Source organism: Castor canadensis, chromosome 1 (genome assembly GCF_047511655.1).
Source record: "Castor canadensis chromosome 1, mCasCan1.hap1v2, whole genome shotgun sequence".
NCBI lineage: Eukaryota > Metazoa > Chordata > Mammalia > Rodentia > Castoridae > Castor > Castor canadensis.
In genome coordinates, this window is record NC_133386.1 from 137333581 (window position 1) to 137405669 (window position 72089).

The window sequence follows — 72089 nt, forward strand, 5'->3', positions numbered from 1 at the left end:
TTCAAGCAGGTCTCAGCCTAATGGGAAAGGCCAATTTGGTAAAATACATTGTCAAAATTCAACAGATTAAAAATGCTAAACTATTTCTATCATGTACTATGAGCTACTGAGGCAAGAATAGCGAGCCAGTCATTGTGAAGAGAGAAAGAATCCACTGGTGTTGTCAAGCAGGGAAAGGACATAATAAGCTAAGCATGCCTTTGTGTGTAAAAATGGGATGAAAACAAATATGTACATTTGGAAAACACAAGGTCAGATGTGGTTGTGGCTGGAGAGGGAGGAGATTCAAGATTTAAAAGTGAAAAAGTAGAGGAAGCCAAACTATGAAGGTTCTTTTATGAGATCCTGAGAGACAGGATGTTATCCTTTGGTAAGGAGAGTCACCAAGTTATAAGAGCTTAACTATATTTTCAAATAATAACCAGCAGCCACACGAAGGCTGGACTGGGAATAAAAAACCCCGAATTAGATGGTGTGGGCCTGCTTTGAGCCAGTAGGATGACAATGAATGAAAGGAAATGAGCAGATTCATGGAGTGAGAGTGGGGAGTAGTAGACAGGGCACTAAAGACGATACAATTTGTATTTTACCTTTTTAGTTGGACCAGTTGAATGGGTGGATGGACCATTTCTTGACAGGAAAATTGAGTTTAGATTGGTAGAACTTTTGGGCATGCTGGGTGTGATTTTATATGAGCCCAGGAGTCAGTGAGTGAAGCCTCCAGCAGAGGAGAGGAGGTGGACGGGGTGGGGAGATGCAGGGTGGGAGGCCGGGGTGACAGTCATATTAGGCAGTTGATCCAAAATCAGCAACCATGCTCTCCTCAACTGTGGCTTTGTCTGTCACTTCCTGCTTACTGATCTCCACTAGCTTTACTCCTGTCTTTAGGATCAGATGAGAACTTTAAGTGCTGGTCCTCAAAGTACAGTACCATCTAATTTACCTCTCTTTCCACTCTTAATGTCCCACAGCCTGGACACTCAGGGAAGATAAACCACTCAACATACCCCAAACACATATCTTGGTATTTGCTCTTATTTCCTCAGCTTAGACTCCTTTTCCACCCACATTCACTCAATGATTGACATATCACCTGTCTCGGTTGGCATTTGCAATAAAGTGCCAACCTGGCCTTAAAGTGTTCTCCCAACTTCTTCAGTGGCAAAAAAAAATCTCCTTTTTCCCTAGGCTTCTAGAATACAGGGTTCATGGAACCACAGAGACTTCTTATCACATCAGCCGCTAAAACCTTCAGGGCTGATCCCAGTGGGGAGTAGAGAACACAAGATGATGTGATGCAACATGACAAATGACTTCATGAACTGACAAAATTGTGAAGATTAGACCTTCCCCTTCGCTGGAGTTCATCTGGCTTCTCTACTTGTCAGGACCCTTCTTGTGCAGCCCCGAGCATCAAGATTTCCATGGGCAAAGCAGGAAGAGGGGCAGCATGTTTTCCGTGGCAGTTTAGTCATGAGGTCTTGATGTTTATGTATCATTGTATTTTTTAAATGATTATTGCTTCTAGCGTGAAAACATAGGCATCTGTGCTTCTATGGCGAGATGCAGGATGTACCCTCAGCTGTCAACAGCTCAGGACCTTCCAAGGAAACAATGTACTGCTACCTCTAATTATAAAGGAATTGCTCTAGAAAGAAATCAGGTTAACTAGATGTGAACTTCAGAGTAAAGGCAGCCGCTTCTTTGTAAATTCACTCACTGTCCAAGAATTGGTGTTGCAGAAACAAGTAGGAAGATGCTCCCCATACTCAACTGCACCCCAGTGTCTGCAATGCTTGCGCGAATGGCACCATGCTTGTGCCTGCTTCCAGTACCAGCTCCTGGCATAAGATGCCGTGCTCTCACTCAACACTAGTTGACAAGGCACTAGCAAATTGGAATCAGAGTGCCAATATGAATGCCTATGATTCTGTTATAAAACTCATTTCCTATCTCTATCCTGGCTTGGCATACTAATGCCACTCTAAAAATGACAAAAACAGCAGAAGTAGTAGTAAAATGGATATAGTGGTAGAAGAAAACTCAGTTCCTCTGCTTGGCTACTAAGAGAGTCACTTTTCTGTATAATAATTACCCATATTGACACATGTGAAAGGCATACATCTTACACCTGCTTGGAGATTTTCTAGTTTTCAAACAAAGTACAAAGACTCTTTGTATTTTTCTGTCTTATAATTCCTTTCTCACAAACTCCATCTGGACTATATAAATAGTGTTTATTTTAGTACAAAATTAGATGCTGATTTATTAATAATTTATAAAGTTACCTCTACTCTCTCTCTAGTTCTTTCTGAAACATTCACTTTTTCAATTTCTAAAAACAAATGAGCTTTACCTCCCACATGAGTTTCTTAATACTTCCAAATAGATCAGTGGAGATGAGAACATTTATTTACTTGAGTGGACATGTCTCAACATGCTCTAGAAGGAAAAAAGTCACCAGGGCCCCATAGAAGAGTATGAAAGAAAGAAAAGGAAGGAAAGAAGGAAGGAAGGAAGAGAGGAAGGAAGAAAGGAAGGGAGAGAGAGGGAGGGAGGGAGGGAGGAAAGAAGGAAGGAATAAAGGAAAGAAGGAAGGAAGGAAGGGAAGGAGACAAGAAAGGATGGAAGGCAGAGAGAGAGAGAGAGAGAAACTCTTTAATATCTATCCATTATGCCTCAGAATCCGTGTGTGAAACTGTCCTCATGACTGTGACTGTGGGGGGTCTTCAGAGGCGGGATGTGGATCTTGGAGTTGAATTCATTCAAGGCTTCATCACATATAGTAAGAACATCTTGCAGGGCTGCCCTGGCACTGCTGGTTCCATCATGAACCATGGCCAGGGTTCAACAGACCACACGCCTTTCTGTCCCCTCCATGTGACCACACTTCACCAAGTTTATTACATGAATATTTCTGAAGTAGTGTGTCTGGCATGAACTTGGACAATCAGTGTCTGAACAGCATACCACATAGGCTCTCCCTGCAGAGCTGCCTTACTTACCCTGTCCTCATCTCCCAACTCCACTGGCTCCCCTGGGGTTCTGAGCCTTATCCAACAACACTCAACACATTCCTTTGGCTCACCCCTGTGACTATTTCTGGGTCATAAGAAAGTATTGATACAATAAACTGCTTAGGTTAAAGTATAAATAAACATGCAGGGCAGGGTGCAGTGGCTCACATCTGTAGTCCCAGCTATTCTGGAGGCACAAATTGGGAGGACTGTGGTTTGAGGATAGCTGGGGGTGGGTTGGGGATGTTACCAAAACCCTATCTCAACCACAAAGCCAGGCATGGCAGAATATATCTGGTATCCTGATCATGCAGGAGGCATAGGTGGGAAGATTAGGGTCACAGGCAGACCCTGGAACAAAAACACAAGAGTCTATTCCAAAAACAACTGAAATAAAAAAGGGCTGGGTGGGGGTATGGCTCAACTGTAGAAGGCCTGCCTTGCAAGCAAGAACCATTGAGTTCAAACTCTAGCACTGCCAAAAAATATGTGTGTGTGTGTGTGTGTGTGTGTGTGTGTGTGTGTGTGTGTGTGTGTGAGAGAGAGAGAGAGAGAGAGAGAGAGAGAGAGAGAGAGAGAGAGAGTGTGAGTGTGTGGAGATAGAGAAATACAATAATATTTTTTAACAGATTAACTTTTCTAGGTCTGCTGATATAACTCGTATAGCCATTAGGCTCAAATGGTGAAGAACCCCACTGTGAAGACAGCTGTTGCTATTTAAAATGTGATCTAGCACAAGACATGCTTCATGTGCTTATGGTTTGGGAGAAGATTTTAATTGACAGCTATACACAATGAAAGCTTTTTAGTCCATGGGGTCAGTGACAGCAGACTGTGGTTTACCTTTGTCCCCAAGCAGTGAATCTGAGTACAAAAAGGCTATGTCCATAGTTTTAAGGCCACAATGGAAATCATAGCATGAGAGACCCAGAGTGCTTTCCTCTTAGCATTACACTAGCTCATACACTAATTACAATCACCCCCTGAAGTCACCACCATGGGACAGTGCTTCATCCTGTTTAAAAGTGGGATTTCGTTACCAAGAGCAGTGTGGGGGCAAACACGACCTTTCTCTATGGTAGGGTTGGCTGGTGCCTTTGGACAGCTCAGCGGGCAGACCTCTGCTCTGACTCTCCAAAGGATCATCTCTATTTATCTCATCATCAAGTCAGACCCTGGTGACCCTGCTACCCTTACCCCGGCCCTCACTTTCTAGGATGCTGTAAAAGAACCTGAGATACTCTGGGTATCTTTGTTCAATTGAAGCTGTACTGCCAACTTAGGAAATCATATCTTTCATGCACTTAGACACGTTCATTAACTCCCTGCCCCCCATTTCTCCCTGGCACAAATGTGCATGTGTTTCCAATCAGCAATTTGCTTTTGGGTTTGATGTTAAAATAGTTTGCCATAAATCAGTAAATTCCACTAGAAACTCCGTGAGCTATTGGAGTTAATACTTATGTGGAGTTCCCTGTAGTTCATCAGATTGAAATAAAAATAGTTCTAAATACTGTGTATCATTGCTATCCTCTTTGTCCTACTTTTTCTCTCAAATTTCTTCCACAGGTTCCCTGGAAGATTTAGCCATATTCTCAACATGTGGTTGAGGGAAAATCCAAGAAAGACCTCCAAATCTTGGTTGATGCTCAGACTTTTAAAAATCCTAATACTTTTTAACCTCCCTCAAAGAGGACTTCCTATATAAGAACAGCATAGTTCCCGGTGTTACTGCTTTTCCAGCTTGGCCACTCCCGTCAATGTGTCTTCATCACTGCCAGCTGGCACTCTCACTCACTATGGGAAAAAGGCCATCTTCTACCATCAGCTTCTTGCTTTTTTCTATTACACCCCAGGATTCACAACAGGGGTTTTGATCCTAGACAACAGCCCTCCTGAGAAGGCATTCCACAGGAAACAAAGGATCTTAGCCAGACATCAACTTTTCCTCAGAAACTTCCACATTTTTCATCTACAGAAAGAAGATAATTATGAGGAAGTGTGAGAAAAGTCAATATTCTTATAAAGAGGAAGGGAAACAAGAATCCTTATGAATTTATAATGGGGCGGGGGTGGAAGGCAGAAGGGCAGTTTTTCCCAGGCCCTTTCTAAAGCTAACGTCTGCACCCTCATTTGGATGGAGACACTCAGGGTAAGTGCAACTGTCACAAGGAGCACCTGTATCATCACATTCCTGAGCTCTGCTCTCCCACAGGCATGAGCAGCAGAGAAAGCATGGTCTCAGTCCCATGAGTCCCTCTGGAGTCATACCTGAGACCTGCTGTGTGACCTGGGCAAACGAGCTAACCTCTGTGAATACTAAAATCCTCAACTGTTAGGAAAGAGGTAGGGGAGAGCTGACCAGTCCTCCCTCTGTGAGGGTTGTGTAAAAATGTTTACCACATTTTAGTTTTTCTCTTTTCCACAGTTTGACACGTGTTAAGAGGATCTTCCTTTCCCTATCCCCAAATAGGAGCTTGTAGTTAAAAAGTGAGGGTTTGATGGACTGTAAAGATGCTGGAGGGATGATGGCTATGGTGGTTGTGATGAGGAGGAGGATGATGATAATGACAGTGGGCAAGGCACTGAAGACAATAAGACTTTGTAGACCCTTTACCCACAGGCAGTGATAGCTCATTTAACAAGGCTTTTGCTAAGCTGATGGAGCATACTGAGCCAACTGTCTTTCTAAAAGAGAGTTTGTTTGGTCACAAAATGCAGTGGGCCCTTGAGGAGCTGTAAGAACATTTACTTTTAGAGAAGAGCTTCAGGAATCAGGTGGCATAGTAACTACACGAAGGTCTAAAAACACCCAGCCTTGTTTTCTTAAGTCAGCATCTACGCAACAGCAAGACAAAGAGGCAAGAGTCCTGGACCTCAACTCCAAAAAGCTAGATGAGACCTGAGGAAGTCAGAAGCATTCCGCCCAGGCTCCTCCACAGTGCCCAGGTGAATACCAAATTGCTCCTCCCTCCTCACCCTCTGCTCCCTGTTTCTGCCTGAGACCCTGCCCTGCTTCTTCCTGGTGAGGAAGCCGTGAGTGACAGTCTAGACCTGTTGTGCAATATGATAGCCACTGTCTCCACACGGCTACTGAAAATATAGACTGTGACCAGTGTAACTGGGGAACTGACTTTTAAGTTTCACTCAATTTTAAATAGTTCAAGCCTAAATTTAAAAACTGATACCTGATTAGATTTTTGGAAAATGTTTGACTATGTTTGGAATAACTTGGATGTAGGAATTTTTTCAACTATAAAGTTCATTAAATCTAAATACAGATGAAATATTTCTAACAAAACTTAGTGTTTAAATTGAGATGTAAAAATGTACATTGGATTTGAAGACAGTATGAAAGAGAATGTAATGCATATTATCAACATTTTTATATTCACTGAAAAAATTATGCTTTGTGTATATGATTTTAAGTTGAATGCATTAGAATTCATTTTGCCTGCTTATTTTTACTTTCTTAATGTAGCTAACAGAAAATTTAAATTACATATGCAACTCCTGCTATAGTTCCATTGGATAATATTGCAGAATCAGACATAAAATTTCAAATATTAGGTAATCACTAAAGATGTGCCTGGAGTATCATGGTCTTTGCAATGGATGTTGAGTCTTACGGGGGCACAAGCATTGGAGCCACAAACGAAACTGCAATCTGTCTTCTACTTATTCAAGACTCATCAACCTATCCTTGCATCTTGATGCAATATTCAAAAGAATTTCCTTTTCCATTTTATTTTTATGTCCTCTGAAAATTTGGGAAATATGCCTATTTTGTTGAAAGACAAAGTACTGTGGAAACATCAGGGAGGGCTTCAAAGAAGATGTGTGAATTATACAACACACTCCCACTCCCCACCCCCTGCTTATAAGAGTGAAGACTCTTTCACAATGAGTCTGCTTTCTTTTTTTTTTTTTTTCTTTTATTAATCATATGTGCATACAAGGCTTGGTTTATTTCTCCCCCTTGCCCCCACCCCTCCCTTACCACCCACTCCACCCCCTCCCGCTCCCCCCCCTCAATACCCAGCAGAAACTATTTTGCCCTTATCTCTAATTTTGTTGTAGAGAGAGTATAAGCAATAATAGGAAGGAACAAGGGGTTTTGCTGGTTGAGATAAGGATAGCTATACAGGGCATTGACTCACATTGATTTCCTGTGCGTGGGTGTTACCTTCTAGGTTAATTCTTTTTAATCTAACCTTTTCTCTAGTTCCTGGTCTCCTTTTCCTATTGGCCTCAGTTGCTTTAAGGTATCTGCTTTAGTTTCTCTGCATTAAGGGCAACAAATGCTAGCTAGTTTTTTAGGTGTCTTACCTATCCTCACCCCTCCCTTGTGTGCTCTCGCTTTTATCATGTGCTCATAGTCCAATCCCCTTGTTGTGTTTGCCCTTGATCTAATGTCCATATATGAGGGAGAACATACGATTTTTGGTCTTTTGAGCCAGGCTAACCTCACTCAGAATGATGTTCTCCAATTCCATCCATTTACCAGCGAATGATAACATTTCGTTCTTCTTCATGGCTGCATAAAATTCCATTGTGTATAGATACCACATTTTCTTAATCCATTCGTCAGTGCTGGGGCATCTTGGCTGTTTCCATAACTTGGCTATTGTGAATAGTGCCGCAATAAACATGGATGTGCAGGTGCCTCTGGAGTAACAGTCTTTTGGGTATATCCCCAAGAGTGGTATTGCTGGATCAAATGGTAGATCGATGTCCAGCTTTTTAAGTAGCCTCCAAATTTTTTTCCAGAGTGGTTGTACTAGTCTACATTCCCACCAACAGTGTAAGAGGGTTCCTTTTTCCCCGCATCCTCGCCAACACCTGTTGTTGGTGGTGTTGCTGATGATGGCTATTCTAACAGGGGTGAGGTGGAATCTTAGTGTGGTTTTAATTTGCATTTCCTTTATTGCTAGAGATGGTGAGCATTTTTTCATGTGTTTTCTGGCCATTTGAATTTCTTCTTTTGAGAAAGTTCTGTTTAGTTCACATGCCCATTTCTTTATTGGTTCATTAGTTTTGGGAGAATTTAGTTTTTTAAGTTCCCTGTATATTCTGGTTATCAGTACTTTGTCTGATGTATAGTTGGCAAATATTTTCTCCCACTCTGTGGGTGTACTCTTCAGTTTAGAGACCATTTCTTTTGATGAACAGAAGCTTTTTAGTTTTATGAGGTCCCATTTATCTATGCTATCTCTTAGTTGCTGTGCTGCTGGGGTTTCATTGAGAAAGTTCTTACCTATACCTACTAACTCCAGAGTATTTCCTACTCTTTCTTGTATCAACTTAAGAGTTTGGGGTCTGATATTAAGATCCTTGATCCATTTTGAGTTAATCTTAGTATAGGGTGATATACATGGATCTAGTTTCAGTTTTTTGCAGACTGCTAACCAGTTTTCCCAGCAGTTTTTGTTGAAGAGGCTGCTATTTCTCCATCGTATATTTTTAGCTCCTTTGTCAAAGATAAGTTGCTTATAGTTGTGTGGCTTCATATCTGGATCCTCTATTCTGTTCCACTGGTCTTCATGTCTGTTTTTGTGCCAGTACCATGCTGTTTTTATTATTATTGCTTTGTAATATAGTTTGAAGTCAGGTATTGTGATACCTCCTGCATTGTTCTTTTGACTGAGTATTGCCTTGGCTATTCGTGGCCTCTTGTGTTTCCATATAAATTTAACAGTAGATTTTTCAATCTCTTTGATGAATGTCATTGGAATTTTGATGGGAATTGCATTAAACATGTAGATTACTTTTGGGAGTATAGACATTTTTACTATGTTGATTCTACCAATCCATGAGCATGGGAGATCTCTCCACTTTCTATAGTCTTCCTCAATCTCTTTCTTCAGAAGTGTATAGTTTTCCTTGTAGAGGTCTTTCACATCTTTTGTTAGGTTTACACCTAGGTATTTGATTTTTTTTGAGGCTATTGTAAATGGAATTGTTTTCATACATTCTTTTTCCGTTTGCTCATTGTTAGTGTATAGAAATGCTAATGATTTTTCTATGTTGATTTTATATCCTGCTACCTTGCTATAGCTATTGATGATGTCTAGAAGCTTCTGAGTAGAGTTTTTTGGGTCTTTAAGGTATAGGATCATGTCGTCTGCAAATAGGGATATTTTGACAGTTTCTTTACCTATTTGTATTCCTTTTATTCCTTCTTCTTGCCTAATTGCTCTGGCTAGGAATTCCAGTACTATGTTGAATATGAGTCTGCTTTCCCAGGCACATTGAGGCTCATCTGTATGCTACATGTTGATTTCACAGGTCTTTCATAAATGTGGGTGCCTCAAAGTCCAGTGGTACTCACTGCTTCCTTTCTATGTGTTCACCATGCAGAATACAACCAGATGTTGTGGACTGAATACCTGACAGAAAACATGAAATGAATATATTTATTTTTATCTTTATTCAGCAAAATTTGCTTGCTCAGTTTACTGGACAGAAGACTGGAGCCACAATAGGAGACACATTTTCAGGATGGTTCACTACTCAGTGCAATAGCAGACCAGCCACATCCCATTCTGGAGATCGGAGTGGGATGTCTGAGAATACCATTGGAAAATAGTCATCCCTCATACAAACAGATGTGGAAAATGCTTAACAATGGGACTTCCCCACAGAAATATACTCTTCAGCCAACCATCTTCTGTAGAGCAGGGTCTTCTCTAGCTTAATTCCTGGTGGTGGTCATTAAGTTTTCTTTTGTTCACAGCTATTCCCCACTACATACCCCATTACACACACACACACACACACACACACACACACGCACACACACACACACTTCAGCCTGGTGTTTAGGGGCTGAGAAGATATGGTAAATTGAGCAGGAGAAAAAGGGCAGAGAAATAAATGATAAAAGCCAGAGCTCCAAGAGGCATTTCTGAGTCAATCTGTTGGGGTTCTTCCATCTATAAAATGGCATCCAGGCTGATGAAACCCTCTACCCAGGGATGCTGTATTAATTGCCTAATTAATGAATATAACTCACTCTTAAAAATACAAAGAATGTCATTAATGATAAGTATTTTTTAGACTGAGACCATTTAAAGTAATTAGCAAAACTAGAGTTGCTGTGGATTAGAAAGTAAATTTAAACTTGAGAATCCATTATTGTAATAGCAAGAAAAAAAGCAGACCTAACAGTGGTCTGACCCATTGTGGAAATTTGACGTTGGTCTGGTGGTGTTGGATGTATCAGGACATTAGGATGATGGGTGATATGCAATGAGCAGGTGGCTTCAGTTTTAAAAACAAATATGTAGGAGAGAATTCTTGCAGAAAAGTACAAAGAAGAGAGTAGAAAACTAAGCATATACCTGGGAAGCTAGTGGATGGAGTCCATGGCCAGGACTCACTGCTGAGCCTCTAGGCCACTGATCAGATCTGGTGTGGATCTTAATGAAACACTGACTGTATTCATCAGTAGTTGGCTGTCTGTGGTGTACAACATGACAAAAGGATTCAAGAACCAAGCCCCATTTTGCACCACTGAATACTATGTAATTTTGCTTCACACACAAGAGAACCTAGCAATCAATACTGCTAGTAGCAACTGTCTTCAACAAGAGAAAAACCAATGGGCTTGCATCAAATGTGGGGCAGGCAACTCCAGTTTAAGGGGCTCAAAATTCCAAAATGCAGAGGATTGTGGGCTTCTGCCAGTATGGTGGGCAAAGATTACAAGAATCTCATAGTCCCATCTCTCCTGTGTCCATATGAAGTACAGTGACAGATAAGGTGGGATGGACTAAGTGTATCTGGTAGCTTGAGATTCAGATAGGGTAAATCTCTCCCCCATTCATTCATTCATTCATTCATCCATTCCATATTATGGAATGAGAGCTCAATGTACAATGTAGTGCTGAACAATGTGAGGTTACAAAGCTGAATCAAACATACGTCTGCTCTCAAGGAGCTTCCAGTCAAAGACACAGACTGAGTATCCTTATCTGAAATGCTTGGGACTAAAAAGTGTTTCAGATTTTGGAGTTTTTTTGGATTGTGGGATATTTGCATACTCCTTATAAGTACAGTATCCCTAATTTAAAAATCTAAATTCCAAAATGCTCAAAAGTATAAAGTATTTCAAGTGACATATTGATACTAAAAATGTTTTGGATTCTAGTTTTTTTGAATGAGCTGGGGATGTAGCGCAGTGTACCATGCTTGCCTACCATGCATGAGGCTCTGTTGCATTCTCAGCATGCACACACAAACACACACACACACACACACACACACACACATTATTAAATTATGGATACTCATCTGTAATAAGCAAATATAAATATCTTCCACCCATCTCAACACTTGGTACTTTATGGGCACTAGAAGAATATTAAATTGCTCAACAAAGGACAGAGAATATTAAGTGCTGAGTTTAGGGCAAACATACCAGGAGATTAGAATCATGAGTGGGTACATCCAGTTGGAAGGACCAGGGAAAAATCTGTAGAGGACCTTATGGAGAGCTGAGCCCAAAGGTTCCGGGATACACAGACGGGACAATGAGAAAAAAACAACAAGTGACAACAATGTTTACTATTGTTTATTTTACTGAGAAGTTTGTATAATTACTATACTTTCTCCTAACCACAAACCCAATTTACACATAAAAAACAATTTTAAAGAGCTAAGTGACATGCCCATAGGCACAAAATGACAGAGCCAATATTACTGTATTTATTTAATCAGTCTTTGTTCACCCAATATTTAGTGAGTTTCTACAAAGTGCCGGAAGTTGTTTTCGGTGCTGAGGATGCAAAACGTAACAAAAAAAATTTAAAGAAAGGATTCTGTATGCTTCAAGACACTGTGTTCTGCTGAGAAGAGACAAATGATCGTGCTTATTCGTTCATTTATTTATTCCAGACAGTAACAAATGCCAGCAAGAGAATACAGCAAGGAAAGAGCTACGTGCTGAGTGCATGTGTTGGGGAGGGTGACTACGTTAGTAAGAGGGACTTGGAAGCTGTCGCTGGGGAGGTGTTATTGTTGACACACGATCAATCAGAAAGTGCCTTTTAGAAACCTGGGGGGCTGCACACGCTTTGAGATGGGAACCTGCAGTGTGACTAAGAGCAGGCCATGGAGTCTGCAGCACAGGAGGAAGGAAGAGGAGGTGACTTATTGGGGCCACACAGGATATTAAGCAACTCGAATCCTGTTTTTCAGGAGGAAGCTATTAGAGGGTGACAATCAGAGAATGGACACAATGGATCCAATGTGATTTATGATTTACAAAGGTCACTCACTGCTGTGTGGAAACTACAGTGGAAGACACAGGGCTCTGTTAGGCTATGCAGTAATCTGGGTGGGAAATGAGGAGGTTTGGGTCAGGGTTTCAGTAGTAGGGATGGTAGCAGTGCTCAGGTTAACAATATGCCATCAAGACCCACTTACAGGGAGAGAGGCGTGAGAAAATTAGAGAAGCAACAGGTGGCATACATATTTATTAATTTAATTTTTGTATTATGTTTGGTTGTTTGGTTTGGTTTGGGGTCTGGCTAGCTAGGTAGAAAGAATACCATTTATGGAGATCGGAAAGGCAAGGAGGAATAGGTTTTGATAGGAGGGTAAGGGAGAAATCAAGAGTTGTGTTCTGTGAACAGATATTTCAGCCATCTGAATCTGGATATACAGGCTGCTGGTGCACTTTGCGGGGTCATCTGGGCATAGATGCTGCAAATTTGGGTCTCTCTCATTTCCATCCATGCTCATTGTGGGTGAGAATTAAAGAAGCAAAAAAAGTTATAGGAAAACAGACTGGAAAAGTGAGTTAGGACGATGAGGAAAATGTTGAATGAACTCATCTCTTACTGGTTTATGTTTTGAATGCTGCAATATGTGAAGTCCCTTAAGTAAGTGGATTGCTGTCACCATTTGCAAAGAAAGAGCTCCTAATTTGAAAATATGTTTCAGGAAAAGAAAGGGACAATGTTTTAAAACAGGATGACTTAGTAATTGATGAGCAGAATTTACAACAAAAGATGGACAAATTTAGAGCAACTTTAATTATACCCATGGGATTTAGGGAGAACTTTGAGAAGCGATGGGCAATATGTGTAGGAATTCTTTTTCTCTAGAATCACAAGAGGCCTTTTCTAGAGGCAACGAAAATAATGTATTCTAGTGAAAAATAAAAATAGGAGAGTGGGTATATTTAAAATTCATTCAAGAATTAATGATAACTAGGCTCAAACTTTGTCAGTGAGAAAGAGGTAATTTAATTTGTTAGGTTCACAGTAGGACAGAATAACAAGGAACAGGCTTTCCAACTGCAGTATATAGAAACAATTAACAATGTAATGATTTAAGATCTATTGTGAGCCAGACACCATTGTTTCTCAGTACTGCCAGAACAACCAATTTCTTTAGAAAAGGGACTTCTAGCTGTGCCTCAACACATACCTATCTGAGTACACTTTTGGAAAGCAGAGATCTGGTCTGATAGCCTTCAGGGAACACTAGCAGTTACACAGTGGAATGATTGCTGAAGATTTGCTTCAAAGCCCCTGTCTCCAGGTTCCTTATCTATCAGCTTAGAGCAGAATTTGGCAAACCAGCTACACCCACAATTTATAGTACTATAGACAGAAAACGAGGGCTGCCAGAATCGTAGAAAATGCCATCAGAACCCAGGAGCAGGCTCAGTGAATCCCAGCTTGGGAATTAAAGGAGGGGGGTGTTTTGTTGGCTATTGAGGAATAGACAGGCATACATACATATGTGAACTTGTACACACATGCACATGCTTTCTCTCTCTCTCTCTCTCTCTCTCTCTCTCTCTCTCTCTTTCACACACACACACACACACACACACACTTTTGCTTGACAAGCAGAAAAGAGGATTTTAGTGGAATGTGAGCCCAACATCAGTCTTATTGGTAATGTGGAGTAGAGCTTTGTATAAGTTTATCTCTTCAAAGTGCCTAAGTAAATTCACGAAAGCAAATCAGTTTTGTGGCCTTAGAAGCACAGTGAAATTAAATATTTGAAAATTATGTTGCCTTGAATATCTGCCCTCCTTAACTAGATAGGCAAATACCTAGAAACAACCCACAGCTTTGATGAGAATGAAAGGTTATTCTTGATGGATTCCTGTGGCCAGGAGCAGTGCCTTGCTACAGAGAGGAAGGAAGGAGTGATGGCTGAAGAGACATTGGGAGGGTCTCCAGAATCAGAATGCCCTGGTCTTACCCCAGTGAATTGCAGAGTGGGGGAAGGGTCCAGACCCTTTGTTTCAATACATACACAAGAGGCTAAAAAACCCACTTCCCTCACAGGGTTGCTGTGATGGTTAGCGTGAATCTAGTCACTCCATAATGTCAGCTCTCCAGAGAAGGGGGAGGGCTGGGCATACAAGAATGAGTCCTTGGCTCTCAAAGACTGTATCAAGAAAACAGATAATTAAAATGAATGTTTTATGAAAATGACCAAATTGACTTCCATTCATTCAACAAAAGAATCCCTAGATGTCAGACACAACATTCAAATTCTTGAAGTTCAAGAGTTGGATAGTGAAAATTTGACAAGCACAGCTTTGGTAAATGCCTAATAGAGACAGAAACTGCTGTGGTAGATTCACATTCCTCAAGCCATGCAGAAGAGGTAAATAGATTGGAGAAAAGACTGGGAAACCTGGAAGTCTGCAGGGGTTGTGCAGAGGCCTCTGCTTTCATCATTAGAACCATTTCAAAGGATTCCTCAAGCACCCTTGGCTCTGACTGCATGAGGGGGAATGGAGCAAAGGCATGTGGTTTGATTTTGAAGCAAAAAGAAATGTGTTTCAACTCTTATTAAAAGATAGAATTTCCCCACCAAAGTTCTAATCTGATGTAATACACAGTTCCAGAGGATTAGAAGAGCAATGGGTCTTTTTTTATTCTATGCCTAGGAAGGATTCATATACCAGCAAAGCAAGTTTCATATATGGCTGGTCCCCTAAACTGGACGACTAAGTCCAAACAGTCCCCTTCAGAGGAACCCTATGGCTCCAGTGCTGTTTCCCTGGCTGATGTCCACATTCTGTGATACTTGCATACATGTCTTTCTCCTTCCACTGGACCATATACTGCTCGAGTGAGGGCTAGCCATGCTCAGGTATTTCTCCTCCCAAAATCTAGCACAACCTACTTTCAGTAGCCATTTAACAATTGCTTGTTAAGAAAACAGGATGATGGTGCCCCAGGCCACCAGCCCAACTCTGATTAAGTGTCTCCCTAAAGGAGGCCAGCCTCTTTCCAAAACTGAAACCAACAACATGAATTGAGTTGGTTTCTACTGAAAGTTCCTTAGAAGTAATGCTTACTCCAGACAAAGAGCTGAGTTACTGAGGAGGTTAGGCACCTAGTGTATCTAGCTAACTAGCTGTTCCTCACCAAATGTTTTCTATGCTCTCTCTGCTAAGTGCTCACAGCAGCCTGATGTTAACCTTGGCTTCATTTTCCATGGTTTCAGTTATCTGTGGCCAAACTCAGTTGGAAAATATTACTTGGAATATTCCAGAAATAAATAACTCCTAAGATTATTATATTGTGTATTATTTGTTATGATTAATTAATTTTGTACTGTTCCTAATTTATAAATTAAACGTTATCACAGGCATGTATGTATAGGAAAAAGCATAGTAAACATACAGCTTAGTACAATCCTTTGCTTCCAGCATCCTGCGGATAAGGGAAACGTGGCATCAGGGCTAGTGTTTTCACACTAACCCCACTTTACAGTGAGGAAGCTGGAACTTACAGAGGCCCAGAATGCCCAGGGCTGAAAAGGGTTGGATCCTGAGCTCTGGCGCAGATCAAAGGAATCATCACGCTGTTCTCTGTCTCCCACACTGTGTCTACTGATTTCACTTTGGTCGTTTGAAACTGGCCATGGGGGAACATTTGCACCAGGAAAATAAGCACACTAACCAGGGCTTTTTTCCTTTTTGTGAGCATGCCACTGCCTAGGGCTACCTGATCCCAAAGCTTCTGTGCTCATGGATACACTCAACAAGTTAGGCATACACTTAGCCTAACTAAGGCTAAGTTAAATGTTAAAATATATGTATAATGCTGATAGAAAGCAGAAGGACGATGTGCAGGGAGACTAGATAAAGCACCGTCAGTAAATTCCCAGCACATGGGAAAGTCACCAGAAAGTCATGTTCTTGTAAAGCTGGTACCCACCACAGGCTGGAACAAATACCTATTGGGTTCAGCAGTATCCCTTGTTTGAGTCCTCGCAGCCTCCTGGTAGCCAATAGGAGGAACAGACACCACCATTCTAGTAGTGGAAAAGGTTTACACTCAATTGCAGCAGAAAAGGACATTTTAATCAACTCCTAATAAGCCTGTTGACTGGTTCTTTAATGTCTGGTAGACTGATGCAACTACCCTTCCCCATACACAGGGCTGAAGCTGAGAACCCAGCAGTCTCTTGTTTGTTTGTTTTGATTTTGGGGGTCAAACTCAGAGCCTAAGCACATGCTTTACCACTGAGCTCTACCCCAGGGCCTCCAGTAATCCTTTTGGAGGGAGCCTCTTTTCTTAATCTATTCACTACAGAAGTAAAGTGAAAAGAGAGACAGAACAGTGAAAGAAGGGGAAAGGTGGTACACACACACACACACACACACACACACACACACACACACTACACACACACATATGATGGTTCATACATATGTTTGAAAAATTGCTTGCTGAAGTGAGTGTTCAACAAATCCTTTCTGAAGACATGAGAAAAGGGTTTGACTTATGATTTCAATGAGATTGCTAAACATTTAAGATCTAGATCTGGTACCAAAACTTTTGGAAGACATACCAAGCTGGCTTTCGTGGGATACAAGCTCCATTTTCCTCCTTCTAGAATCCCGTGTTACATGGCAATGTGTATAGCCCATCTAGGTGAGAGGTTAAAAGGCACCCAACCAAGAAGGCAATTCCTGTTATGTAACTCTGGAGAGAATCTCTCCAGAACATGGTGACAGACGCCCAGAACATGAAAAGGACATAAGTCCTCAACAACAGATGGAAGGAAAAAAATGAGCCCAAGAAGAAGACAGCCAATTTCAGGAGAATTCTAGATCTCTGTGTTCACCTTGCCATTGGTTTTTCCTTCAGACAAACCAGCATTCAACGGGATGTCTGGGACACATTTGCAGATAAAGTGCAAGCAATTCTTTAAGTCATAAAACCCTAAGACAAGCAACAAAGGTTGATTTTTATGGCCCTCTGTAGAGCCTTGCTTGCTGTAAAATACTATCCTAGGGTAGTATAGCTGTAGGCTTCTATTTTAAGATTCATAACTCCACACAAGTTTAATGGAAATCAATAGACCCAAGAATCCTATATGCTTTGTAATTAGTGAGAAGTGTCGGTCTTCATTAGGATCCAGGGTGAGGCCTGTTTCATCATCTCTCCAGACAATTTCCACACACTAGATACGAAAGACAATTATCACCATTTATGCTCACTGGGCAAGTACATGAGATGGAAGTAGAAAGACAAATGGAGGCAGAGGGACTCTGAACAGGACTGCAGAGGAAATGGATGGAAACAGAAGGGAAAACAGAAGAGGGTCAGGCATTGCTCTATCCTGCAGGAAGTTACCCAGGGGTGCAGCTTCCCCGGGTGCTCCCTGGGGGTACTTTAGACTGTGGGGTTTTCAGAGGGCTCATTTACATGTGTATCTTCATGCCTGCTATGAGTCCCTGGCAAAAAAAAAATGGGCTCCATATTTTAAATTGAATCTCTACAGATCATTCACTTGGGTTCAGGCCCCACAGGGAGCAGACTGGACGTCAGTATACAGGTATCAGCAGCTGTGGGCTGTAAATGAAGTGGGGTGGGCAGAAGAAAAACCTGAATTGCAGCAGAAGCCTGAGCTGATGCTCTAGGATGAGTTCCAGAGATGGAAGGACCCTGTGGTTGTCCCATCTTGAGGGAGACAGGTTTCTGTGGACAAAAAGATGTGACCTGGAGGGGGCACTTGAAGGCTATTCCTAGAGGTGGAGTCATCTGGCAGTCATCAGTCTCCAGCACCCCCAGAAATAGGAAGAGTTGGTGATTCAACATGAAGGGGCCTAAGCAGGATCCCTCAGAATCTACCTCAGTCCCAGGTAGGGACAGTCAAAGGTGCCAATCCTATTAAAGTGCTTTGTCTGACTTTAGTGGTGTCAGTGACTGTGGCTACACCCAAGTTACCACCTTCATGCTCCTCTGCAGAAAGTCAGGCCTCCAAACCAACATGGCAACTTGATCTACCTGTTATCTGCTTTCCAGAAAGAACTCTGCCATCTTCACTACTCCCTTCAACTGACACCCTTGCTAGAGTAGAGACAGACTGGTCAAAGCTTCCGAATGAAGAAAAAACACCTTGGACTCCTAAATTCCCTGCTCTTGGCCACTCTGCTCTTCCTGGGGGAAGGCCAGGAAAATTCCTACTGAAATTTCCACTCAGACTATGCTATTCCTAAGAGGGGAATGTGCTCTACCAAAACGTAGGCATCCTAATGAAATAAGACCAGGCAGACTTTTTCACAGGTGAACATACAGTACGAGAGCAAGAGCGTATTTCATTTTGCGACCTGTTCTGTATATAACATTTGTTAAGAAGCCCTGTTTATACTGGAACAGTCAATTTCTCCCAACAAACATGAACCAAATCCCTGCTATTTCCTGTTCTTTATTTAGTGGGGCAAAGGGATCAAGATCCAGAAATGTCATGGGGGGAAAACAGCTTATTTGATAGGCTTCTGGTTGATAAGAAGCCAAAATGTTGTCTCCCTAACTGAATGCTAAGCTCATTGGAGTACAAAATGAATCATACTGACCCTGACATCTTCCAGAACCCCTCATTGGGCCCTCAGTGGTATAAGACTGAAAAAGTGTTTTAAGAAGTCTGACCTATTTCCTGTGCGAGGAATCAATTTAGAAGAAAATAGCCATGAAATATTTAACTTCTTGAGAAAGTATATACTGCATCAGTTTGCAATTCTATGTCATATTGACATAGCACTTTTAAATTAGGACAAACCTTTGGATTCTAGCTTCCAGGACTCAGTCATGTGTCCACAACTCACTGTGTTCATATTATTTTTATCCATGACCTCATTTGATATCCATTCTTCAGATTTGCTACTTGTATGTCCTCCTGCCCATGTATACTGAGCTAAACTTTTTCAATACAGATGTACTTTATTGTTTCATAATTTTTTTTATTTTTTCTAACACAGTAAGTGCTCAACATGTACCTGCTCAGCTGATCCTGTGGAGAGTCTCTGGGGTAGTTTAAATCAGGAAATCCAACCAATGGAAGAGCAAGATAGAAAGTATTAATGTGTTAGGATCAAGGGAAAGGAGAAGTTGCAAAATACCAGCCATAATTACTTGTGTTTCAAATTTGGGGATGAGCTTCCCAGAAGTCAGTGGAAAAAAGGAACTAGAACATTTTCTAGTTCTTATCAGAAAAAAAGTCAATAGGAAAAAGAAAATACGAATTGTCCTAGTTCTTGTCAGAAAGAAGAGTACAGGACAGATCTAACATGGCTATGTGTGACATGATTCTATAAAGAGGGTGTGATTAGCATTTCACAGAAAATGAAGTTGGCAGTTGTGTGTGTTGTTTCCTATAGTGTGTGGCCATGCCATTTTATTCCTCACATACTGCTTCTGAAGGAAATGTTATCAGTGGTGAAAATGGCTTCAAGCTTATAACTCAAGCAAAGCATTCCTTCTTTGGGAGCTCTCTTCCATGATCTCAGTGCAAGACTCATTCCTGGCCTCTGCATGCCTCCTTCATCATGTTGGTTCTCTTAGCCTGCATTCACGTGACAGTTATGTCTATGGAACTTACATTCATGTGCTCGGTAGTGTGCCTTTCCCTTCAACTAAATACTGTGGTAGATTAATGAAAGAAAAGGTTAGTTACCTCCCCCCGCCCCCCTCCCCAGCCAATGTAAATCCGGGCTGGCTAAGGGCAGGTGCTCTGGTCACTAGGCCCAGCTCCTCCTGACTTTCTGTTCTTCCCTGTCATGAGCGAGGCCTATGAGGAAGCAGCTTGCCCACCAGCTACACATACCACATGACCTCCATCAGTGCAGCACAGAAAAAACAAGTGTCAGCTAATTCCAGCCCAATTTTGAGATCTAAGGAAATGTTGGAGTTTTAAAGACATCACATTTTGAGATGGTTGGTTACATAGCAGTAGCTAGCAAATAGATCTCATGAACATCCAGAGGGCAAAATCATGTGGTTTTACTTCATTTACTCATTCTCCTCAACAAATAAATGGCTGTGGAAGATGTTCCAGGTACCATGCAGTGTTGTAGAAGCTGGAGGTAAAAATAAATGAATGAGACAGAATCTCTACTCTTGTTAATCTGACACACTAGTTGGGGAGGCAGTCAACAAAGTGAAAACAAATAGTGTGACTTTCGCAATAGCCAAATTGCCAGGCACGGTGCTAACTATGGAAAGTGACTAATGAAGGGTTTTTGTATTCATGGTATAGCTAAAACTGTCATTCTCAATTTAACTTACAAAAAACTGAACAAAGCAAAAAAAAAAAAAACATAACCCCAAATAAGCACGCAAAACAAACAAAAAACTTAAGTGAATCCAAGCACTAGGAACACTGACTTACTAACAAGACAAGTCAGATAAACCAGGGAAGTTATAAACAACACATTTCTGGGACAGTGAGTGTAATGAGAAGATGATACTTACCTAGTTTTCAAAAAGCAATGTCTTCTTTGCCTGTGGATTTGTAAAACATTTATTAGGAAAAAAGGGGCAAACCCCCACCTTTTCAGAAATGTAGGTTATTCCCTAACCAGCTTATTGCTCCATAAAATGTCAACATCAAAACAATATAGAAAAAATAATTACAGACAGTGTTAGTGTTGTAAGCTGATAAGGACCAGATGGTCTTTTGTATTTATGGTTTTCCTTGTGCATACAAATGCTTTAGGGATCTAATTAGCCTTCTACAAAACTCAAACTGGGTAATTACTATCATTATCCCCTTTTCAAATAAATCTGAAGTCTAAACTGCAATTATGTTTTTTATCTTACATTTGGTATTCACACATTTCAAGAATTGTTCTTTGCCAGCTACTCAGAAACCTTCTGAACATGGACTGAAGTAAATAACATGCAGAGATTATGAAAAAACAAAACATTCAAAAAGTGGCTCCCTCTGTTAGGGGAAGTGCTGACAACCACTGAAGTCCTCCACCTCCGTCACACAGTCACTCCAATCAAGAAGAAAGTCCCTGCTCTCTGAGACTTCATATTTTCACTTATGCTGTGCACAGCAAAAGGGAAGAATTCCTACATGGAGACACAAGCACTCATGCATGTGAGAGAAAGGATTGTCTGGGAGATGCGATGTGTCAGCCATTTCAATTAACTTCTGACTCTGCCCCCACAGTGCAGTACCTGGGCTGGCGATGAGCAGTAAAAAGGTAACAGTGCATAACAAGCCTGGTATGTCAACTTTATGGGGTTTTTGGCCTCAGGACAGTGGAGTCGCATGGTAACAACATCTCTGTACTGCAAAGGGAAGGGACGTAATCATGTGCGACAGTGAACTCGTAATAGAGAAGTCATCAAAATCCATCTCCAGTGAGAAGTATGCATGAGAAGAGGCTTTTGGAAGCAATCATTTTATTTTAGACACAAGGCTAAGGATTAGAGTTGTCAGGGACACATGTGACTTCCATGGCAGGGCAGAAGCTAGACAGTGACAGGTATCAGAAACTACCTTTTCAGTGGCATCTCCCAGTGAGGTGGCCAAGAATGTTCAGAGTGTCTAATTGACATCTCAAAATTTTCCATCGTGGTTACTGATCCAGGGGGGCAAAATCTGAAAATAGTTCACAGAGGAAGAATTCAGATTGATGAACCAGAACTGAGGGGGTGTTTGGCTCTGGGGAGGCACTCTTCCTACAGAGAAATGCTGTACATCAGTATAGACTTCAGAGGTGACCTGTGGCCTCCCTGGCAGAGGGATGGCACTGGGGCTGCATGTCTGCCCTTAACCCCAGAGATGGCCCTGGGCTGCCTGGCAGGCAGCAGCACAGGCACCCAGGCATTGAAAGCTGGCTGTACAGTCAGAACTTTGTCCTCTCTGTGATGGCAATCACCTCACAGTGTACTGGAAAGAATCTTGAAGACATGTATCCATACTTCCAATCACTCTAAAAATATTTACAAAGCATCTTCATAGTGCAGTGTGCTGTGCAAAGCAGTCCGTGTCAACAAAGTATGGCCCTACAAACATCATCAGGTTACAATTATAAAAGGCCTTAGGGACCCTAGTCAATGCAGTACTGGAGTCAAAGTGCTTAGAGTCTACAGCATTGTGAACGCACACAGCCAAGTTTGTGTCCTAGGCTTGCATGGCAGCCTTGGGTAGTCACAGGGAGTGATAAGGATTGGGGAGATGGTAACACAAGGGATGGTCTCCATCTATCTCTAGTGTGCGCATCTCCTTGTAATCGCACTTAATACCTGAATGGCCATGCTTGTAGTTTACAGCGCATCTTTCTCCTCAGTACCTCTCTGCAGGAAGCATGGCAGTGGTATTATCCCAGCTTCACACGCACACCAGATGGATCAGAAACGTTAAAGAACTTTTCCTAAAGTATACAGCAGGTAAGAAGTCTAAACAGGATTCACACAAAAGTTTTCTCAATCCATGAAGTATTCAGACAAACCTCCCCACTGCCTGACTGGAGTGCTGCTGAAGTCTTTCAGACAAAGTTTGAGTGCCAGGACAACTACTGCAGAGCTGAGCAACCTGTTTGGCCACTTACACTGCTTGGCATCTCAACTGCCTCTGCTTCTGAGGGAGTAGGTCTAAAGGAGAGAGGAATTTGAATCAGGGCAGGACTAGGGTACCTACAATTTGATGAGGCAGAAAAAGTAAAGGTTTTTAGTTAGCAGCCCAAGTTCAAACCTCAGCCTGACCCAGATGAATTTCATTAAGTAACCTAAGCACTTTGGGACTTGGCTTCATCAAAGGTAATTGTTTCTGTGGGTGTGAAGTAATTGAGAGAAAAACATAAGTACCCTGAGTCTGAAATCGTGCATTGCGCGTCGCTGTTCACCTGCCCACCTCTCAGGATCACTATGAGGACTGAATGAGGCATCCTAGACAAGCACAAGTGTGATGCCTGGACAGAGGAAGAGCAGCTCTGTCCCTGTCTCCATCGGCCCCTCCTGTGAGTTTTGTTGTGTTCTGGAAAGGAGTTTCCATTGTGGGATGGCCAGCATGCTAGCAATCTAGGGTCAGTCTGGTTGCTGCCTACACATTAGAAGGAGGGCAGAGGGAAGCACCAGTCCTAACATGGTCTGCTGTCTCCCAAGAGTGAGGGGCAAGAAGCGAGGTCTCAGGGCTCTCCAGAAATGCTCAGACATCCTCAAGTATGCCATCATGCTTCATAATCTGTCTTGTGTAATGATGTAAATAAAAGGGGCAAAGTCACAGCAGCCATTTCTGCATTATCACAAGAATTTTTTGTTGATTTAAATACAGCCTGAATTCTCTGGTTAGGATGAAATCCAAAGAACCTTCCAATATCCACTCAGAAGAATGGGCTTCCTGCCAGTCCAATGGCTGTGTGGGGTCCAGAACGTAATTGAATGACAGTCCAGTCCTGCACAGGAGGCTGAAACATCAAATTGTATCAGCTCTCTGTCCTGATGCTGACAGACCCTGCCAACTTGCTGGGCTCTGCTGATGACAACCCAAAGGGATGATGGTCTTTGCTCCCTCACAAGGGCATCCCTGAATCAGGGCACTCAGGAACCCAAGGGCAGGCCCTGGTGAAGATGGGCAAGAGCGTGAAGCTCAAAGGGCAGGAGTTTCCCTGTGCACCATGGCTGTCTTTGGATTGGTGCCTCAGGCTTGGCAAAGGCACATCACAGGGGACAATTCACTGGCCCTTCCTCACATTTGTATGTCCGATGACCTACCATAGCTGTCCCCACAGGGGGATACAGACATGTGGTCCTGCACGGATAGGTGGCTTTCATAAGAATTCACTCTTTATCAAAGAGCTCTTATAAGTATATTTTGTGATGTCCTTTTAATCTTATTTGTACAGGTCTCAGCATTTCAGTGTACTTGCTATGTGAACATAATTTTTCAGCTAACTAGCAACTATTTTTTGTTTCTTTGTGTTTTACATTTAGAGTAATAAACCTCAATTCTAAATATAACATACATGGCATAGTAATAAAATGACTCTTATATGTGTGAAGGTGGTTAAATGGTGGCTCCTCAGAAAGATGAACCTGTGAATGTGACCTCGCCTGGGAAAAGTGTCTTTGGCAATGTGATTGGATTAAGATCTCAAGATGAGATCATCCTGGATCATGTGGGTGGGCTCTAAATCCAACGAAAGGTGTCTGTGTGAGAGAGAGGTGAGTGGAGGGTGAGGAGGGACTTGGAACACTGGAGAGAAAGCCATCTGAAGACAGAGGCAGAGACAAGCATGCCACGAAACCACCAGAAATTAGAGGAGACAAGGAAGGCTTCTGCCTAGAGTCTTCAGAGAGAGCAAGGTGCTGCCGAAAGATGGATAATGGATTTTAGATTTTTGGTTTCCAGAACTAGAAGCTAATACAGTATGTATATAATGATATAATGTGTAGGTGCCTAAGTTATATATTATGAATACTTAAATAATAGAACATAGATATATATATATATATGCCTATACGTACACATAGGGAGCAAGTGAGAGAATGAGTGCACAGTATATGGTGAATGTTTCTCCTTTTTTTTTTTATCATGTGGACTCTAAATTCCTTCATCATCGCAGGTTGTACAATGGACCCAAAACCACACTCAACATTATTGAGTTGCATGTTGCATGACTGGCCAACTGCAGTAAACACCTGTGCCTCTCAGGGAGGGTGTGACCACACAGCAGCCCATGAAATGCAAATTGAGTAGAAATAAACAATACAGGGCTCTCTTTTACTCAGAAAGCATCATTAAACACTCGACAAAGTTGGACTACCTGAAAGACTTTGTGCTAACTGCATTAGTGAAATACATATTCAAAGGAGAAGGTGCTCAATATTTGACAGCATGAAACTCACGGTAATGGTTCATTTAAACATTTTATGAGGTGTTCTTATTTTTATGTACGTGCATCTGTGCTGCTGATAACAATAAGTAAGCGGATGATGGACATAATTAATAATTACTGAACACTTAACTGTAGTTCAGGCATAAGACCGAGCCATTTATGCGTGTTACCTTATTTAACAAGTCCATATAGAATCCCTCTGAGAAATGTATCTTTAGTCCTAACAACTTGTTTGCCAAGGTGAAGTAAATCACCCAAGCTGCTGGTTCTTATAATGAGCGCAGTGATAAGCCTCTGCCCCAGCTGCTGGGTGCCAAAGCCTGACTCCATACAGAGCACAGCAGGCCTGGAGCCAGGCAGTACCTAAAATTTGTTGTGGGATTCTCTTGTGTCCTCATAATTAGTTAGAAGACCCTGTCATGGCCTCTCTAAAGTCCCTGGCCCAATATAATTGAAGGAAATGGAAGACCCTCCCTCCAATACCAAGAAAATCCCAGTACTGAAATAAAGACTGCTATGATCAGGAAGGCATTAGGACAAAGCGTAGGATTTGAACCGGGAGAGTTGAAGGAGGAGGGTGCTTCAGGGAGAGGAATATGAAGGTGCATTTAGGAACTTAGCCTGGTATTGTCCACAGAAGCCTTTAACACCATGTTCATGAGACTGAATGAAGCCCCTAGCTTTCCTGTAAGTGATCAAAAAAACTAGATTAAATTCTAGAGAGCACACTGGAAAAGTGGGGAAGTGTGAGTGAGATCTGCACAGTCCTTAAGACTAAGTGGTAGTTCTTGGCAGCAGACTACCAGGAAATAAACCAGTTTGTGAAGGACTAAAACTCACAACACATTCTGAACTGGAAGCCCCTCAGAGCCCCTTAAGCTCACCACCCTCTCTGGTAGAGTAGACGCCTGACCATTCCTGCTGCAGGGTGATTTCTATGTTCAGACAGAGTGTGCAGGCCAGATGATTCAGGAACCTTGGAGGGAGGGAGGTGGGGAGTTGCTATATATTCACAACCACATTGCAAGTACTATTTGTAGTGAAACATGGGACCTTGATGCCCCCTGGGTTACAGAGAGGTCCCCAGACAATATGCGTGGTCATCCTAGTACTATTTTGTAGACTTGGAGGAGGCAAGACCAATTGCTTGGCAATCTAAGGAAAATGGGAGATAGCACTGAAGGTAGTTCTTGGGAATCTTTCTCTAGACCCAAAGCTTCTTAGACCCTAAGTAGGTATTAGAACCATTATCCCCACCTCCTCACCCCTCATGCAATCATGGATGCAGATATTAGGGAAGGGCCAGATGGGTGATTCTTGCACAGAAGGGGATTCAGTCTGGAAAGCAGCCTGACTTAATCCATCTGTGTCTGCACCTCCAGTTATTAGCATTAATATACTTATAATATTATCAAAACTGGTTAAAATGTTAACCTGGAGACACGTGTGCACACGGGGAGTAAGTGTGCCGATTACGCTGTGGGCAGAGGGTCTGCAGTTTTCCTGTAAGAAAGAGCTTATGTCAGACTGGTGGGGCTCTAAGAAGTTAATTATGATCAATGAACAAGAACCATGATGGCTAGAAACACAATTAATATCAACACCAGACCAATCCTTACTGGGTTTCTTTAAAGAACATTAAAGTTTCAGAAGAAGTGATTAACAAGTATTAGAAATTAGGTGTGCTCTGCATAGTTGGTCAGGTTTCACTTACTCCTTCACGAATACAACCCCAAAAAGCAAAATTCACATAGGAACATCTTCAGGGCTTCTGAAAACTGTCACTGGAGCTGATATTTGCTGACAAGTTTCAATTCAACTGTAAAATCCACTGTGGTTGCAAACATGTAGAAAGTGGAAAGAACCACATTTCAGAACTCATATTCTTTTAAAAGTAAAGCTGAATATTGCTTTCTCCTTTTATAGTATTTGGACTCCAAAAGCTCAAATTTAGGAACAATATAGCTTAATTCACTTAGAGATAAAGGAAAATCAGAGACATACTGTGCAAACTGACAACCACAGGCCAGGCATAGTGGCTGACACCTGTAATCCCAGTTACTTGGGAGGCAGAGATAGAAGGATCATGGTTTGATGCCAGCCACAAAGAGTTAACAAGATCCCATCTCAACAAACAAGCCAGGTATGTTGATACTTATCTGTAATCCTGGCTATGTGAGAGTCAAAGGAGGATGGCAGTCTGAGGCCACCAGATCCTATCTGAAAAATAACTAAAGTGAGAAGAGCCATCAGCATGACTCCAGTGGTAGAGCTTTTGCTTAGCAGGTGCAAGACCCTTAGTTCAAACTCCAATACTTCAAGAAAGAGAGAGAGAGAGAGAGAGAGAGAGAGAGAGAGAGAGAGAGAGAGAAGAAAAGAGAAAATAAAACAAAAATAAAACCGGAAAGCAATAATCACAATGGAGCACACTTGAGGTCAGAGCTAGGTCTAGCTGATATGGAAACAGGAGTAAAGAATGCCCAAGAAAGAAGGCCCTAACAGGCCCCTCCCTGAGTACTACACGGAGGTCAAGACTGAGTTGGACACTATGGAAAGATTCATGAAGTCAGGACTGGACACACACTTGCACACACCTGCCTATTTACTCTCTCTGTTATTTATTGTATCTTAATCTGCAACTGTCATCCTATCACCCAGCCCAGTGAGGACCTCACAACTTTTTTGGAAGGATTTCCCAGAGCTCTGTTTATTGCAAAGTGAAGTCAATGCAAGCCAGCTGGTGAGTGACAATTCCACTGCCTCGGTCCACCCCAGGGTGTAGACCAAACACCACATGACATAGACTCTGAGCGGCCGTAGTACTTGGCACCTGGACGAAGGGTGTGTAGTGCAGTCAGGTAAAAATGGTGCTATTCAAGCAACATGCAGACGTTTCCCAGAGATCAAATTTGTTTCAGGAGCTCCATACGCCTGACCTTCTAGTTCATTTATTGTAAGACAAAAGCCCCATATAAAATAAGGCAATAGCATTACCACAACCTGATAGAGTCAGAATCCTTTCTGCAGTACAGGAAAGGTGCGGGAGTCAGCAAGGAAGGACAACCTCATTATTCACAGCTGCACTGCTCTTATTCTCTTGGGAGATTTTCATAAGCACATAGAGACAAATGCTGGTGAACGCCTCCAGCTCTTAAGCTATGTTCACCTCAGCTTATGGGTGCCTCGGCTACCTGGTGGAAATGAAAGTTGTGTTGCTCTTTGCCAGGCCCTGCTCTGAGGAAGGTGTTTGCAACTTCTGTGCTATTAATGGTACAGATATGCTAGCTATTATCCTTCTTTGCAATGATTCATGGCAAAAATGAGAAAGAAATTTCACTTAATCTGTTCAGCAAGACGAGAGGCGGGTTACATAGTCTTTATTTTGTTGTTATTGAGACAAATAGTGTAAAAAATAGGACTCATCTTTTCTAGCCATTATCTCTTCTCCACCATATTTCTCCTACGGCAACAGAATAATAGGTCTGGACAGCTCTAAACCAGGTCTGGAGCTCTGAGAAGAGAGCATAGCAAGAAGTCCAGTGTTTTCCTCAACCCACACCCTAACACAGCTGACAGGCCTTGAGGACTGTCAGCTTCACAAGGGAGGAACTTGTCTCACTCTGTTTGTGTGTCTCTGTAGCCCCCTTCTCACTTTGTTCCGGGCCTTCACAGCAGGATCCTGGGCCTGAGTATATTTGCTCAGTAAAGGCTTGTTTGTCCACAACTGACCCTTGGGATGTTGGCCATCCAAAATGGGTGAGCTGGAAGAGGATGGAGGAACAGTTCCGAGAAGGTGAATGGTTTGGCACAGGCTGTTGCAGTGAGGGCCAAACATCCAAAAAGAGTGAGGATATAGGACCATCACCCTACTCATGGGTATACTGATGATTGTAACTTAATATCACTTGGGATTTGTCATTAAGGTATTTGAAGAGTAGAGTGGCTGAGGCTAGTAATGGAAAAGGCCCAGCTAGGTGGTTGTCACTTTTTTGGGGGCAGTAACAGGTTCACTGAGCAATCTCATTTGTGCCCCTCCCCTAAACACAGAGGAGATGGGAGGCCTGGACCAGAGCAAGCACAGTCTTTTTTAAGTCCAAACTGTGCCACTAAATAGGAAGCCGAAGAGCTGGTGTGGAGCTTCTCCATCTTACTGTTATTTTTGTAACACATTGATTTCTCTTTTATTGTTTTATCTTTGTTTCTCAGAGACTAGTAAATGCCACAGGAGGTTCCCCAGAGCAGCTAAATCTCCCAGCCCAAGAATTAAAAGATCTAATTTGTCTGAAATTGACCTAAACCTTTCAAGACATGCTTGTCCCTGATGCAGAAAGTCCTTTGAGAGGATGCAAGAAAGGAATTTCAATTTCTGAACAACTCTGACCAGAATATGGATTATGGACAAGGTAATGACAAGTCTCTGATTTATAGCAAGAAAAGTACCTGGTATAATTTAGCCTCAGCTTCTTCCTCTGCCCAGTCACATATCATAACCAAAGTCAAAGAATGGCTTTCTACCGTTGACAAATAGAGGGCCCTATAGGAAGTGCTCACATCTATTTCTATTACTGAACACCCAATGACCCAATATGCTTTTCCTACAGAAATGATAGCCACTTCATACTGAAATATTTATTTTGAGTTGTAAGACAGAACACTTTTCTCCTATGCTTTCATCTTCTCTTAACACAAAAGACTGCAAGTATTTAAGTCACTTCAGTTACATCAAAAGAGAATAATCAGTTTCTGTTCAGTGCTAGCTGAGTTAAATAGCAGCTCTGTTTCCAGAAAGATAATAATGTCAAAAATTAGAGAGAAAACAGCAGGCATTCTGTGGAATTTCACTGCTGAACAAATGGCTGAAAGGTGCTTCATAGTTAATTTAAGTAATTTTTTTTCTAAATTACACCCTGAGTTGAAGCCTAAGAACTCTTTTTCTCCGTATATAACTAAAACACAATGCTGAAGGCCTCATCAGACAGTTATTCCTGATATTTTAATAATAAAGTAGAATGCCCTCATCATATGGTTTATTATTATATTTGAATGTGCTGTAGACTAAATCAATTCCAGAGGAAAACTGTGGCATGCAGTAAAGCCCTACTGCAAGAGGAAAACTCTTGTAAGGAATGTATTCTCAACATCAACCACATGAAGATGTCATCCTGCTAATTTTGTCTAAATGTTCTGCATAAGGGTGGGTCAGAATAAGGGGGAACAAAACTTTAAGCAGCATAGTTGCTCATGAAAGCACAGACCTGTGATGATGGAGGCACAAACACAGGAGCAGTACAAGAGGGGCCCAAGAGCTGCCATAACAAAGGACCACAGGTAGATCGCCTAAGCAAGGGAAAATTATTTTCTCACAATTTGGAGCTGGAAATCTGGTCAAGGTACCAGTGTGGCTGGTTTCTGAGCAGGACCCTCTGTATGCATTGTAGATGACCTCCTCCTTGTTATTTCTCACATGGCCTCTCCTTGGTGTTCACAAATGGGGCTTGGAGAGAGAGGGAAAGGGAGAGATGGAGAGCTCCATCGTCTCTTCTTACGACCCTACTAGATCAGTGCTCAGTGTTCCACCCTATGACCTCACGTAACCTTAATTACTCCCTTGGAGGCCTCATCGCCACATACTGTCAAAATGGGTGTCATGGTTTAGCACATGAATGGGGGGCACTAACATTCAGCCCATACACTGCTCATCTCATTCTTGTACTGTACTCCTCTATTCCTGTCCTGGGAACCTGCCAGAGCCTGCCCCTTAGAGGACGTCATTATCTCTGCTTGCTGGAGGCCTACAGGATGCTCTGTATTGTACTCTCCAGAGTAGAGAAACAGTAATTATGGTTTAAGAATGAGGAAATGAAAGTCAAAAGAACGAATATTGTTGGGATCTCTGATTTTCTGTCTCTGTCCTTGGTCGTCTAGGGCTGCGGTAGCAAGAAGATGGCACTCATCACAGTCTTCTGCCAAGAGTGGAGAGAGAGGCCTTGCTGCCTTGAAGTAAAGACTGCAAAGTGTACGCACCGCCATCACTGCAGGCTCACGTGTCTGTCTCGGTTTTAGTATGAGCTCTCTGAGAAAGGAACTGTTCAGTAATGTTTATGTCCACTGCACTTAGCACAGCACTCAGTATATAGAGTCAAGACATGTATGACTCTAGAATTAGTGACACCACATGCTGGCAACCAACTCAAATGCATCAAGTTTACTTTCTCTGTTAACCACACCCATGGAAGATCACTTGGGGAAAACACCACGGGAAAGACATTCGATAGTGATCAGACTCATTTATGAAGTGATCTGTTCCTCTTCCATCCTTTATCTCTGTGCTTAGTAAGCAGCAGAGAAGCAAGAGCCTGCGAGACATGAGCCTGGTGGATTATATGTAAAGCAGATTTCAATGCCACCCATCCTTCTGTCCAAACTCTTTGGTCTTCTTTCTCTGTCAGTCTTCCAAATCTGAGGATTTAAGCATTAATGACACACTGTGGATTTATTCAACTGTCATTGGGCTCCCACTCAATCATTGACTTTTGTAGAGTTCAGAGGGCATTATTCTCATTTTTTAGGATGATTGCAAACAAAAGAAAGTTCTTAAAATCACTGCCGACAACTTACTTAGCTTACGTTGGCCTAGAAGACATGACCATCAAATGTACTGTTATCTAGAAGCATCCATCGGATAAGAAATAGCTGTCTGAGCTTATGTGGAACTCCTTATATTAAGGCCAGGAAAGCTCTCTCTTTTACCTTGGATCATATACCCAAAGTCAGCACACAATAGACACCTGCACACCCATGGTTACCACCACGCTATTCACAATAACCATGCTATTGAAACTGCTATTCAGAGTTGAATGGTTTTTCTTAAATGTGGTAAACACACACAGTGGAGTATTATTTGTCTATCAGGACTGAAATTATGTCACTGCAGATAAATGGATGGAACTGGAGATCATCATAGTAAGCAAAATAAGCCAGGCTCAAAAAGACAGATGCAGCATTTTTTCTCTCACATGTGGGATCTAGATCTGAAAAAAGGATGACATGAACATAAATGAGGGACTATATGGGGGAAGACAACAGGAAGTGGAGAAAAGGGGAGTAGAGTATGACTGGATTATATTATATGCATATATAAGATCATGAGAACCATTTTAATGAAATCTGTAAGAAAGTTAGAAAAGGGGGGGTGGGGAATAGATGATAAAAAGAGTAATAGAGGGGTGAATATGATTGAAATATATGCATGCATGAAATATCACAACAAAACCCCTCACTTTCTACAATTAATATACAGTAATAAAATAATTTTATAAAAATGTTTTTATAAAAAGAACTACTGATGACAAAGGGTTAAAATGCCCTTAATTTTAGTTCTCTTATAAGTGAAAAGTTCCTTTTATTTGCAAAACTACCTATGTATAAGTAAACAGAGTTGGTGACCTCTAGGCCACCCAGGTGTGTCATAAAGCATCAAAGAATGAAAGAATATGAATAACAAGGAGCATAGGATTTATCAATGAACATAGGAAAATGCAAAACCAAGACTTCAGTTAATTATTGTTAACAAAGGTAGCCATACAAGATGAGGAGAAATGTGAGAGAATCTGCATAGGTGGCTATGTCCCATGGAATATGAGACATTTTGTCAAAGACAGTGACAGTACCTGCTCACTGGTCCCATGGGTTTCTCCAAAGTCTCAGAGATGAAGAAACATTCTTCCTTTCTGACCTAGGCCCTCATAGGGCTAACCTCCAGTATGCGTTCATGATGAATGTGGAAGAACAAATTTATGGACGAGAAGGGCAAATGCCAGGAATACTTTTCTGCCTCTGGGTGAAAGTGCATCACATGGAGCTTCCCTTATGGCACTGGTTGGGGTGTGGCCTGCAGGCCTTTGCACAGGGTCTTATTGTGTTTGCTTTTCCAACCTCTCTCTTCTCCTGTGCTGTTGAGCTAGACATTGCCTGAGGAGTCCTTACTTCATCCCTACAGAATAAGTGATGCCCGACCTGCAGGAGCACTCAGGATTGAGCAAAATGATCCCTTTTGGAGCTGTTTTGGGGAGCTAATTATGCAGTTTTTGCTTCAGATCATCCCCTTGCCTTAACCTGCCTGCCTCTTGGCCACTTGCCTCTCATTAGTGCCTTTCATGAAAGCTCACTGGAAAGCAAGAGGATGTGAAATTCAAGTGACTGCCAGTTTGACGGCAGCAAAAGATAAAAAATATACTTAGGGACTCAAGATTTCTGTATCATCTGTACACTGAAATTTTCCATACCATGCCCAGGGCTCATTAGCATAGACAGGTCTTGTTAGAATGGCTGCACACACTACACAGTAGGTTATGCAGCACCCTGTGCCCCAGTCCTCACATGTGCTCTACGCTGATGCTCCCTTCGTAAACTGCAAGGGTAATCCTAGAAGCTGTAACTGTAAACATAGGCTTTCAAATGTCAGCTACCACCCTGGGCTATATGAATTAGCACTTATTTACATGGATATATTTCCTCCAGGAAACTATAAATGCTTTTTATATATAAGGCATATATAAGGCAACTACCTGCTGAGGGACCAGAAGAACTAGTGAGTTTTACAGGGAGAGACACAGAGTTGCAGGGAAGCTCAGTGGTTTCATGAGTCAGAGAGGACAGCCGTTACCAGTTCTCCCAATGCACCGGCTGACTGGACAAGCACTTGTTGCATGTGCGTGCACGGAATGCTAAGACTAAAAGGAATGGCAGTGTTGAATTTCTCAAGGACATTTTCTTGCAGTAAATATCCCGTTTGTGATCCGACAGAGAAATCAGAGAGACTCAGTGAGGTAACTGCCACAGCAACCCTCTGTGACAGAGATGACCCAAACCACACTGATGACTGCCTATCATTCACTACTAATCTGAATAGGTCAGGGGAGAATATACAAGTCTGAATCACTCTTTGTAAAGTTGGGCTCTGCAGCAATGAAAGTAAAGAAATGTCAGTTTTAAACGAAATGGCCAGCTCTCTCTCAGTGTGAGGGGAAAATTTCAGTTGACCTAGTTTAGTGCTGAAGACCTGAAGGAGGGAAATAAGTTGAAAAATTCTACACTTAATACCACCACCAATCAGGTTCCTGGTAATTCAGGTTTTGAATACTCCTGCCATAAATCTCATCACTTTGTATGTTTGATCTGTAAGTAAGAACTTCCAAAGATGCTGTGTGCTGAATGCCTCATGCTTTCATTTATCTATCTGTATTGATCACCTGCCAGGCATTCAGCTAGATGCTGAGAAAAGAGCATGAAGAAGTCATATTTTCTAACCTCATGGAGCTAACCATCCAATAAGGGGCAGCCAGAACATAAATTATTGCCAGATATCTGGGAGAAAATATTAGAACACTGTCTCAAGGGGTGATAAATGTCTGAAACTGGGACACAAGAGATAAAACATATTCAAGAAATATTTAAGAGAAAAATTGGAAGATTTTGGTAATGTCAGAAGAAAGTTAGACAAGAGTGGATTTGAGTTTTTGCTTGGTTGACAGTGGGACCTTTGCTAGGTGGTAGAAGGTTTAGTGAGGAAGACAAGGGGTCCAGTTTTGTATAGGCTGAGCCTGAAGAGTTTACAGGACACATATAAACCTTCAGATAAGTCTCTGAATCTGAGGCTCAGGTAAGTGACTGCCAAAGTTGCAGGTACATGTGGGTGCCATGGTAGCTAAGCCATATCAAAGGACAAAATTGCTCAGAATTTGTACTCAGAGAGCACAATAATGGATTCCAAAAATGGAATCCACAAAAGACCCCAAGAAAGAAGTATCAAAGAAGTCATGGGATGACTGGAGAGCACAATTGCTTAGGAGGCCAGGGGCGGAAAGTTCCCAAGTGGAGGTCAGCAGCCAGGCCTTACATTTGACAGTTAGGGAGGGCCATGGTGTGCCGGTGAAACCATTTTAAGCCACGCTGAAGGGCTGGTGAGTGGATGGGAAGAAAGGGAATCAGAAGCAATGAGTACTGATGAATGTTCCACTACCTGTTGGTTCACCAGAATCTCCCAGGGAGTTGCTAAAAAGTAGAGATCTGGGCCATGTTCTGAATCTTCTGAGGGAAATCCCCACCTAAAGTGGCTTTCTGTGTTTGGCATGCTCCTCTGGTGATGTTAGTACAGGTTGCATGGGAGCAGTAGATTGTTCTTTTGATACCTAATAGAAAATGGAATGACAGTGATGAGGCAGGAGTGTGATTCAGATGGGGATGAGAAGTAGATACTGGGTGGGATAAACTCAGCCATATTTGTAGGTTGGTGTTGGAGAGGGAAAGGAAAATATCATGGTGCCAGGAGAGAAAAGACTGAAGATCTTGTGAATGTTAACTACTTCGTACAAAGAACTCAATGAAATGCCAGCACCCTCTCCTTTCCTTTTCCCTTCAGCGGAATAAAATTTCTAGCTTAGTTGTGAGTGATCAAATTTACCCACTATTACTGTATCTCGCTTCACTTCCAGTCACACTTATTAATAAAATGATCAGCTTGTAGGGCAAGATCTGGGTGCATGCTACAAATTAATTAGCACAGCTACAAAGTGCTTCAGATTTGGGTGGTATCTTAAGCAGGAACAGTTATCCTACATCATCCTTCATCTTGTCACTATTTTAATCCTGAATGACTGAGAATCCAGGCTGTCTTAGAGCATAAAAGTCCACTAAATTAAGTAAAGAAAGTTTGATGCATGTTTTCTTTCACAAAGTCTGTGATAGAATCATTTCAAAGAAATTCAGCTATGTGTGTGCACATGAGTGTGTGTGCATGAATGTGTGTGTGCGTGTGTGTGTGTCCACAGACATGTGCATGAACCCTTTTCATTTCAGATCCAGCTGCTAAGTCACCACCTTAAATAACACCTCCATACACATGATATCATAATAGTCTCCACAGCAACTGGGAGTGACATTGCAAACCTGTCTGGGATTAAATGGTAAGGTTAAGCAAGAAGACAAGAGTAGACGATCTCCTAAGCAACAAATGCGCTTTTCCCATGGAAACACCGCTTGGTAGAAAAGAAAAGGAAACACAGATAATAGACATAGGTACACAATAGTTCCTAAATACAGCATTTCACTAAGCACTCTGTCAATTGCAATTTAAAAAACATTCAACCTATGAGAATAATCACTGGAAGAAAAGCTTCCTCTGGGTTAATGCTTCAAGAAGGGAGAGATTTTTTTTTGAAGTCAGACATCACATATCACAGCTGCTCATAAAAGAGGGCAAATGTGAACGAGCAAGATATTAGAAGGCTTTTAGATTTGATCCACTTTAAAAAACACCAAAGAACAGAAGTCAAACTTAATAAACTAGATAAATTACGTGTGGGTAATTAACACTATACAAATTCCCTTTTGAAGAGAGTCAAGCTTGGAAATAGAAAACTCCCCTAGTGAAGATAAGATAAAATTTACATTCAAAGAGTTAAACAACAAATTTAGGGAATATTTGCTAAACTCAACAGTGTGTCAGTGTATACATGCATTACTCAGCACCATAGGCTCCATCTTTGATCACCCACTTCAGATGATATGATATGCCCTGGGCATCCAGAATCTGAATTATCCCATATCATAATCCGGTGAAGCAATTGTATTGTCCTGAGTGTCAAATGACAAAATGGTGGCAGGGGGAGATAAACATTCCCCAAGTCACACAGCAGGTATCAAGCTATGACTCAGACCTCCCTCCTGACTCCAAATCCTCATGCTCTGTTCACTGAGATCTGTTACCTCTGTGTACAACCTTGATCACTTACAAAGATGCTCTTACTGTGCCTTTTCCTACAATCCTTCATGATTAATGTCAACTTATCCTTGTAATGTTGTCCCCTTATTTATCAATGTCAAGCACATTTTGCTCTCTACATTATAATCATCAACTCAGTGGAAGGGGAGATGTCAAGAGAACTCATCTGGGTATCTCATTTTATTGCTAAGGAAATCAAAGACCAAAAGGAGTAAATTCCTGTCATAGAAGTGAGACCAGAATCACAGTCTCCCCATTGCCTCTCAAACCACAGTCTCTCCCCACATTATACGCCTATTACCTATCATTTGTTATTTATTATTAATAAATTGCTTTCCTAAGCGGGAAACTCAGTCCCTTATCTTTTCCTCTCTTTCTGCCTCCCATCCAACTATAAATTCCAGGAGATTCAGAAGTCAATTATATTATTAAAATTTAAATATCAAGGAACACTTTAATAAAAGACTTCCTCCAATTCTATGAACTGTTATAAAAGAAGACCTTCAGAGGAAGCAGTGGTCTCTTCTCTCCTTTCCCAGTCCATCATAAAGTCATCCCTCCTGAGGTCACATTTTTATCTTTTCTGATGCAACAGAATCAAGCCAGTGACCTTATTTGCTCACTCAGGGCCACTGAAATTGCTGCTCTGTGTTTTCCTTACTAATCTCTATATAAAGAAGTCTCTCTGTGACAAACACTCATTAATGTTAACATGAACTACCCACATATCAAATAAGACCCCAATGATTCGACAACATTAAATTTTCTTTGAAGGCCTTTAGAAAGTAAGACATCCATGGATTACTCATCCTGACAAATGGGGATTTGCAGGCTGGTTAAAATTCACAGAGGATGATTATGCCTATCCCCACAATATTGCAGCTTCCTTTTAAAATTCACTTTTTCCCCCTCTGCCTTTCACTGGTTGAATTAAAAGTGTAGTTTACTAGGATGCGGGGCATTAGAGATGTTTGATGGCAGAGCAAGTGCCACACATAGGTGCTGAGAAGTGAAATAGCAGGTTTCATGAGGGCAGGTCCAGTGGAGTGGAGGATATCCACCCCAACAGTCTGGGACAGCCCATCCAACTCCAGGCTTTTCCTAACTCTGTTGGTGAAAAGAGAAAATCCAAATGTCTTCACAATCATCCTGATTCCTCATGAAAACTCTTCATTTCCCTGTCAGCACAGAGTTCTAACCACTCCTTCAATCATTCTAGCAATATTTTGAGGTCTTCTGGGATATAATAACTGTCCCCCCAAAGAACCCACGCAGCATCCAAACCAGAAGCCACTGAGTCATTTTATAAATAAACTCACGAAGAAAAGCATCAGGTTCTTTTTGTTTCTTTTTTGAAGAATAACAAAACTAGGATATGTGAATTTAAAATCCCTTTTTTCTTTATCTAACACAACATTTCAGCTTAGCTAGAAAGCAATGCATTATATTTATGTTTGGATTGCTTTGCCCTAAAAAGTCTTAGGTTGATATTTCTCCAAATTTTCTGATTAAATCAGGATTAAGTCAGGTTACCAAATTAAATCCCAACTTTGTAAACTATTATTGTCTTTCTTTAAAAGTAACTCTCAGTAATAATTATTCAGGGAAATATAATTCCAACACCTTTTTAAATTAGGGAGAAAAACAAGCTTGGATACACCCAAAGTCAGGCTTTGGGGCTACTCCAGGGACTAAAATAAAAGGAGTTTTCCATGGTACCACTTGGTCATCTTCCAAACCTCAGGCATCGTCCAGCTAATGCTCCATTAGGATGTCATTTCTTTGCTTCACTTCAAAGCTCTGGCTACTTTCTTGCATTTTTCTGAAAACAAGGAGTTACCTGTGGAAATCATTTTGTCAGGCAATTTGGCAAGTCACTTAAAATACTCATCAATTTCAGTACTTTAATTAAAACCAGGAAGTCCTCTGTCCAATATGATTCTCCTGTCTGGGTGAACTCACAATTCATCTCTGCCTTCAACAGGCCCTGCTATTTCAAGGTGACAAAAGACAGGTGCCTCAGGCCTGGGGTAGCTATGTGTGTCTCAGGATTTGGCTAGTGTTGATGATTTTGTTTTTTAAAAAAATTGAAGGACAGATACATGGTTTTCTGACCTGGGACTTGACAAGTTACTTATCCTATCTCGCCCCATAGAGCCAGAGCCAATGACAACTTTGGGGAAAATAAAGAGTCATCAGTGTAGCGTCTGAGTACATTTTGCTGATAAATCTGACAGCAAGATCTTTGCCTTCTGAGCCACGGGTCTGAGTTTTTTGGGGGTTCTCACTGACAACACAATTGTGGAGAGCTACTAGAGGCTGGTTCTGCTGGCCTCAGGTGTCATTCTTAGCAATGACAGCCACTATCTTGGGGGGAGGAGACAGTTGAAAGATGGATTAATGTCATCCAAGCAGAAAGTCTTCAATTCCATAGGATCTGACAGCCTGTGCATAATAAGCTGGACAACCCGGAGTTTCTCTACAGCGTCAGCCCCTTAGGTACTGTCAGAAGGGAAAAGAACAAAGTTTCTCTACAGCATCAGCCCCTTAGGTACTGTCAGAAGGCAAAAGAACAAAGCAAGATAAACATAGAGACAAAACAGCTCACAGGCATAATATAAAAGTCACAAAAGCAAGCAGTCTGTGCAGCCATAATACCAGCACAGTTAAGAAAACTGCACGATGAATCCAGTTTCAACCTCTTCCCCTGCATCCATCAAACTTCTTAAGTTCTCTGTCTCAGCCCCACAAACCACCAAGAGTTGAATTGTATCCTATTGGAAGAAAAGATATTTACAGAGATTATCAAATTAAAATGAAGTCATCAGGATTGGCCCAAATGTAATTAAACCAGTGTTCTTGAAACAAGGGGGAAATTTGAATACAGAGGCACAAGCATAGGGAGGAAAGATGGTGTGAAGAGACAAAAGGAGATGACGGTCACGTTCCATCCGAGGACAGAGGTCTTGAACAAGTCCTTGCCTCACAGCCTTCGGTAAGAACAATATCACCAAAAGATTCATTTGAGGTTTATAGCCTCCGAAGAAGTGGGACAATAAATCTCTGCTGTTGAACTCACTCAATTTGCAGTACTTTTTATACTCCCTGGCTCCGATGTCTGTTACTGAAATGCTGGGAGGGGGGAGTGGTCTCTTCAGGAGGCCATTCGTTCTTGTCCACCTTCCTCATTCTCTTCCCTGGGTGGCTCCCCACCCCTGACCCTGCAGCAGATGCCTACCTTCCCTGTGCTGACACTCAGCACAGATTTCTTCACCTCAGATTTCTCCATCCCAAAAATGGTAGAGTGGTTTTGCTCATTTTTTTAACCTATTGAGTATCAGCAGTTTAGCTTGTGCTCTGAATCTACCTGACATACAGACCAGTCATTTCGGTTCTCTGCAAATTAACGATAACATTTCATTTCTCCATCTGTTCACTAGTATGATTATCATCTGAGTTGTTTTGGTTTGTTTGTTTTTGAGGGTGGTGGGATATAAGGTCTCACTAGTGCCCAGGCTAGCCTTGAACTCCTGGACTTCAGCAACCCTCCGGCTCCAGCCTCCCGAGTAGCTGGCACTATAAGACCACACCACCAAAATTTTTCATATATATACTATGAAACTGGGAATTTAACAAAATAGAAGGAAAAACAGTGAGGTGGGTAGAGGTGAGTGAGAAAATGGCTGACCTGGTCATGCACTCAGTGTACTGTTTGCTGGGAAGAGCAACTTTAAGCTGTGAACATTGAGGCCCCAGTCATCCTAAGTGCCGATGTCTGTGGCAGTCACAGTGTTAGGACATGACTAGCAGAGAAACTGCGCAGTGAACAGAACAGGAGGCAGGTGGCCGACAATCCAAGTGCAAGAATGTTTGTCTACTTTGCCTGATTTCCAAGAATAATGTGTAACAGATTTTTTTTCCTTTTTTTTCTGGGGGGCAGGGGAAGGGACAGTTGTCTATACTGGGGTTTGAACTCAGGGCCTCATGCTTGTGCTTCACCAGCCCTTTCTTGTGTTGGTTAGTTTTGAGATGGGGTCTCTAGAATCATTTCTGGGCTAGCCTCCAACCATGATCTTCCTGATCCTTCCCTCCCAAGTAGCTAGGATTGTAGGCATGAGTTACCAGCACCCAGAGCAAACTGTTTTCTTAATTTTAGTTGGTACAGGTGTCTGGTGAAGATTTTGCAGCCAGGTGGATTTTTGTGCTCATGGCTTCTGCTGGGGGTGGGAATACACATGAACACCTCTTAGTAAATATGAATCTGCATGGAGAAAATGTGGAGGTCACTTGTCAGCTTTGTGCTGGAGATGCTGATGAACTTGATAAAGTGGAAAAAGTTCATTTTCCTGTGCAATTAAAAATAAACCCACCACTGTGCGTTTCAGTCGCAATGTATCTTCTGAGCAAAAGGATGAAAACAAAGAAGCGAAACTTCGCTCTCTGCGCTTCACCTGGAGCATGAAAACCACTAGTTCCATGGATCCCAGTGACATGATGCGGGAAATCCGCAAAGTGCTAGACGCCAACAACTGCGACTACGAGCAGAGGGAGCGCTTCCTGCTTTTCTGCGTCCACGGCGACGGACATGCGGAGAACCTGGTGCAGTGGGAAATGGAAGTCTGTAAGCTGCCAAGACTGTCTCTGAACGGAGACCGGTTTAAACGGATATCAGGGACATCCATAGCTTTCAAAAATATTGCTTCCAAAATTGCCAATGAGCTAAAGCTGTAATCCAGTAATTATGGTGTAAATTAAGTAGCAATTTAAAGTGTTTTCCTAAACACTGATGGAAATATATAGAGTAATATTTAGGCAATAACAGTCTGCATCTTCTAAATCATGACATTAAAGCCTGAGGACGAGAGCACACCTGGGAGCGAAAGCTGGCCTTTTCTATGAATGCACTACATTAAAGTCGTGTGACCTTTAAAAAAAAAAAAAAAAACAATATCACCAAAAGATTCATTTGAGGTTTATAGCCTCCGAAGAAGTGGGACAATAAATCTCTGCTGTTGAACTCACTCAATTTGCAGTAGTTTTTATACTAGCTCTTGCAAGCTAAAATACTAAGGTCAACAGTGACATTTCCTCTTTTTTAATCTAGACCAAACACTGGATGGTCTTTGTTTAGCTCTCCGTATCCCAACACTAGACTTTAGCTCAGGCCACCATTGTCTTTCACCTGGTTTACTACATGAGGTTCTTGAATTTTGCCACCTCCCAATTCTCAGGGTTGCCATGGGGATCCTTCTGTATTATTTCTCTGTTTCTAAACATGCAGTGTAGCTCTGCTGACCTTGCAGTGGATGTCCTAAGCAAGGCCTCTCAGGAGCTGACTAGGTCATCTTCTCCGAGATGTTTCTTTTATTGATCTCTTCTTCAAATCCTTAGTTCCAGCCTCACCTGGTTGCCTAAATCTATCAAACACCTCGCATTTCTGTGTTCCTGTTCCTCCCTCTGCAAGGGAATGTCTTTCCCCTTGTCCAGCTGGCAAAATACTGTACGATCACAGCCAGGTGTCATCCCCCTCAATTCTCCGGGAAGCTTTCCCTGACCTCATAGGGCTTGGTTCTCTTCTGAACACCTCTCATGCTATGTGTTCATGGCTCTGTCAAAACTTGCTGGATTTCATTGCAATAGTCTCCTGCCTGTGAGCTTCTGGCGGCAGGGGCCTGGTTTGTCTTTGAACCTTTGCTGTGTTTTTGTGTCTAGGGCAGTAATGGGCACACAAAATATCTGTTGCAAAGGGTGGAAAGTTTTAATATTTAAAAGCAAGCAACATAAATTCTACAATATTATAAATGTTAGAATTTAAAAAGAACCACAATGTCCAGTCTTTTTTCTCACAGTTTAGCATCCTTTCGAATGCAGTAAATAAGAAATTATCTTGCTCTCATGCAATGGAATATGCCATATTTCTGCTTTCTTTAGGTTCATATAGCAAAAAAAAAAATAAAGAATTCATATATCCTCTGCTTATCTATCTGCTTTAAGACAAGGTCTTCTCATTAATTTTACACAATTTTTTTTCAGTACTGGGGTTTGCACTCAGGGCGGGTAGGTGCTCTTCCACTTAACTCACACCTCCATTTTTTTTATTGTCATACTGGGGGTACATTGTGACATTTAAACTAATTCTTACAGTATATCATAGTTGAATTCACCCCCTCCATCATTCCCTTTGTATCCCCTCCCCTCATTCCTGTTTCATTTTTCCATTTTCATACATTTGTATACAATATTCGCACCATATTCACCCTCTTCCACCCTCTCCCCACATCCTCCACCCTCCCACTGGTACCAACCACCCAGATAGGACCTGTTCTACCCTCCTGTTCTCTATTTTTGTAAAAAAAAAAAAAAAGTGTAGATATACAGGGAGTTTCCTTGTGACATTTCCATGTATGTATGTATTATGGCCTGAATTGGTTCATCTCCTCTATTTTACTCCTTTCTACCTTAGCCCCCTTTGTACGGTGATTTCAATAGGTTTAAAATTTTTATATTCATTCTTGTAGAGGAAGTACATCAACCATATTCTCCTTCTTAACTTCTTCTTTTACCCTCCCTCTCTCATATGTGACCTCCCCTTAGTATCACCTGTTTTTCATAATATTGCTTGTATTTGTATTAAGTCTATTATCCACATACGAAAGAAAATATGCATCCTTTGGCTAACTTTACTTAACATGATGTTCTCCAGTTCCATCCACACTCCCAGTCTTTTTTCTTTTTTGCTTTAGTTATTTTTCAGATAGGGTCTTGCTTTTGCCTGGGCAGGCCTAGGACCACAATCCCCTTGCTTACACCTCCTCCCAAGAATTCTCTGCAATTCTAATAAGCACATAGTAGTTTGAGCACTGCTGTGTGCTGCACATTGAGTAAGGCATTGGAGGGCTGGGGAGTCAAGAAAGCAGTCAGTGAGGGGAAGACTAAAAATGCTAAGATGGACAAGACAAGGTACCTGTGTTCAGTAAGTTCACAGGCACTGGTGGAAGCATTGCCTCTTTTTCTGCAATATTTAATTGGGATTGAACCTCTGTATGGAACTCTGGACGGTTGACATGATAGAAACATTTTGCAAACAAGTGTTTTCTAAGTTTTTAAGACAGTTCAGTGCTGAACACCAAAGATTTTAAGAGGAAATACTGCAAGACCTTCAAAGACATAGCTGGGGTCAGACTTATTAGGAGAGGTGCTTGAATCCAAACTTGCTGGGAGGCCCCTCTGAGGGGAACCTCATGGTCAGTGACTGATATATTGTCATAGAACCACCCAGGAACAGGATAATAATTCCTTAAGAAGAAGCTTGTTCACAAAGAAAAGGCAGCTGTGAAGATGCTTTGGTGGCCAAGTATCTTACAGATAGCCTGAGAGAGGAAGAACGTTGTTTTAGGCAAAAGCTTTAAACTCCTTTTTCATTAACTGTTGTGGCTTCACTATGAAATGACCAGGACTCAAACGAGAACTCTATGTGACCTACAGTTGAAATGCCTTCTTTCCACTCCTTTTAGCTGATTTTTCACTATTTCTTCCTCAAATTTCATGAAAACAGCTCATGTGTGACTTCTGATGTGTGACGCTTCCGCTAGGTTGATATATAAATACACACAGCATGCCTGTTTCTTATCACAAGAAAAACCTCCCTGCTCCCCAGAAGTAAAGGCTGAGACACAGTGATGAGAGACTCACAATCAAACCTTACTCAGCAATGATCTCACCCTCTGTCTCTCCATCTGCTAGTGTTTCTGTACTCTAATAACTAGAAGAATTGCTTAGCACAGGATGAGTGGGAACACCGTCCATGATCAATAAATAATATTCAATACAAAATAACTGCATTAGTTAATTAATTAACTGCACTAATCTCAGGAACTCTTTTATAATTAAGCTCTACCAAATTTTTAGGTGTTAAGACAAAATTATCTAGGGTCTACTGGTAAAGTCAAGGATTCTTAAATGCATGAAGTATTTACTCAAAAAGCCCTAAGTTAGTGGATCTAAAACCTCAGTGCTTTAGAGTTATGTGGATTTTTCAAACAGATTCCTGAGCTGCCATCCAGAGCTACTGTGCCAAAATTTGATTTTTAAACAAGCCTCTCAGCAGTGTTTGATTGAGGAGTTCTGCAGATCATGGCGTGAAAAACAATGCTGTGAATACTTGTTGGCTTGGCTTTTATGTAGGAATACAGTTTTAATGCCATTTTGATCAGATGAACTCAAGCAATTCAAAGAACAGACCTCAGGAGTAACAAACATTCAAAAAACAAGATGGATTGTAGGACCAGCGTTTATGGTAAAAGGAGCAAGTAGTAAAACAATCCTGATCATTAAGATAAAAGAAACAAGATGGTCCCGAGGTGCATGGACCAGGGAAACTAATGATGCAGCAGCATTTGAAGGAGGGAGCAAGCTCATGCAGAGGCTCATGCCATCAGTCTTTGTGGGACACTTGATTCTCTCCTCCACCCCAAAAGAATGGACGTGGTTGAATGAGCATCAACGTTTCAAGGAGGGTTTAGAGATGAATTAGAGACTTTAAAGATAAGCTAGAAGCACTGGTGACTTTATCCATTTGAAGATAGTTGATTTTCAAACAACTTACAATTTTTGTTCCTCCTCACGTTCTACCTAAGACAAAGATTCTTCTACTCTCTCCATTTCTCTGCTTATTTGGATACTCTTGACTCCCTCCATGGATCCAGGGCATGTGCAGTTATGTTCCTCAGTTAGCTGGGAAGAAGATACCCTGGTAGGGGAAAAGGCAGTTAAGTTGTGCAATGAGGTCAGGAGGCAATTTTCAGGATCAGTCTTTGAGATGGTAACTATCATGTTTGTGTCTGCCCTCCATTCAAATTCATATGTTGAAATCCTAACCCCCAATGTTAAGAAATTTGAAATAAGACCTCGTGGGATAATTAGTTCATGGGCGTAGAGCCCTCATGATGACATTTAGTGCCTATGTAAGAAGAGAGATGAGAGCTGGCCTCCTCTTTCTCTACTCAATGCCATGTGAAGACACAATGGAAAGACAATCCTGAAACTCAGGAACAAGGTCCACAGGAGACTCCAGTCCTGCTGTCTTCTCTATCTTGTACTTCCCGGGCTCCAGACTTGTGAGAAATAGATGTGTTTTGTTCAGGTCACCTGGACTATTGTATCTATTGTTATGTTCTAATAGGTATCCTGACTAGACAGAGACGGAGACAAAAGCAAAACAAAAATAATAATGATAAAAAAAAAATTCCAGGTAGAAATAAGTCTAGCAGACAATCATCAAATCATCAGTTAAAATATAAATTCTAAAAATATTTTTTAAATTAACTGGAAGATAAGGATGAATAAGAGTATACTGAATAAAAGAAAATGAAAGAGTTTCACTAATTGTGTTAGGAGATGGTTAGATTGCAGGGAAAGCTTCTGAAGAGAAGGTGAAAGATTGTAAACCATGGGGCTTATATCAATGTGACATCTATACTGCTGAGATTTCTGTGTCAAAGCTCATATTCCACAGAACAACTGTTCAAAAGAACAAGGAAATAAAAGACTTTAACAACACTATAAACCATCAAGGCCAAAGAGATGCCTATACAACATTCCACCCAGTTTTTCTCAAGTACATATGAAATATTCTTCAGTAGAATAAACTAAACCCATCCACATGTAGTCAGAGTTACATAATGTGACTGAGATCTCTCCCAGAAATGTAAGATTGGTTTTATCTGAGAATCAATTAACATAATGCTCAATTTCAATAGAATAAAAGACAAAAAATGGCCTTCCTAACAGACTGAGAAAAACTGGGCAAAAACCAACACCTTTTTCATGACTAAGCCAATTAGGCATATAAAGAGATTTTCTTAACTTGAAAAAGGGCACCTATGAAAAACCCTCAGCTAACTTAACACTCAGTGGTATAACATTGAATCCTTTTTTCTGTAACAAAGAATAAGAGAGGAAAAAGAATAAGAGAAAAAGGTATTAATAGATGAATGAATAAAGAAAATGTGGTATATACACATACAATGGAATATTATTCAGTCATAAAGAAGAAAATTATGTAATTTGTAGGAAATAGATGGAACTAGAGAGCATCTAGTAGGTGAAATAACTGAGTCAGAAAGCCAAATATGACATGTTTTATCCCATATGCAGAATCTCAATTTTTTTAATGAAGGTAGAAGGGGGACTACTTGTGGGGAAGTCAGTAGCAGGAGGAAAGAGGCAAGAGAGCATGTGAGCATGTAGGGAGGTGACTATGATCTCGTGCACAATATACAAGCTGACAATGATACTATTAAACCCATTATTTTGTACAATTAAGAAAAGAAAAAATGAGAAGGATGAACATTTTGCCACTTCTACTCAAATTTATATTGGAGGTTCTAACCAGGGCAATTAGATAAGAAAAAGAAATAAAAGACATTTAGGTTGGAAAGGAAAAAGTAAAGCTATCTCTACTTATAGATGACATCATCTTGTATATGGAAAACCCTAAGAGACCCAAAGGAAACACTGGAACTGATAAATGGGTAAAGCAAAGATGCAGGGCATGAGGTCATGTATGAAAAAACTGTATTTATGTGTACTTGCAATTAACAATTGAGAAATGAAATTAAGAAAGCAATTCCACTCTTGGGTGTATACTCAAAGCAGTGTAAGTCAGCATGCAATAGACACCAGCACACATGTGCTTATGGCAGCACTATTTATAATAGCCATGTTATGGAGTCAGCTTAGGTGCCCATCAACAGATGAAGGAATAAAGAAAATATGGTAGATGGTATTTAGCTTTTTGTTGTTGCTGTTGTATTATTTTTAGAAATTAGCACACCAATCAAAAATTTTCCAGGAACTGTCAGGAACCAAGTAACAAAAACGGTCTTGAAAATGAACAAAGTTGGATGAGTCACTTTCTCTGATTTCAAAAATTTCTATAAAACTACAGTAATCAGAACAGTTTAGTACGAGCCATAGGATAAATATTTTATGGAAATAGACTGAGATTCCAGAAAAAAACCCTTGCATTTATGATCAACTGACTTCAAGAAATGTGCGAAGAAATTCAGGGGGAAATAAAATTGTGTACAACAAGTGCAAAATGCATGAATGAAGATGCATCTTTACTGACATTATACAAAAAAGGCTCCAATGAGTCTCAGACTCAGTGTAGGATAGGATTTAACACTGCGTAAACATTAGATGAGCATAAAGGGTTAAGTCCTTTCGACCTTGGATTAGCCAAAGGCTTTGCAGATGTGACAGTAAAAGCACATGTGTCAAAAGAAAAAAGACAAATTGTGTTTCACCAAAATTTTAAAACTTTTGTTCCTTAAAGCATAGAACCAAGGAAGTATAAATAATAATCCATAGTTCAAGAGAAAATATTTCTGATAAAAGATTTGTATCTAGAATACTTAATGAACTCTTAAAACTTAGTCATAAAATGACAACCCAATTAGAAATGGACAAAAGAAGCAAAACATATAACCACCAAGTATGTGCAAACATTCAGCATCACTAAAGAATTGATATCCAACTCACAATGACATATGACTTCAAATCCAGCAAAGTAACTAGAATCAAAAAGAACAGCAGGGAAATAGGAACAATTATACATTGCCAGTGGTAATGCACAATGGTGTATGGCACTTTGGGAAAACAGCCTGGCAGTTACTTGAAATGGTAATATGGAGTATCTATATTCTACTCTTAGGCACATTCCTAAAAGGAGAGAAAAAGATATATTTGCATCAAAACTTATACATAGATGTTTGTAGCAGAAATGTTTGAAACGACCAAGAAGTGGAAACAATGTGAATGTCCATCAACTGAGCGGTGTATCTATGCCATGGAATATTATTCTGCTATTAAAAGAAATGAAGTACTGTTATATGCCATGACCTGAAAGCATCATATACTATAATGGGATGATGACCATGTTTTAAAATTGATTGCAGTGACAGTGCAAACTCTGTGACTATGCCAAAAATATCTGAATTCTATACTTACCAAACAAGCAAACAAAAAGCGTGCTCTTATCACTTATCGTATGCCTAGAATAGCAATTATCAGCTTCCTCGTCAGTACGTCAATGAAGACAGATCTCAGGAATGACCTGCCTAGTCATTCCTGAGCCAGTTCTCAGATGGGCTGGAAGGTGCATCTGGAGAGAAATGCCAGCGGAGTAAGGACAGAGGAGAGGTAGGTGGTTAATGAAGAGAGGGAAGTTGGTGAGTTCTTGTGTGCTTATGTGAGTTTAAAAACAAATACCAAAAAACAGTGATTGTAAGAAGTCAGAACTCTTATTTTCTTCTCATTACTTTTAAAATTAGTCCAAAGTTGGCTTAGAAATGAATTGACATTTTTTAAAAAATTGAATTCATGGTTTTTTACATTTAATTACTTTCAAACTCAGTATTCTCACCCTCAAAAAAAGGCATTTAAACACAGACATCCTGGTTTTCCTGCCTTCAGTAGAACAGATAAAATGAATCCTAATTTCACAAGTTAAGAGAATGAAAAGGCTGAAGATACAACTGTGAATGACTTAGACCAATGAGTTCTGCACCATCAAGGTGGACTGAACAGAAAGGGTGCACATATGGGCTCTGTTGAATGCTTTAACAAATTGAGAAGTGATTCTTGAGTTTGACAGCTAAGATTTTCATTAAGTACCTTCAATGACTCCAAGGTCTACCTGTGACCCCATCCTACTTTCTAACCTTTAAACTCGGTCTTTCCCTACCAATCCATGAACCCTCACTCCCATTCCCTCTGTCTGCAGTGTGCATGCAGGGTCTTCTTCTATGCCTATTAAAACTGCACCCATCTTTTAAGGTCCATCTCAATGGTTCTATCTTTAAGGATACTTCTGATTTCTCCACCTGGTATTGTCTCTCTCAACTGTAAGCTTTGCACAACACTTCCTTTGAACATCTTGTGAGTAATTGCATGTCACAATATAGTATAGATTATTTCCATACTAGAATTTAAGTTAGTAAGGGGTTTGCTTCTGGGAAGGCTCTCATATCTTTGTGAGAAGGTATAGAACATCATCACTTCTCTCTGGTATGACCTATATTATTTCTACTCTATCTTTATAGATTCAGTTCTCCACATTAAGAAATGTCTTCTGATAGAATTGATCTGAAATGTTGGCAATATTTAGATTAGAGAAATAATCTCTAATAATGCCCTTATTTCTTACTGTTTTCTTCTTACTCTGCCATACCTCTTGTCCCCCCCAAAAAAAGCACTCAAAGCTATATTTTATATTTTCCAACTTTCTCTCATTTCTCTAACTGAGAAAAAGATCCATCAGTGAGATTGATCAGTCTCTTATCTCATTATGGAGTATAGACTCTGGGTTAACTTGCAAAGTAGGGACTGTTTTCAGGGGTAGAATGGGGAGATAAGTAACTAATTGTCATTTCTATGGCTATTTTGTGGTAGAGGAGAAAAAAGGCTTACTATAAAATTAAAATGGTCTTGTATGGATAAGCACTATAAAAAGTTAAAAATAGAAAAGAAAAATGTGGAGATGCCATCACTCTAGGGGAACTGCAAATATAGGAAAGCATTAAAATAGTTAACATTTATCAAGAGCTTCCAATGTGCCAACTACTCTGCTGAGCACTTTTTATGTTATCTTATTAACTCCTTCAATCTTAGGTCCTATTGTTTTCTTCATTTTGAAGACAAAGAAACTGAAGCAGAAAAAGTTAAGAAATGTGTACACTGTCATACAATAAGCACAAATGAGTTAGTCAAATTATCTAACACAGTCTCAACTAGCTTCCCTATTCTTCTGTCTTATGAGGTGAACAGATATTCAGCCTTTCTGGCCTCATCACAATATTTTTTTTAATAACTTGTGCCTAGGTCATTGCAATTTGATCTCTGCATCCCTCAGTAACTCCTTCACCACAAAATCAAGAAGAAGCAGAGAAGATATAGCCACTCAATAATCTTCTTTTTCTGCTTACTAGGTTTTCCCTGAACTAAAGAGAAACACTCTGATGGAAGAGGGGAGGCTGTGGGGAAAGGGTGTAGGAAGGTGAATATGGTGCAAATTCTTGTACACATGTATGGGAGTGGAAAAATGATACCTGTTGAAACTATTCCAAGAATGGAGGAGGGGGAATAATGAAGAATGTTGGAGGGGGTAAACTCAACTATGATATATTTGATATGTTATAAGAACTTTTGTAAATGCCACAATTCCCAGCACAATAAAAATTATTTTAAAAAGAAACATTTTGAGGATCAAAAACAAGAAAAGTAGCATTAAGAAAGGACATACGAAAAATTCAAGGTCAAAGAAATAAAGTTGGTTTAATCTATCCTTACTCCTGGATTTTGAAATGTTTATCTAGAAACACTAATTTAAATGAATTCAGATAAAGAACATTTCATGTGAAGGGAAGCAGATGGAAGCCTGTCATGGTCTTTACATATTCAGTCATTCCCTCCACAAATACCAAAGTGCCTACTATGTGCTAGGAATTCTCAGTGCAAAGCACAAACACGGTCTTTATTGCAGAAATGAGGGAGGGAAGCACACAGAAACTTTTACTCACATAATTCCATAAAGACAGGGGCTTTGACTTGAGAGAATTGGGAACCCAGGCTGACCCTAGTTGGCAAAGAAAGTGCCCCGAAGACAATGTGCTTAAACTGAGATTTGAAAGTGACAAGGAGAACTGAAGGCTGTTATTTAGAAGGAAAAAGTGAAAAAGATGCTGAAAAGGAGAAGCTGGACCTAAATATTATTCTAAATTATGCAAGTGATTGAACTTTAGAATATGTCTAAAAGAGTGCAGCGTAACACTTCAAAATGTATATTACAGCATAAATAAATGTTATTGAAGTGTTTACAGAAATAACACAAAACTATTTCAAGGCCTGGATAGAACTCACTAGGATTACTCTACCAAGACCCATTATTATCCAAAGAAATTTAGTATCTTTAAGGAAAATTTGAGGCTGGGGATGTAGTTAGTTCAGTGGTAGAATGCTTGCTTAGCATGCACAAGGTGCTAAGATTTATCCATTTATCCCCAATACCACACACACACACACACACACAGACACACACACACACACACACACACACACACACACACTCTGCACTTGACAAAACACTATACATAAACTAGATGCTCGAAGATACCCAGTAAAGACTTCCTGAAAGGGTGACTGAAATTCCTGTTCTCAGATAATTTTTAGTGCTAATTTGCTTTAGTCATTTAATGTAGATAGCAAATTCTTTATACCAGTGCAAAATAAATGTCAGCTCAATCAAAATTGAGCTACCTCAGATTTTCACTTAATCTCAATTTAAGTTTGTATTAAATGAAGAAAAATTCAATTAAAAAGGAATCTGCTTAGAAATACTTTCTGCATTTTTGTGAAAAATGAGAAACCTGAATGGGAGTTTATTTCTAGAATTATTGACAAAGTTTCAAACTTAATAAACAAATTGTCCTTTCACTTACTAACAAGGAAAGATAGCTTTAGTCATCTGATTTCAAGTAGTTCACTGTTAATTATCCTGTATTTGGACTCCACAAAATGATAATAAATGATAAAACTTCCAGGTCCATTTGCAGAGTCCAATTGAAACACTATCAACATATCAACTGGAAATGATTGCTTAAGTTTCACACACACACACACACACACAAAACATCCTTTTCATTGACTCTCTTATTCACAAGATAAACAATCTTTTATTTACCACCCTGATAGATGTCGGTTCTCTAGTTCATATGTGATCTCTAGTTGTTTATGTTTTTAATTACAAAAAACTTTTGATATCAAGGTACATTGTTTTGTCTGCTACTTACTTCAGCTTAGAAAGTACCTAAGCTGTAACTAGCTCTTGGTATACTTGTTTTTCATGAGTTCATAAAGCAAATACAAATTTGGATTCCATCCGGGTTGTATGCATTGTGCATTTAAAAATGGATTAACAAGCACTGCATGCATCATATCAAGCACACATACACGATCACACAAATTCACATCGTAGCCTGAAATCCCGTTTCATTTCCCAGCATGTTTTAACCTACATTCATACTAATTAGTACACTAGAAACTCTCCTCACATTTTGAGCCACTGGAAGCCTTTTGTTGTTATTAAGGAATTACTTAAAAGTTTATTTCTTCTATGTAAGAAAAATATAGATATTTTGGGAAAAAAAATGGTATACCTAGTTCACTAGAGTTCTGAGAGCCAAATAGCACTCAGTTAGATATTCAACAATAATGAATAAATATCAGTAAGGAGGGATCGTTTTGCTTATTAAGTGCTCAAAGATACAACATCAAAATGGATATAAAACAAAACAGCTACACTTATAAACAGCAGCATCCATAAACCATAACTACAAAAATGCAGATTTAGGAAGTATTTGCAAGAAAGATTTCCACTTATCTTGTTATTTCCTTCTCTGCTCTGTATGAGGCAGTGCCCTCCAAAGCCTAGGCCCTGGCAAGGGCTTGCCCCCCAAGTCTTCCCAGCAGGCTCCTGTAAACAGGAGGTGCTGAGATGCCCTGGCTCTCTGACTCTGAAGTTGCCTCCACCCTCACTGACTGAGTTGCTCCTCCCTGGGCATTGGTTCTGGAGTAAGATATTGCAGTGTTGGGTTTTTAACTGCTGATGTCAGGACTATATTTTCACTATCTGGTTGTTATCAATTCTTTGCTTCTCACTGGCATTATTATTCAGAAATACTACCTCACAATCAGTCAGGCCATTCCAAAATCTATATCCTGTTTCATTATGCCATTGGGGAGAGGAGAGAGACTGGAGCAGTTCTGAGATATGATGCAAGAAGAAGAAAGGGGCAGGAAATATGTGACCTGCAAATTCACATATTTCACACTCGAGCAGGATTTTTACATTTAGTTTTCTATTAAAAGCTGAATAATTGCAATATGAGAGCAAGAACACAAGATTGAAAAGTAACAACTAAACAACATATCATTCCATAAGGAGTTGAAAATGAAAAGCAAATTAACTGAGTGTTGGCAAGTATCGATATCCTGGTAATATAAAACCCATCAGCGCTCGTGTATGTGACACCACCTCAGACAACTCCCTGGAAATGGAAACAAAATGCATTCACTTAATGCGTGCAGATTCTAAGGTCAGGGAATCCGTATTTGTTCATGGCAAAAAGGCATTGATGACTCAGCTCTTCCAAACATATGGGAAATTTGTCACACTTATCATCCATGCATCATTATCTTATGGTTCCTGCAGGGACCCGAGCTTTTAATTTCCTGAACACACTTAAAACCTCAATCACATGTTAGATGTCATATCATTTACAGTCATTTTATTTTAAGGTAATAAAAAGGTTCAATAAACGGAAGGCACTATATTTACTTTACCACATAACTAAGGAAATTTAGGTAGATATGAGAGATATTGGTCCACAGTCTTATCAAGACAAAGGAAATTAGGGCTGTATAAGGGAAAAGCAGTGATAATAAAGGCATATGGAGAACTGACATAAAAATAAGTCAGCAGGAAAAGTAAACTGTTACCTTTTTCATTTAAAGAGTAAGTAAGAAGTTAGTAATAGTGTTATGATTAAATAATGCAACTCACATGGAAAGAGATAATAATATTATATCATAAGTGAAATACAGGAGCCATTTAAATCACCTAGTATTCAATAGGATGCTCAACATGTGCACTGTTTAACTTACTGTTAAATACATGTCTAAGTTACAGTTCTGCTTGGTTAATTTGTTTTAAAACTGAACAGCAAAACAATAATTATCCCTTCATATATGCAAGACATTCCTAAGCATTTGTTTTAAAGCTAGCTAGGAAACAGTGGGGGAAAGCAGATAAAGTCTCCTAAGGAGACATCATATTCTATTATTAACCAAATGCCCTATTAAAATTTTTATAAAAGTTAACTTTTAAAAAATCAATGGAATTACTGTCATATCTCTTTAATCTGATGGATGGCATTGGTGGGTAGCTGCAGGACTTTGAGCAAGTCACTTTCCCTCTCTTTCTTAGTCTCCTCTGTTAGCTGCTGCACTGCCTTCCTTACAAGAGCAGTGCATGAACAGGTGGAAGAAGACAGGCAAGTTATGTCATGAGGTGAATTCCAGTGAGCATTTTCCTTACACAACATCACAGAAAATTGAAATCTTCCAAAAATACTAACTAGGTTTCCAAGTGAGCTCTTTCAACCAAAAGTACAATTATTAGGAGAAAAGACTTGGGTCAAAACTATGGGGGTCAATGGCACACGATGGTCAGTTACCTCTCTTCATAGCTTCTTGTGAGGTGGCTTGGGACAGAGTGGATGAAGATGCAGGGAGTCACTAACACTCATCTGCAATCTTACATCATGTCAAACTTGGTTAGGTGGCCTTTATTTCCCCCATGCTGCTACATAAGGTGATCAGGGGTGTCCACTGTGAGCCAGATGAAGAGAAACCGAAGTGAGGTATGGCTGCTTCCCACCCCCCTTTGAACCAAAGTCTCACAGATTGCATAAGATTCAGACTTTGGGGGATCCAAAATGGGTAGGGAGTCATAAATCCTAAGGTTTGTGACCCCAGAAACCTCCTTGAGACATCAAAGCTACACTTGGGTAATTCTGATTGCTCCTAGCCAAAATAATAACCATCATCACATTAGGTGCAGATAAAATTCAAAGACTGACCCTTAAACCAGCCTTTAATTGCACGTAACAGCCATGAAAATCCCATGCCATGCATACAGCCAGCAAGGCATGTCCAGCCCTGGGAAACACCCCCCACCCACCTCTGGCTGTTTCTCTTTTCATTTTTCCTCATTTTTTCTTTCTCTCAGGTACTAGATCCCTGACCCAGAGAAATTTCCATTCTTCTAGAAGGTCATGGACCAGCAAGAAGGAAAATGCTAGACAACATGAACCTGGAAGGGACAGTATGATTTCATCCCAAAAAAGAACCAAATTTTCTGCCTAGAAATTAAAACAAAAACAAACAAAAAAAAAAAACAAAAAACCTCATTAGAAAACTCCTGGGACAGAACTATGAGGCACAAGCTCTGCAATGAGAAAAATATCATGAGTCATTGGGCTGGGAAAACGTGGAGATGCTTTTTGACTTCAGAGAAGCAAGTGCAAACCAGGAGGGAGTCAGCACTGGGAGTCAGTCACCAGTTGTTGACAGTCTAATGAGGGGAAAAATCAGAAGCTTTATCACACCACCACCATGTTCAGCTTGTAAATGAGGAGAGAACACGAGGTTTTGGCTAAAGGATGACATTCTGTGCTCACTGAATCTGCTGTCTATTCCAGTCAGGCATGCTGCCCTGGCTGGTCAGCCACTCTGAAAACTGATATGTGGAAGCCTTCTGGCAAAGGAGCCCTAGCAAGGAGTGTTACAAATTGATCACCCACCTGGGCAAAAGACTGTGGGTAACTTGACACTGGTTCAGATTCTGACGCTTAGTAGGAATTGACCTGGGTAAGAATTACTCTCCCTGGGTTTCATTTTTCTCATTTGTAAAAGAGGGCAATCCCAACTATCTTGTTGCATTATTTGAAGGTTAACTTTTTACGAGGCTTAATTATGCATTGTATGAAAGAGTGCACAAAGTAACTTGTAAATTGTTTCAGTTATTTTGAGGAGGGGGGTGAACTTGAGTTCTACCACTTGAGCCTTCCAGGTCTTTTTGCTTCAGTTATTTTTAAAGTAGAGTCTCCTGTTTTTCCCTGGGTCTGGCCTCTGACTGTCATCTTCCTACCTCTACCTCCCAAGTGTGTACCACCATGCTGGGCTTCTTTTGAGCTAGATACTCAGTAACTTTTTCCCAGGCTGGCCTTGAACCATGATCCTCACATCTCTGCCTCTAGCATAGCTGGGATCACAGGCATGTATTACCCCATCTGTTTTATGTCATTTCTACTTTTCAAAGGAGAATTTCCAAACTGTATTAGTCCCCTTTCCCCTTATTCTTTCTCATGGGACACTTGCATTCCTCATTATATACTAATGTGTGTGTTTACTTAAATTTGTTTTTCCCATCCAATAATACCTTATCTGTCGGCAAACATGTATCTGTCTTCTCATCACTGTGCCCGTGGCTGACAGTCAGTGCTTGGTAAATGTCTGTGGGCAGAGTGCCTTCGGCCTGAGGCAATGTTCAGCTCATCCAGAAATTCAAGAAGCCTGGCCACTCAGAGGGTTCTCCTTGATGGCTTCTTCTGATACACAGGTTGAAAGACTTTTATTGCTCCATCTATTTTGAATGATAGTTTTCCTGGGTAGAGTATCCTGGGGTTGAAGTTATTTTTATTCATTGCCCAGAATATCTCACCCCAAGCTCTTCTTGTTTTTAATGTTTCTGTTGAGAAGTCTGCTGTGATTTTGATGTGTTTACCTTTGTATGTTATTTGTTTTTTCTCTCTTACAGCCTTCAGTTTTCTTTCTCTGGTCTCTGTATTTGTTTTAATGAGAATATGTCATGGGGTAGATCTATTTTGGTGTTCTGGAGGCCTCTTGCATCTATATGGGAAAAGATTTCTCTAGATTTGGGAAATTTTCTGTTATTTGTTGAATATAGTACACATTCCTTTTGCTTGCACCTCTTCTCCTTCTTCAGTGCCCATGATTCTCAGGTTTGGTCTTTTGATGGAGTCAGTGAGTTCTTCCATTTTCTTTTCACAGGTCTTGAGTTATTTAACTAATAGTTCTTTGGTTTTTCCTTTAATTACCATTTCATCTTCGAGTTCAAGATTCTGTCTTCTGTTTGTTCTGTTGCTGGATTGGCCTTCCGTATTTTTTTGTAATTCTGTTTCATTCTTTTTTCTGAGGTTTTCCATATCCTTAGTTGTTTCCTCTTTAATGTTGTCTATTTTTGTCCTGAGTTCATTTATCTCTTTATTAATTGTGTTCTTTGTTTCACTTCAGTGTTTATACAGTGCTTCTATGGTCTCCTTTATTTCTTGTGCTTTTTCAAATTCTCTATTTTTGTGTTGGCTTCATTGGTTGCTTTGGCATAGTGTATCTTCATTTTGTTGGAGTCTGGATCTGAGTATCTGTTTTCTTCATTTCCCTCTGGTTCCTGTACTAATTTTTTGCTGTGGGAAAACTGGTTTCCCTGTTTTTTCTGTCTTCCCGTCATTGCCTTTAGTGTTGTTATTGTCCCTGTGTGCAATTAAGTATTTTCTAGCTTGCAATAATAATAGTGGTGATATTTAAAATGGAAGGGTGAGAGGAGATGGAAAGAAAAGAAGTTAAAGAAAAAGGGAAAGACAAATAAACAAACAAGTAGGAAAAAACAAAACAAAGAACAAACAAAAAAAGTTTCAATGATATAAACAAGTAAGATGGTGTACTAATCAACAGTAAGCTGAACAGGCATTAGAGAGGACTGAAAAAAAATAAAAAATAAATAAATGAAAAAAATCTAAGTTCAAATGCAATAAAGTTTCAGTCTTAATAATTTTGGTGTTAGTCCTCAGTCTCCAATCCTGGAGATGGTGTCTCAGAAGTATTTCTGTCATTGTCTCATCAAAGGGGAAAAAAACAAAAAAACCAAAACAAAGTAAAACAACACAAAACAAAAACAACCACCACAAAGTTTTCCAAGTTGAAATGCAATACAGTTTCAGTAAGTTTTTCAGCATGCAGGTGTAGTTCGGTTGTTGTCTCATCAAAGGAAGAAAGGAAAAATAAAGAGTCTGGAGACAGTTCTGTGAATGGCTATCTGAGGCTGTGGCTCACCTGCCTGCTGCTGTCAGCCTGCTGTTGCTGGAGGCTTTATTTATGCAGATCTCAGGAGTGAGCTTAACACTCACGTAGCCCCTCAGGCTTTGTTTACTTTGAGTTCTCCTGGGCGCCACTGCCACTGCTTTACAAGCTTTCCCTTTTCCAAGCACACTGGGGGAGGTGACACTGCACCAGCTTTCTCAGGCCTGTGTAGTTACAGCTCATTTGGGAAGTGGGTCTTCTCCCCCTCTCCTGTGGCATTTTCTTCCCATCACTGCTTTTACAAGCTTTCCCGCTCCTGATTGCTGGTCATGTGCCGTCACTCCTCCTTTCCAGCTGGCTTGTTTATTTACAGTTCACGTGGGAAGTGGGTCTTCCTCCCTCTCTTGTGGAGTTTTCCTTCCACCACCACTGTTAACAAGCTTTCCCACTCCTGGTTGCAGGGCGTGTGCCACCACTCCTGCCATCCTCAGCTGGCTTATTGTGATGTAGTAGGGAGTTGGGACTAAGAGTTGTTGACAAATACTAAATCTTTAACAATAGCCCTAACAAGTCTAGGTCTGGCCACATTTTAACTTGGCACAAGAGGTTTAAAAATGCCTCTTGATTATGCAGTCAGCCTTAGAAATTCACCAAAGGTTTATTTTTCAATAGATACTCCTGAGGAAATACATGGGCATAGGTAATGATCTCCATCAAATCACTCAACTTTTTGAAGTCTCAACTCTGCCAATTCAAAAATGTAGATAATTACAGCAGCATAGCTATCTTATAATATTATTGTGAGGAAGCACAAAGTCCTAAGCATGTAGCATGCTATATGACTTATTAGACTCTAGTATGAGGAGCTACATAACCTTGTTGAAAGCACATAGGATATCCCCCTCCTTGTAGCACTGCTTGAAAATAGCATGTATTTTGCAAGTAACTAAAGTCTGCCTTTGTATTTAAACTTTAAATTTTTAGTTTTTGTTGAAAATCTTTCTAAAATGTGTGGCATTTATTTGTGTTCTTTGTAATCACATAAACTGAGATCAGGTCTATTCTAGGAACAGAACACAAAGAACTTTCTAGAAAAAAAACTGTACATTCAATTTAATCTCTTAATTTTCAGTTGCTGTATGCTTTCAGACATTAGACCTCAAATTTGCAATGACCCTGGTCTAAGAGTCTCAAGACTGGTACTACCAAAGTTGTTTCAGTCTTTTTTTATTTTTTTATTTTTTTTTCTTTTATTGTACATATGGGCATACAAGGCTTGGCTCATTTCTCCCCCTTGCCCCCACCCCCTCCCTTACCACCCACTCCGCCCCCTCCCTGTCCACCCCACCCCCTCAATACCCAGCAGAAACTATTTTGCCCTTATTTCTAATTTTGTTGTAGAGAGAGTATAGAACTTCACAAAAGCACAGCTATGTCAAATAATCTCCAGGCTGAGTTGGCACAGCCTCAGCTGCAGAAGGGGGTAAGGGCAAAATGCAGCATAGCTGCTTTTCCTAAGATTTTTACATTCAGAGAGTAGCGATCACAGGTCGTTCCCACCTCTCCCATGAGAACTGTTGCTCCACCTCCTTGTCTGCCACTATATATAATAAAATCACTGGAGGTGGATGGGGCTGTTGTGTGTCTCTAACAGAGCACCCAGCCCACCTGACCCCAGCTTTCTTCATGTTGGTCTTCTGTCTTTTGTCCTTTCTTAATCTCCCATCACCCCCAGTTAGGTTTCTAGTATGAGCTTGCACAGGTCATGAGACATACTGCTGAAAGTAGATATCTATGTGAAAAAAGTAAACCTGGATTTATATCTCACAGCATACCTACGTATTAATCTGAGATAGACCATGTCTCTAACTGCAAAATTAAAAACCTTTCAATGGAAACATCCAAGATAGAGCATTTCTGTCACCTCAAAGAATTCCTTCATACCAATTTCAATCAACTCTACCTCACTAGAGAGGAGATAATCACTCTTTCCTAACATCATAAATTAGTTTTCTCTATTTAAAAAAGTCATATAAATTGAGTCATACCATGGTAGTGCTATACTGAAGGGGGCACTGTTTCTCATGCTCCCTCCCTTGCTTGGGAGAGGTTTTCTCTCTTGCTCCTTGGTTATTGGTTATTATTGAACCTAACTGGGCTTAATTGGGGGCAACTGCAGATTTTAGAGAAGATATAGACAGACAGAAAGAAATTTGGGGTCAGGTGTGTTGTATGCTCAGCTGGAGAAGCACAACCCTCATTGCTTCTTTTTCTCTATCTTGATTCTTTAAGGCCTTGCTCCTTGCAGTTCTTTAAAACCTTGCTTCTAAAGCCTTCTTTAAAACTTCTTTCCTTAGACTGCACTGTCCCATGTTTGCTTTCAGCTTATCTTTAGCTTAACTGCTCTTAAAGTCTTTTGCCCCCCAGGCTTGCACTGTCTCATCTCTCTTTAACTCTCTTAAAGCCTCAGTGTTCCAAACTTGCAAACAGCCATGCCTACAACCTGCATATGCATAACTCTTAAAGTCTTTGTCCTTAGACTTGCACTGTGCACTGTCCCATGTTCTCTTTGGCTTTTCTTTGGCTTTAGCTTTCCTAAGGCCTATGTATGAAGTTCTTTCTCAGCTTTGCTCTCTGAAGCCTATGTTATAATTCTCAGTGCAGATTTTCTATCAACCCCTCTTTAGCATTTTTCCTTCAGCAATTGTTCCCTTTTCCCTTTGGCATTTTCCCTTCCATGATTCTTTCCCCTTCAGCAGTTTTTCCCATTTCCCTTTAGCATTTTCCCTTCAACAATTCTTTTCTCTTCCAAAAGCTTCCCACACCAAAAAGCCCAAAGTAAATCCCCAAAAGGTGTTACTTTTGGGGTCTCTTATAGCAGCAAGCAGAGGCGTGACACTGCAACAGGAGAAACCTGCATTCCTGCTTCTCTGAACACAATTTAGGAGATGCAGCTGTTCTGCCTTTCCCTTGTTTCATTGCCAAGGGCTGTGCCTATCTCTGCCTGCAGGTAAAAGCAATTAACTGCATCTCACCTTGCTTGTGTCCAGTCTCATAGGCTTTAATCTGCTCCCCACACTATACATTTGTGGAGGGTGGGGTGGCAGTCAGACACATGCCTTTATGTGTCAAAAAAGCATTAACTGTAGGAGGAAAACTGATAACTTAAACTTTGAATATGGTATGAATAAATTCAATGAATTTTAACACAAGCAGTCATGTAATCACAGTCATACACACTATATACAACATTTCCAGCACTACAAGAAGCTTTCTGATGTCTCTGGGCAATGGGTCGTCTTCCTTGTCTGAACACCTACACAGCCATTGATCTGCTATTACTTTGATTTTGCCTTTTCTAGAAGTTTATGTAAGTGAAATCATATACAGCACATAGTCTTCTGTTTCTGTCTTACCTCAACTAGCATGACAGCTTTGATATTTGCCCATAATATTGCATATGTTGGAGTTTGATCTTTTTTTATGCAAAATTGAATTTCATTGCAAGAATGTACTATTCCACTTATCAGTTGCTGGATATTATTATTCAATGTAATTGTAATTTGCATTTGCCTAGTTACTGATGGGGTCTTGTTATCAGCCATCTTCTACATGCCTGTTCAATATTCTTACCCACTGAATAGACTTTCTCATTCATTTGTGTTGCTCAGTTTCTGCTGTTCTCTGTTCCTTTCCTGTCTTTTACTCTATATGCATTGAATGTGCTTTTCTCTTTCTATAGTCCTGCTCTAAATATTTGAGGGCATTATATATTGGAAAATGTATAAGTTATAAATAGCTACCTCTGTGTTTGTCAGTATGTAACATACTTCCTTAGGATGTATCTTCTTCAATGATTATATTTAAAAACATTTGTGAAAACATGGTTTTATGTGACTGATATTGAGCAGAATGTAATATCTAAATTGAATTATGATCACTCATGTTTGGATATTCTGTCTTCATCTGACAGTATTTGGATAGAGCAACATATGTACTTTTCCAGGAAAATTGTTTTTTCCTTTTTACCAAAATCATTAATGAAATTTGTATGATGAAAATTTTACATTATTTATATTGACGTTTCAATTTTTTTTGAAATTTATTTATTCAAAATTAATTTGAAATAGGATGCTTATTTTAAATTAATTCAATTTGAAGAAAATTTTCTCTACTGAGACTATAGCAACTTTAATTATCGCTTTTCAATTTATTTATTCTTCTTAAGTTTCTGCTTTTAATATTCTGCTGGGGGCACATTGTGACATTTCTTATAATAATACATCATACTCATTTTTTCAATTTAACCAAGAGTTTTACATATGTTCAAACTCTGCAGTAAAGTTGTATTTGACAGTTTATAACTATTGCAAAACTACTACAGGATATTTTTCATAATGTAAATCAGAGCATACATTGCAATTTTCCCTGTCTCTTTAACACTCTGTGGATCCAAATAGTAATAAAAAAAGATTAATATCTCCTTTCTTACATTACTCACAAAAATTAAAAATTCAGCATAAACCTCAGTCTAAGAAGTAAAACTATAAAACACTTAGAAGATTGCAATAAACTATAACATTAGGTTAGGTAAAGCATTCAAAATTATGGCATCAAAAACAAAAATTACAATGAATAATAGATAAATTGGGTTTCCTAGAAATAGAAAAAAATATGTCCTACAGGACACTGTCAATAAACTGTAACAACCACCACAGAATGGGAGAAAATATTTTCAAATCATAGATGTGCCAAGAATGAGAAAGTATGTAAATAAAAGCATATATGAAAGCCAGGGATGTGGTTGAACGTACCTATAGTCCCAGCTATGTGGGAGGCAGAGATAAGAGAATTGTGGTTCAAGCCAGTCCAGGCAAAAAGTAATGAGACCCTATCTCAACAAACATAACTATATTTCCAGCTGGTTGGGAAACAGGAGTAAGAGGATTATGTTCTAGCCAGCCTGGGCAAAAGTGTGAGACCCCATCTTAAAATACACTAAAACAAAAAGAGAGTACTTAAGTGGTGGAAAACTTGCCTAGTAAGCTCAAGGCCCTGAGTTCAAATCCCAATAGTGGCAAAAAAAAGAACCCCTATATTAATAACAAACATACACCTGGGGGTGTGGCTTCAGTTGTAGAGCACCTGCCGAGCAAGTGCAATGCCCTGAGCATGAACCCCAGTACCACACACCAAAAATGTACAAATAACCCAGTTTTTTAAATGAGCAAAGGATCTGTATAAGCATTTCTCAAAAGAAAATATACAATGGAAAATTATCACAGATCCATTAGGAAAATGTAAATCAAAACTTCACTGAGATACCACATTACACCTAGTAATATGGTAACAATCAGAAATGCTGAAAATAATTGCTTGCAAACATAAGGAAACATTGGAACCCCCATATACTGCTAGGAAGAAATAATTCAGGAACTTTGAAAGCAGGCAGATAGTTCCTCAGAAGCTTAGGCATAGAATTGGCAGATGACTTTGCAAATCTGCTTGTAGGTATCTAGCTAAGAATGAAAGCATATGTCCACACAAAAATCCATACATGAATGTTCATTGCAGCAATATTACTAACAGCCAAAAAAATGGAAAAAGCTCATGTGTCTATCAACTTATGAAGTGATAACGTGTGGTGTATCTATGCACGGGAATATTATTTAACAATGAAAAATGGCAAAATGTGGCACAGCTGCTTTTCCTAAGTTGTTTATGATCAGAGAAGTAGCAATGCAGGTTTCTCTTGTTACAATGTCATGCCCTCCCCAAGAACTGTTGCTCCACCTCCTTGTTTACCTTGTTTACCACTGGATATAAAAGACATGCTGAAGAAGGACAAAAAGGTTTTTTGATGGGGAATTTTGATTGGCTGGCTGTGACCTGCTTGTGAAGCTGCTGTGAGAATGCTGCTGTGGCTGAGCTATGCTACAAATTAGAGGAAACATGGGACAGTGGAAGTCTGAGCACCAAGATTTTAAGAAAGCTAAAGAGAGAACATGGGACAGTGTAACTCTAAGGACTGAGACTTTAGAGAATAGAAAAAAAGAATTTAGAAGTGAGGCTTTAAAGAGTAGAAAGAAGACTTTTGAAGCAAGGCTTTAAAGAATAAGAGAAAAGAAGCAAAGTAAGTGAAGAGTTATTAGGGAAAAGAAGTAACAAGGCTGTTGTGCGTCTCCATGCTAGTGCCCAGAACACACGACCCCAACATTCTGCATGTCTGTCCTATCGTTTGTCCTTTCTGCATCTCCAGTTGCCCCCAGTTAGGTCGGAGGAACAAGAGCTTGAGAAAGCTCGCTACACACATCATGCTAAGTTAAAGAATCAGTGTCAAGCTTTATGCGTGCTTCACCTACAGTGTGGGGGGGGAAGAAACTCCCTTGGGGCCTATGCTTCAAGGACTCTTGTGTTCTTAGCCTAGTAAATTTGCTGAAAGCTTAGCTCAGTATTTCAGTCCCTTGCCACTCCTCCCTGCCACGAATCAGCAGATGTCCATATGGTATTTTCCTCTTCTTCAATCTGTCCCTCTTTTATTTATTAGAGATCAGATTTTTCTACTTTTATTTAGCTTTTCTGAACCATGGGAGGATTTGCCTAAGGTGCTCTGACAGTTATTAATGTAGGCTTTCCCTCTGGTGTAATCTTTCCCAAAATATTTTTTAAAGAAATAATTGCATCATTTTTACCACGTCATTCTCCAGCTTCAATGACTTTTCTTGACCTTAGGTTACTTTAAGAGTCTCCAACTATTTGGTTCCTTACTGCCAAACCAGGCATCACAAGACACTCCTCCTCTCATGCTGCCCTCAGATGACCTTTCTCAGGTTCTCCAATGTGACACTGCTTCTCTCACCTCATGACCTTCACCTAGAACATCTCCTCAACTTTCTCTCTAACCATTTGCCATAACCCAGGCCTCCAGGCCTCTCATTAATACATGCCCAAGTGGAAATTAGGACGTAAACCAGAAATTGAATTTTCTGAATTTACAAAGCTCAGACTGGTCTCAGAAGATAAAAGATGTTCCATGACTCCTATGACCTAGAACACCTGTTCATCACTTCGCAGAATGGAAAGTGTCTCCGCAGTCTGGGAGTTGGGCTGTTGGTATCCAATCAGAGCATCAAAAATATGCAATGACCACATATCAGCTTTTGAGCATGGAACATTCATCCCCTTCTTGGAGTGCTACAGATCCGATTTCCTTTCAAAGAACCATCACTCTCCCATTTAAATGTTATTAACAAACTGTTGCTCAAGTGCCATCACTAATCAAGGTATGGGGAATCATTCAGTCTCCACCTAAGAGATGCAAAGAGCACATGAAAGAGGTAGTGAATGGAGTAGTGACTCAAACAACAGCCTTTGTAAATGACCTTATGGTGATCTGTTACTGCCACCTACTTCATCTCCTCCTAAAATTGGTTTTTGTTGCTGCAACTAAATTAATTTGCACAACAGGAATATTATTCAATTTTTGCTGACTACATCAAAGAGAATCACTTTTATGATGGTTTAACTTTAAAACTCCATCTACACTTATTAACTTGCCTTTCTGGGAACAATAAAATAATAAGCCTTCAAGTTTAGAACTTTGAGCAAACCAAATAGCAAATGCTAAAAGTTATGAAATTCTTTGTATTATACTTCCTTTTGCTCTTATAATAACAATTGTTATTGCTTTTCTACTTATATGTCACATAAAACTATTTTTTAAATGAACAGAATTTAAATAAAAATATTAAAGTTGAACAGCTGTAGGTTGCTATGTGAAAATCCCAAAACATATTGTGAGAATGAAGTTTGGGAAACAGCTCAGGTGAAGGAATCTGGGCTGTGGCCAGTTCAGTGGTGAGTGTAACTCATCCTTCATCACTTGCCACTGTCAGTCACTGTCTTTTCCAAAAACTCTCAACTTTTTTATTCGCACTTCTTCCCCGGTTCTTAAATTGATTTCCTGATTATCTTCATTGGTGTTCTCAGATTGACTATCAAAGGCTCGTGTTATGTAGAAGCAGATTCTGCTGTGGAATAATTATAACAGCAGGCACTCAAAATTCATCAGAAAGCCAGGCTTCTATAAAAGTTTATTTGTGATGTCTAAATTAGTGAGAAGAGAAATCACTTTAAAATGTTTTTGTATAAAACCCTTGGTCCTTCCTATTATTGCTTATACTCTCTCTTTAACAAAATTAGAGATAAGGGCAAAATAGTTTCTGCTGGATAGTGAGGGGGTTGGGGGGAGTGGGAGGGTGTAGGGGGGGTAAGGGAGGGGGTGGGGAAAGGGGGGAGAAATGACCCAAACATTGTATGCACATATGAATAAAATAAAAAAAAATTTTAATGTTTTTGTATGCCCAAGGTCATGCTAGATGGATCCCATCATCCAGAAAGAGCTCAGCTATGTCCCATCATTGTGAATCCTCAAGGTCACTTCAAGACCAACACTGGGCTTTGAATCCACGGAAGCTATTGAAATGGAAGTGACTGAAAGCTTTATCATTCCTGGTTATGAAAAGGTCTTCTGAAGGTGCCTGTGCTTTACACCTCTCGTACGTCATTTCTCTACATGGCTACTACTCACCATTTCTTTCTGTGTTTTCCTTGGCTCTTGTCTTCCTACAGTCTTTCTGTTTTTCATTTGTGGTGAAGAAATCAATAATTAGACTATGACGTGAATCCAAATAATGCTGCCTTTTCTATTGAGAGGATTAAATCAACACTCTGTTTTCATTTATAGTCATCATCTTTAGTTGCCTTTCAGCAGTGAAATTACATCAGAAGATTCAATATTGATAATGCTACTAACCTTACTTTCAAAGTTGGGCTTTTCATGTGGGGTATTCTTGGCACTGAACCCATCCTGATGTGGATTCTCTTTAATCATGTTGGCTTCAGCTGACACAGGAAGGTAGAGAAACCCAGCAATCAGCCTGTGATAAGTTTGCCACAGGACCACATATTATTGCAGAAGCAACCATATGAACTTGCTGAGGAAAGAGAAATTCACAGCAGGCAGCGTGCAGTGAACTGGCTCCCATGCACTCACAGGGTTCCAGGAAACTGAGGCAGAAGCACCAACAGGAGGAAGGTGCCAAAGAGAGACATGCACTTTTCCTAAGATGACCCTTGACCCTGCTTTCCCCAGAGCAGGATGCACTGCACTGGCAACAATACAGGAAGGAAGGGAGCATGACAAGGTAACAATGGCACTGGGCCAAAAATTGAGAAGGCTGAATTTGGGACCAGGCTTTGCCTTTAAATAGTTGTGTGCTTTTGGTGAGGCATACAACCACTCTAAACCTCAATTTCCTTTTCTAAATATAGGAATAATAATTACTGCCATGGAAAATTCAGAACAATTATGAATTCCAAATATAAAAATTCTGCTTACCAGAATTGCCTCATGGTATATAAAACTCTATATAAACATAAAATGATCAAGTGAATCATCATGTTTAAAGGTATTAATAAAAGTAAACACCTGCCCCCGAGTCAGACAGATAGCTATTAGCATTCAGTACTTTTCAACATTGGCTATTGTCACTGTTGTTTTTTATTTTGTTACGGTAAGACCACTTAGCATGAGACCTGCCCTCTTAACATAATTTAAAGTGTACTCTGCGGTAATGGGTTCCCTGGGCTCCGTGCCATCAGGTGGCTCTTTAGAGCTTACTCGTGGTGCCTCATGGACACTTCATGCCCACTGACTAGCAACTTTCCATTCCCCTCCTCCAAGGCCATGGACCACACAATTCCACTCTCTGATCCTGTGAGCTTGACTATTTAGTGCCTCAGAGAGCTGAATACAGTATTTGTCCTTCTGTGTGTGACTGGTTTATGGTGCTAAGCATAATGTCTTAGGTCAATGAATGTGGTCACTTTGCAGGATTTTGTTATGTTTTTAGGCTGAACTATATTCCATTGTACGTATATATAATATTAGTCCTGGTCGATTCATCCTTCCATGGATATTTAGGTTGTTCCAATCTTGGCTTGAGTGCTGCTGCAGTGAACATTGATTGGTGTTCTAATACCCCTTTGAGATTCTGATTTCAATTCTTTTTGCTAGACACCCAGAAGTAGGGTTTCTAGGTCATATGTAACAATATTTATAATTTTTTAGGTACTTGCTTACTGTATTTCATAGTAACTGAACTCTCCCACCAAAGCTACACAACTCCCCACACATTCTCTGAATATATTTTTTATTTAGGTGATGAGTGCTATCCTAACAGGTGTAAAGTGATATCTCATTTTGATTTTGTGTGTGTGTGTGTGTGTGTGTGTGTGTGTGTGTGTACTGTGGCTTCATGCTTGCTAAGCAGGCACTCTCCACTTGAACCATACCTCCAGTCCATTTCATTCTGGTTATTTTTTTGCAGATAGGGTCTCCCTTTTTGCCCAGGTGTGCCTGAACCATAATCTTCTTATTTTAAATGTCCTGCTGTGGCTAGGATGACAGGCAGTTGCTACCACATCTAGCTCTTTTCCATTGACATGATGTTTTACTAACTGTTTGTCTAGGCTTGTCTGGAATTATAATCCTCTCATATAGCTTGGGATGACAGGCTTGTGCCACCACACCCAGCTATTGGTTGAAATGGGGATCTCACAAGGTCCCTGCCCAGGTCAGCCTCAAACCACAATTTGATCCACCTCAGCCTACCAAGTAGGTGTATCACGTATATCATGTATAGCTTGATTTGCAGTTCTGATGATTAATGATGTTGATAGTGTTTTCATATACCTAATGGCCATGTGTATGTCTTTTTGGAGACACGTCTATTCAAGTTTTTACCCATTTTAAAAAATTGACTTATTAGGATATTTTGAATACTGTTTTTTATTTTAGCAGTTGTAATAGCTATATTGTGAATGCCACCTTGGTCTTAATTGTGATTTCCCTAATGACTAATTGTGCTGACCACCTATTGATATGCTCACTGACATTCATATATTCTTTCTGGTAAAATTTCGCTATCTTCTGCCCATTTTCTAGTTGGATTTTTTCTTGTTTTACTGTTGAGTTTTAGCTATTCTATACATTAGATATGAGTTCTCTATTAAGATGTGCATTTCAAATATTTTCTCCCTGTCTGTAGCTTGCTTTTCCATCCTCTTTAATGATCCTTAATGGTGCCACATGTAGTGGGGAATACCTGCAAACCCAGCTACAGGCAGAGATAAGGAGGGTCACAGTTTGAGGCCAGACCCAGGCAAAAAGCATGAGACCTTATCTGAAAAATAACTTAAGCTCAAGTGACAGAGTACTTGCCTTGCAAGCACAAGGTCCTGAGTGCAAACTCCAGTACCACCTACATATATAGAGAGATTAGACATAGATAGATACAGATATAAACATTTTTCTTTTATTTATCTTGCTTTGTGTCTATGAAAACTGAGGGTTTTGTCTTATGTTATCTTCTGTCAGTTTTATAATTTTGCATTTAAATCCATTTAAATTTAATTTTGTATGATGTTTGGATTATTTTTCCCCTGTGGCAGGTGAGGGACAGCTATGGATTTCCAGTTGGTGAAATACCATTTGTTGACAAGATTGTCCTTTGCACCTTTCTCAAAAATCAATTGTCTGCATTTATATGGAGCTGTTTGTGGATTCTCTGTTCTACTCCTTGCAAATATAATAGTCTTGATCTCTACAGCCATTTATTAAGTCCTGAAATAAGATAGAATGGTCTTTGTCCTTCCTTGTTTTCTAAATTGACTTGATTACTCAATATCATCTTTCCATGTAAAACTTTAATGAACTGTATCACTCATTTCTTATCATTTTGCCTACAGGGAGTTTTCTTCTTTCCCTCTTTCTTTCTTTTGTATTATTTACATTTCTTTATTGCCTCCTCCCATTATCTTGGAAGTTACATGATATTTTACTCTTCTTGTAGCATACTTGTCCTAGAGGTTATAAATGTCTTAACTTCATTTTTGCCTCTACCCTCTTCCAGGACAATCTTAAAATAAATTATTTTATTCTCCCAATTTATATGTTGGTCTATTTTTATTTTATACACACAATATTAAGTGAATATACATATGTATATCTTTTCATGCCTTTTTTGAATTGTTGCGTTGGGGGTGCATTGTGACATTTACAAAACTTATTGCAATATACCCATAGTTGAATTCTCCCCATCCATCATTCTCCTTTATTCTCCCCTCCCCCATAGCTGGAATAGTTTTAACAGGCCTCATTTTTTCCATTTACATGAACTTCTTAGCTTCCACATGGTCTCATTTATTTTTTACCTAAACAATGCTCTTTGCTGGGTGTGGTGGCACTTTGCTGGGTGTGTGGTAGTCCCAGCACTCAGGAAGCTGAGACAGGAGGATATGAGGACAGCTTGAACTACATAGTGAGACCTTGTCTCAAAAAAAAAAAAAGAACCCAAAAAGAATGCTTTTTAAGCATTTCTTTCATTATTGTCCTGCTGGGTAAAGGAAAAATTTGTTTTGAATATTTTCACCTGACCTGTATTCTATTTTATCAATTATTTCTTTAGCTATATCTGAACTGCTACTAAACCTCTCCATTGAGTTATTAATTTGGTTTAGTGTATTTTTTAAATTTAGAACTTCCACTTTAGAACTTTATAATTGCAGTATAAAGTTTTTATTTTTTGCTTTCAGAATTTTTCATAGTGTCTCTTTTCTCCTTGGACAACACAAAGTACAGTTATTCCAAAGGTCTATGCCTGACAACACCAATATCTGTAACCTTCCCAATGTTTCTACTCTAGTGTTTCCATTCACTTCATCCATGCGACCTTGTCTAATTGTGTGTAAGGATTTTTCCCTTATGTGCCAGATGGGTTTGTAATATTTTTTATAGAAATGCAGTGAGGACCAGGATGGTATTATCACTCATTAGGAAGTAATTGTGTTCATTTCTACTAAACACCTATGGGTATCTGCAATCTGGGATGTCCTCAATTTAACCATGGAGATTAAGAAGATTCTAAAATGAGCTTCCATTTCTTTGAGAATATTTTTACTTTTCATTTACACTTTCCCCTTGCTCTTCAGGAATCCCAAACCCTAGGAAACCAAGGCCCACCAGTAGTTTCCCTTTCTCAAAACTTGAAGTGTAGTTTTTGTATTCTTAGCCCTCTAAACCTGTCAGATGGGCTGTTCAGTCTCTTACCTGTCCAGCTGAGCTAGAAAAATTGGCCTTAATCACTGGTCTCTATCCTTCATCTTGCTGTCCGCTATTTTCAGTCCCCTTACTTCCTGGGCTCATTGTCTACTTCACTCCTTGAACTCTTCAGGTACTGACTGTTCTCTCGCTTCATCAACTACAAAGCCTTTGCCATACAGTGCCCCTGAAGCAAAAGAAGCAAAACTCCCATGGGAATCAGATACTCACAGTGCTTCCTCCTCTCTCCCCTGCCCTTCCTTCATGTGACCAAAGATGTCCGAG

General features: G+C 40.2%; 1 protein-coding gene across 1 annotated transcript; it reads left to right on the forward strand.

Moving 5' to 3' along the window:
* The first annotated feature begins 31069 nt into the window (after positions 1-31069).
* LOC141410489 (MAP/microtubule affinity-regulating kinase 3-like) lies at positions 31070-44186 on the forward strand. Its single transcript, XM_074083176.1, has one exon. It carries the CDS (start codon positions 41381-41383, stop codon positions 41651-41653), a length of 273 nt encoding a protein of 90 aa, XP_073939277.1. The 5' UTR covers positions 31070-41380; the 3' UTR covers positions 41654-44186.
* The last annotated feature ends 27903 nt before the right edge of the window (positions 44187-72089 follow it).

Bases quoted from the DNA above. Each gene is read 5' to 3' on its own strand.
- LOC141410489 (XM_074083176.1), top strand. From the start codon at position 41,381: ATGAAAACCACTAGTTCCATGGATCCCAGTGACATGATGCGGGAAATC.